This window comes from Arachis ipaensis, chromosome B8 (genome assembly GCF_059453495.1).
Source record: "Arachis ipaensis isolate K30076 ecotype BB chromosome B8, ASM5945349v1, whole genome shotgun sequence".
Lineage (NCBI taxonomy): Eukaryota > Viridiplantae > Streptophyta > Magnoliopsida > Fabales > Fabaceae > Arachis > Arachis ipaensis.
The window spans coordinates 78,327,434-78,386,641 of NC_142443.1; the positions used below are offsets into that span (position 1 = coordinate 78,327,434).

The following is a 59,208-nucleotide window of genomic DNA, read 5'->3' on the forward strand; positions in this document are numbered from 1 at the left end:
ATTGATCTCCTTGGCAATCTTAAGTGATTGGATCCCAATTCCTTGGCAACCCAATCTCTCTAAGCTTGAACAATTTTCCAATTCCTTGATTTAATTGCTCATAGGAAGAGATGAAGTTTGGTCACTGATTATACCACATGTATTTCCAAATCAAAGTTTTGGTAGGATTATATGTCACTATATCCATCCAAACCCCAATTTGGTCCAACATGAGAAAGCAATTCTAGCATGATCTCCTCATCCCTTTTCCAAGGCTCAGAGGAGATCCAATTATGGAGAGTTTCTTTTCCAAGACAACTAACCAATTGAATTAAGATCGAAAGCTTTCTAGTAAATCAAGAGAAAAGAAAGAAGAAGAAGAATGAAAACTATAATTGATCCATCAAATTACAACAGAGCTCTCTAACCCAATGAAAAGAGTTAGTTGTTCATTGCTCTATTCAACAGAGAAGAAAAGAAGTACAGAAAAATAAAGATGAAGATTAAAACTGAAATTGAGACTTCAACATTCATAATTGGAAAATTACAAACTATAAAATGAACTACTACTAAGGAAAGAAAAAGAAAGAAAAGTGTGTGAGGGGAGGGAGTCCGAAGACCCCAATACAGAATCCCCCCTCCAATCCCAAATTTCATTGAATGTAAAAACTAAGGCCTTTATATAGGCTCTCCTAAATTAAAAAATGAAATGAAACTAAAAGTAAATTACAATTAAATAAAAATTTCTATTCTCGATGCTTCTTGTGACCTTGATTGGTTGACACTTGTGGGCTTGCTTCCTTGTGGTTGGGTGGTCCTTGAAAGAGAAGTGAATCAAGTTGAGGTCTAGGTGCTAATCGTTAGTGCTACCGTTAGCCACACTAACGCTACAAGCGTGGCGTGAGTGCTGAAGTTAGTGTGGCTAACATCACACTTGCTACCCAGTTATTGTTTTTGGGGCTTAAAAGATGCCTCTTGTTTGTACTCCAATTTCATGCCCACTGTAGACTATTATATATTGTTGGAAAGATCTAAATGTCAGCTTTCTAACGCACCTAGAATCACCTCGATTGGACTTCTGTAACTCAAATTATGCTCCCTTGAAGGGGACAGGGTCGCTGGTGTAGTCGCTGGCGTTATTGGCAAAAGTGAGTGCCAATAACGTTAGCGTTCAGGGGATTAATATTGCCAGGTTCTGGAGCTCAAACTTAATTTCCACCCCATACTATTATATATTTTTGGAAAGCCCTGGATGTCTACTTTCCAACGCCTCTTGAAGCGCATCATTTGGAGCTCTACAACTCGAGTTACATTTCTTGGAAGGTGAAGAGGTCAGCTGGCCTTACTACAGGTTGATACCATGTTCATCTTTGCAGTTTCGGGGCAGGTTTTCTCCCTCAAATTTAGTGTCCACCATGTAGTGCTATATATGCTTGGAAAGCTCTGGAAGCCTACTTTTCAATGCCACTGGAATCACCTCATTTGGAGCTTTGTGGTTCAAGTTATTCTTGTTTGAAGAAGGCATGGTCAGGTTGCCGGGTGAGATTTTGCCCACGTTAGTGGCACTAACGTGGCCACTAACGTAGGCCTTCTTTGCTTCGCAAACATTAGTGGCGTTTACTTTTTCCATTAACTTTCACAACTGCCTCCTTTCTTCCACGTTAATGCCTACGTTAGTGGCACTAACGTGGGTGTTCTTGGCTTCGCAAACGTTAGTGGCGTTCACTTTTTCCACTAACGTTGGAGTTTCCCTTTCCTTCCACGTTAGTTTCCACGTTAATGTAACTAAAGTGGAAACTAACGTGGGTCTTCTTGCCCTTCGCTAACGTTAGTGGTGTTTACTTTTACCACTAACGTTCCAAACTTTCCTTCCTTCCACGTTAATGGCCACGTTAGTGGTACTAACGTAGCCACTAACGTGGCTCTTCTCTGCTTCTTGTTACCTAAAATCAATCAAACAAAGTGCATCAAAGTCTTGCTCTTAACCATGAGATCATGCATCATCTATTTTATCATTCAATTTATGCATAATTCTCATGAAATCATTCAAAATTCACAATGTTTGCTTGAATCATGGTATGAATGCAATTTCAACCAAATACTTTCTTATTTCCTAAGAAAATGCATGAAACCAACTTAAAGCATAGAAAAATGGCTAGTAAAACTAGCCAAGATGCCCTGGCATCAACAGGCTGTTTGAACGCTCCCACCAGAGTGGTTGCAATTTGGCGTGCGGATGCACACGTCTATGCGGCCACACAAGAAGCGCGAAAAGGCATGCGTGCGTACACACGAGAAGGTGCGCACGCACAGGTCACAGAAAATAGGGGAACACGCGCGCACAAGGCGTGCTGGCGCTGCGAACAGGGGGTATAAAGGCTTGTGTGCGTACGCACAGTTGGGTGCGTATGCACAGGAAGTGAAAATTTGTTGTTGTGTGCGTGCGCACAAGGCTATTCGCACGCACATGCCCTGTTTTTCCCAAAAAATTTCTTAAAAATTCTAAGGCACCAAGCCTTAGCTCAATCAAAACCCAACACCAAAACATGCAAGAACCTATAAATTCATGATCCAAACTAAAATTAACATATCTACACTCAAAATTAACTAATCCTAAGCTAACCAAAATAAGCAAACATGTAATTAAGCCAAAATATATACAAAGAGAAGAGTTAGAACAATGTTACCAAGCACTTTTATTTAATGTCTTTAAGTTAGACAATTGGGAGAGCCCTTGCTACGGTGGCTTGTGCTTGATTTCCCCCACCAATGCTAGAATGTTCAATGTCCTCCGGGATCCCAATCCTAACCATCAACAAAGACAATCATAAAGTAAGCTATTTACATATTAACATATTTACAATAGCCAAAAACATACACCATTGCAAATTCCTGGCAACGGCGCCAAATTTGACAATGAGAACTATTGTTAGTCTAGATTTTCACAAAATAGAATTCTATCGTCCAACAATAAATTCTCAAGATCAAATATTAAATCCAATACAAAATAACCGAGATTAATTAAACCTTGGGTCGTCTTCCCTAGGAGTTGCAATTAAGTGTACATTTATTGGCTATGAGGGAATTGGGGGTTGTGAATGCAAGAGAGCAAGGGAATGTAAATATCAAGGAAGTAACTTAGCATGCAAAAAATTAAATGAAAGCAAGTAAAGGCAATGGAAATGGAAATTAAGTGCTAAAAAGGACTCTTGGCAAGAAGTGGGTAATCTAGGTTTCCTATCCTAGTTATGGACCATAAACATGGCAATTGTGTGGAATCAATCCAAATCAATCAATCCTCCTTGAGAATTAGTCAAAGAGTGTAATTGATCTCAATCCATAAGTCCTAGTCAACTCACTAATTACTTAGTGAAAGACTAGCGTCAATGGAAATCAAACCAATTAACTATTCTCACACAATGCGGAATGGACATCCACAACTCAATTCCACCCAAACATCCAATTTCTCAACCAAGAGTGTGAAAACTAAACATACAAGAAATTGAACATCAAAGCAATAAAAGTCAAAGCACTTAAATGTCAAAGCAAGGAAGATTAAAATGCAAGAAACCTCTTGGCAAGTAATTGAGAACTAAGGCTACCTATCCTAGTCAACATATGATGATTACGAAGAGTTAATCCTACTTAGTCAACCTTACATCGAAGATAAGTCAAATAGGCATAGTTAATTTCAATCCCTAAGTCCTATGTCAACACTAGGGGTCACATAAAGTCAAGAGAAACCAAATTAACTAACTACTCTAATATATCAAACAAGAATGGACATCAATGACTCAAGGGACACCAAAGTCAACAATTCCAAGCAAAGAGTGTAGAAAAACTAAGTGAAAACTAAGCCAAGCATTTTATCAAACACTTGGTGTGCATGAGAATAAAATAATATTAAATTGTAATAAAATAAATTCTAAAACTACCAAAGCAAGAAAGTAGCAATAACAACTAAAGAAAGCCATAAATGAACATAAAACATAAATTGCATTAATTGAAATCAAAGAAATACAAGAGTGTTCATAAAATGGAAAATGACATAAAAGAGGAATTAACAAAAGAGATGAAGATAAAGACAAGAGAAGCATGAAAACATAAATGAAACTACACTAAAACAAGAATTAAAGTGCTAAAATTAAAGGAATTTAAAATAAACTTAACCTAATTCTAGAGAGAGGGGGAGCTTCTCTCTCTAGAAACTAAGAGAAAAGCATGTAAAAGCTAAACCTAATTGCCCCCCTTCATTCAGCTTCACTTTGGCATCATATAGCTTCCGAAATGAGTTGGATTGGGTTTTGGAGGCCCAAAAATCACCCCCAGCGATTTACATTAATGAGCTGACGTAATTCAGGTCACACGTACACGTGGGTCATGCGTACGCGTCCCTGCGCAAAAATCCATCCACGCGTACGCGTCGCTCGCAAATCCTCCTTGTGCGTACGCACGAGCACTTGTGTGTACGCACGCGTGCTGAAACTTCCAAACTTCATTTCTTCATGGTTTCTTCCCTTTTGCATGGTCTTTTCCTCACTCCTTCAACCCACACTTGCCTTGGAACCATGAAATCACTTAACAAATATATCAAGGCACCAAATGGGATTAAAGTGAATTAAAATTGACTAAATTAAGTGCAAAAGAGCATGTTTTCACATTTAAGCACAATTTAGGAAGAAATCACAAAAGCATGCTATTTAGATGGATAAATGTGGATTTATGTGATGAAATATACTCAAATCAATCCAAAATACATCGTAAACTTTGGACTCATCACACGTCATCTTCCACAATGAAGATCTAGTTATATGCCAAATAACCGTCCATAAAACTTAAAATCTCATTACCTACCGCAGAATCGATTAACATATCTGCTATGGGAATAAAATATTCATCTTTTGGAGTAGCATTATTCAAATCTCAAAAATCAATGCATACTCTTAATTTTCCATTTTTCTTTATTACAATAACAATATTCGAAACCCATTCTACATAACGTAGTACGGTTCGAATAAATTTGGCTTTAATCAAACGTTCAATCTCCTCTTTAATCTTTTGATTAATTTCAGGAGCAAATTGCCGAGGCGTTTGCTTCATAGGTTGAGCATTTGGTTTTAATGCTATTCGATGTTCCACAATAGAACGATCGAGACCAGGCATCTCATGATAGTCTGAAGCAAAACAATCTTTAAATTCATGCAAAAGATTGAATAATTCTGGTCGAAATGAGGCTTCAAGGCCCTTACATATGTAAGTAATTCGAGCATCATCAACAGATCCCAAGTTAATCTCTTCTAAGGGATCCTGTGACTCAAAACCCTTTGTATATTCCTCATCCTTTACTGAATATTTTTCAAAACCCAAGGGTTCCAAATCATAGATACAATCAAAAGACAAATTAACAGATTCATTGGGATTGAAACACACTTGATTATCTATCAACCTAATACTGATATGATTTTCAATATGATGTACTTCTGCTATATCAGCAACAGTTTGATTGACAACATCATTAAAACCACGAAAACAAAAAGAGTTTAAACCATGACTAAATTTGATTGACGGAATCGAATCTATACTATAAATAGAGGAAGATGATGCTACATTCCTAAAGGATTCGACTTTATCAGAAGAATCACTTTTATTTTCAACTGAAGAGAAACTACTTAAATACTCATTTAAAGTTACCAGGTAATTCAAGACTCCTTGTTCATTTCCCATGGAAGAATCATCTTCAACCTACCACTTACTCCAAACAATCCCACCCAGTCGGAGGAAAACCAAGTTGCAGATAACGAAGCTTCATGTTCAAACCTTCTGAAGTCAAATAGCAACCTTCACAATTGAAAGAATTGAGTGCCTTATCAACATTCAAAGGCTTTAGCTTAGGACTATACACCCTGAAATCAATATGTAACTATTCAACGTACAAATTTGAATCAGCCTTGAGTATTTTAGGTTTTCCATCATCTATCCAAAGAAGGACACTTTGATGCACAGTGGACGGTACAACCCCAATTCTGTGGATCTAATCTCGTCCCAGTAAGGCATTATAACTAGACTTCGAAAATACTACCACAAAGACATTGTTTCGATCAGAGGATCCAACCTTTACCCCGAGAGTAACCAATCCCTTAGCAGGGGTCGAAACACCACTGTAATCTGTCACCGAGATGTTGGTAGGAATTAGATCATCAGGGTGTTTCTCCACCTTCATCAACATTCTCTCCACATTCATCAATGAAGACTATTTATTTTGATCCCACTCATGGTTGCTATAATGTGTAGTGGACGCATATGAGACTTCTGCATTTCAGAAGGCCTTTGAAAGTAAATGGGTTCATCTTCATATCGAATAAACAAAAAATCCTCTTCATCATCAACGTCGTAATCCTCCGTTGGATTACCTTCATATTCTCCCAAATACTTAGTTGGGATAATCGATATGGTACTAACCATCTCGTCTTCTCCTTCCTCGAAATACTTCTCATCTAAATCAACAATATTATATTTATCACCTTCAAAAGCAACAACCACAGCTTTACCCTTATCCAACTTTCCTGGAGAAGGAATACCCTTTGGATGAGTTTTTCCATCAACTGGGAACACTACCCGAGAATGCACAGAAGGAGTTGTCCCTTTAGCTTTATTGTCCTGAGACACTTTGGACATCGGATGTCCTCTCCTTCTTCTGCTCCTGTAGTATCCCCTGACTCGGCTACAAAAGTAAGGATATCGACCTCGAGGAGGACCTCTGTGTCCCCACTGTGGATTACGCTTATAGTAAGCATCCCTGTTCTAAAACTCTTGATAGTTTCGAATCCATTGTACACCCATGGCTTGAGAACGGTTTATGGGCGCAACAACATTCCTCTGAGGACCACTAGAGCTTTGTCCCTCTATTCGTCGAACAGACTGTTTCTGACGAGCTTGCTCTTCTCTGTGAGCCAATTCCTTCTTCATCCTTTCCTTCTCAAAAATTGCTACAGCCTCAGCATCAAAAACTGTGTTGCATCGAGGACATAAAGATACGTCCCGATCCTTCAATTTTTGCTGAACTAAGAAATTCAACAACCCATCTCCTGCCCCAGGATGAACAGATTGGACATCCGATTCAACGTTGTCCAAGGCCATATCGAAGTCATAAGACATCCCCACCATATTTACGCCAAAATATGGCTAAGTAAAACTGGCCTCACTATTAAATGGATCAGAATCAACCTTCATCACCTTTTTCCCATCAGCGAACTTCAATCGCCCTTCCATGATAGCCTCTTGTATCAAGTCCCTGAAACAGACACAATTATTAGTCAAATGACTAGTTGCTTGATGGAACCTACAATAATGTCTCCCTTTTAAATCTTTTACTGAAAGCAAAGTTCTGCCTTTAGGTAAAATCAACTGTTTATCTTTAAGCAACACATACAAAATCTGATCAGATTTCGACATATCAAAACTATATCTCTTTTCACTTTTCTATTTTGAATCATTCGACTTCTCACTGTTAGGGATTTTCTTAAGTAAAGAACAAGCATAACGCGGGCCTTTTTTAAGTTTGGCCAAATCAACTTCTGCCTTTAAATTGAACTCCTCATCAGAGGACTCCATTGCTACATAAGAAAATTTCTCTTTTCAAGGAAAAGTTTATTCTTCAACCTCCTTTCATCATTCTTATATTTCTCTTTTTCTTTCCTCAGAATCTCAACCTGCTGAACTCTTTTAGCAAATGAGCCAAGTCGGGTATATAAACATTAAGCAATTTTCAACGTATATAAAATTCTAATCTCGTAACCGCTATTTTTACCACTTCACTTTCAGGGAGAGACACATAACATCTACTCCTATCGTTTTAAAATGAATCATATAATCATTAATGTTTCACCATCTTCACATTTCAAAGCAACTAGATCAGTAACGGCCACATTCATTTCTCCCTGGTAGAATTGGGCATGAAAATTAATTTCTAACTGAGCCCATATTGTTATCGAATTTGGTCTAAGATTTGAAAACCAAGTAAATGCATTCTTCATTAACGAAGATGGAAAAAACTTCTTTTTCAAATTTTCATCATTGGCTAGATTTCCAATCTCGACCAAATATCGAGCAACATATTCAGTAGTCGATTCCCCAACTTCTCCTGCAAACTTTGTAATTATTTTGGGGTTTTTTACTCCTCTTGCCACTTCAGCCATTTGAACATTATGAGAAAAACTGAGACGAAATGGAGTCGATTCATGAATCCTATGTTGAATGCAACCCTATTAAGAACATCTTCCACAATCCTTGTAACCTGATAACATTCACTGACTGGATTAGCATGTAATCGAGCCAAAACATCATCGGCATTTTGACCACAAGGAATTAACTAAGGGTTTTTTCTACCTCTAAAAACATCATTTTCATTTTGAAATAAATTTTCAAATCCCTCATTATTTCCTCTTGCTTCCTGCCTTTCCCCTTCATCATAATCAACAAGTCGAGCAATTCGCTCGACTTGCCTTGCAAGACGATCGAACTTCATTTCGTTATCATCCATCATAGGATTCAGAATTGTGGTCATCTGTTGAGTCAATAAATTGACCAAATCATGATTACTTTCTTCTTACTATTGTCAAATTGCTGCTGTTGAATTAGCAGCATTCGATGTAGAACCCATATTAAAATCTCGAGAATACTTAGAATGTAGTTATGGAATTTGAACATTGTTTATTCCACTTGCACTTCCAAATCAGATTGAAGGGCCAAAACTACTTACTGGTGGCGTATAGCCTGGAGGAAGGCCATAAGGAGGCCAACCAGTAGTTACTTGGGGCTGAATTGGTATTGCACTACCAAGTGGGCGAATATTACGCCAATTATTTCTAGCCTGCACACTAGTAACCGCTACACTTTCACTTACAATAACACCTTCCGAACATGAAGCAACGTCCGAAGGTTGTACCACTACTAGTGCATTGTCATTTGTGGATGAACCACCATTCACATTCGAAACTTCATCTGCCATGTATACAATCCTTCCATTTCTTAATTGCATACAATATGGTCACATAAAATCATTCGACACACTTAACTTCAAACTATCCCACCAGGCGTGCCAATTTGTTTTGTCAATTTTTAGCAAATCAATGGTGGTTCAATATCTAATGATTTAGAAGCAAAACTTACTCCTCTTTGCGAGTACCAGTTTTCTAAAAGTGCATCAAAGACCCTTTAATTAGACAAGATATAAAGAAATCTGAAAATAAAATAAAGACTTTGAAGAATAAATTTGACTGAATTTGAAATAGTTTGCATTGAATTTAAATAAAGCAATAAAATGCCTTCGATTAGATCAAAGGACTTTAAATTTTGAAAATAACAAAACAGAAATATAAATTTGAACAAAGAAATTAAATATTGCTTGAAAGATAAATTTGCAAGAAACGTAAAGTTTACAGAGAATGTAAATGAAAAGTTAAAACAAGTGGAAAGAATCTTACAGAAAATTAACTCGAGACAGACTCAGAAAGTCTCTGGAATATAAGTGTGCGTGAATAAATTTTGAAGTAAAGTTCCAATCCTTGTATCTTTGAACTTTTTTTTATTTATAGCCATTTCCTAACCAATCGAATCAAAGTATAACCCCCACATATCACTACAACATTTTTGGCCTAAGGTAACCCTTATTCAAAGTAACATTTAACAAAAGTTGCCTTAGATAGAAAAAGACAACATTTTTTATGAGTTGTCTTTGAGTAAGGCAAAGATAACAAAATTTTTGGTCACCCACAAAAAGTGTTATCTTTGACATCTAAAACAACACTTAAAAAATATTACAATATAATTTATTTAAGACAATATTTTTAAATAAAAATATAACCTTTTATAAGTGTTATAAAAAATTGAAAAAATAACATTTATAAAAAGTTGCCTAAAATGATTTGTAGTTAAAAATTTTAGAGAAAAATTTTCCATCATATTCCTACCAATTATTTCCCAATTAAATAACTTAGAAAAAAAAGAAAGAAAAGATATGTTTGCTTCAGCTCATCACTTGCTTCAGTTCATCACTACCGTAAGCCCTAACATTTGAAACCAACCCCAATGGCAACACACCCTCCACGATCGCGATGGTGTGGTGCTCCCTTCCACGGGCACCGGCGCGTTGCTCTCCTCTACGAGCGTAGGCGCGGTGCTCTTCTCCACGGGCGCCGGCGTGGTCATCTTCTCCACGCACGCTGCTCCACAGCTCCTCCTCCTCCTGTCTCGGCTCCACGTACGTGGTCATCTTCGAGAAACCCCTCTCCTTCTCCTTCTTCCTCTTCTTCTTCTGTCTCGCCTCCTCCTCTTCGCAAGCTCTGACAACACTACACGCAGCTGTAACCCTCTCCTCCTCCTCTGCATATTGGTAAGAAGCTTCTAAATTTTACTATGGAATGGAATTTTTGAATGCATTGATTCTGAATGAAGAATGGGAATGTTCTGAATTTTAGTATGAAAATAGAATTTCTGAATGCATTGATTCTGAATTTTACTATGGGAATGGAATTTCTGAATGCATTGAATCTAAATTTTTTGGGTTCTTTGATAGTTCTGATTTTGAGGGTTTTATTTCAATTTTTCTGAATTTTTTATGATTCTGATTGTTGCTTCTTAGGGTTTTCTTTTTTAGTTTGCATTTTGATTATGATTTTGCGTCATTTTTTATAAGCATACGTTCGACGTGATTTCTTTCATTGCTTAATGCCTCTGAATATAAAACCATCATTTCTAGTGTGTTTGCTTTCATTGTTGTAATACTTGTCTTTTTAGAAGATTCTGAATAGGTGGCACACATAATTTGATTCAGCAGAGTGAAATTGATAAATTGCTAATGTGTTTTTATGTAGAGGATGGAACATATGCTATGAAAAAGGTCCTCATCAAGAGCAATGAGCAGTTGGAGTTGGTTAGGGAGGAGATTCATGTTTCATCACTGTTCAACCACCCAAATCTGCTCTCGCTTCTCGATCATGCAATCATTTCTGTCAAGGTAAGTAGTTACAGCAATAGTCAACACCCGCTCCTCTCTGAATCATATCAAAAATATGAATTCATCAAAACAAGAAAATGGTCAGTTTATTCAACCTCCATATTTGTTCATTAGCTTTGGCTATGTAATTGGATTTATGTCCTGAAGTTTTAAACATGCTATCTGCTGGGTTTGGAATTCAGCAGTTTTCAGATACTACGTATGAAGGCTGTTGATGCGTGAGCATCTTATCTATCTTTTCCTTGTGAATTTGCACTTGAATTGCTAAGTTAAATCAAAATTTAAATATCTTTTAGCCACTATGGATGCTACTTTAAGTTCTGCACAATTCTATTAATTTCAGGTAGCATCCGGAGGGATTTGACGGAGTTTTGTAGCAGAAAAGGGAGAAAGCGAATGATGCTGTCAATCCTGACCTCCTTGAACTCAAACTGGAATAACTTGAGCTACAGAGGTCTAATTGATGTGATTCTAGCGGCATTAGAAAGTTGACTTCTAGGGCTTTCCAACGATATATAATAGTTCACATTTCTCCACCAGCAACCTCTGCATCCTCTACGTTGAACTTGGTTCCCGCCAAGTTCAGCATGGATTGGAGAACTTCCAGGGAAGAACTTGCTGCCTTCTCCACGCTGAACTTGGGAAAAGCCAAGTTCAGCGTGGATTCAAAGGAACACGCTGAAGCACTTGCTGCCTTCTCTACGTTGAACTTGGAAAAAGCCAAGTTCAGCGTGGAGCTTAATGAATCCAGTGGTCCCCACACTCCTCAACCCTGCACGGATCAATCAAATTAATTTTGATTCAACTTTTATTTTATTTACAATTAGGAAAAGATATTATTTTAGTTCTAGAAAATATATTTTACATTAATTAGGACTAGATATAAAAGGGTAAAGGATCAGCCCTTCGGGCTTTCTCTTCTCTTCTATCTCATTCCGCAATTTACAATTTTTCATAATCCTAGTTTTCTCTCTGAACCATGAGCAACTAAACTTCCACAGTTAAGGTTAGGAGCTCTGTCTATTGTATGGATTGAAACTATTATTTTTCTATTTTAATTCATGTATTGATTTTTAATTCAAGAATTGTTTTCGTTCTTTATCTTATGAATTTGGGTGGAACGGAAGTATGACCCTTGTTCTAATTGAGTTCTTGTATAACTTGGAAAAGCTCTTTACCTGAACAACAGCTTGAAAACAATTTCTCCTAAACTTCTAATTATCTAGACTTAACGGGATACGTGACATATAATCCTTTTATATTTGGGTAATTAGAGTTTCTGTGGCACATAAACTAGAATTGAACTTCATCCTCTAATTGGAATTAAGTGACCAAGGAATTGGCGGTTGATGAAAGTTAGAGTAGACTAAGAAGGTCTAAGGAATTAGGGATTAGTCATATATAGTTTGGCATGAATTGAATCTTGCATGATTAAAATAGTTAGTAAGAAAAGTCAATCCGGAAAATAGATATCTCTGAAGCCTTAACTGTTTCTCCACATATTATTCTCATCAATTTACTGCTTGCTGTTTTAATTTCTGAATTACTGTTTAATGCTTTTGAATACCAAAACACTCTTTTTTGTTTGTCTGACTAAGCCAATCACTCAACCATTGTTGCTTGATCCATCAATCCTTGTGGGATCGACCCTCACTCACCTGAGGTATTACTTGGTACGACCCGGTGCACTTGCCGGTTAGTTTGTGGTTATAAATTTTGCACCAAGTTTTTGGCGTCGTTGCCGGGGATTGATAGTGATTAACAACTACTAATTGTTTGATTGCTTAGATTAGGCACTTTAGTTTTAATTTTACATAATTGTTGCTTTATTATTTTCAATATATATATTGTTTTATATTTATTAAACAATAAAAGAAAAAAGAAAGAAAACGAAACAGGGGAGGAGGTGCTAACGAAAAAATAAGGAAAATATATATATATATATATATATATATATATATATATATATATATATATATATATATATATATGTTTACATTAGTACTAATAAATTTTGTTTTTAGTTTCTGAAATTAAGTTTGGTGTTACCTAGTTAATTTTGTTTTAATTTCTCTATTTAATTTTTTCTTTAAATCTTAGAATTTTTTTATTTATTGAGTAGTAAGTATTTTTAATTTATTATTTTACACAGGTTACTTCGCTAGGAATTCTCTACACTCTGACGTAGAGAGTTCCATCTTTTTCTTGTCCTCTGTCTGTTTATGAGCAGGAACAAGGACAAGGAACCTCTGTTAGATTTTGATCCTGAACCTGAAAGGACTTTGAGGCGGCGTTTGCAACAAGTAAGACTTTACAAGGCTGCAGAATCCACTATGGATCATAATAATAATGTTGTTAATGCCAATGTGGCAAATCCAGTTGAGAATGAGCAACCTAGATGAGTGCTTGGCTCTTACACTGCTCCTACTGCAGATCTTTATGGAAAAAGCATTGTGGTGCCTCCTATAGCTGCAAACAACTTTGAGTTGAAGCCTCAGCTTATCACTCTTATGCAACAAAATTGCCAGTATCATAGACTTCCTCAGGAAGATCTGAATCAATTTATTTCTGATTTTCTGTAGATTTATGATACTGTGAAGACCAATGGAGTAAATCCTGAGGTATACAGACTCATGCTCTTTTCGTTTGCTATGAAGGATAGAGCAAAAATGTGGTTAGATTCTCAACCCAAGGAGAGTCAGGAAACTTGGGACAAGGTTGTCACTGGATTTCTGACTAAATTTTTCCCACCTCAAAAACTTACTAAGCTAAGGGGGAGGTTCAGACTTTCAGACAAAAAGAGGGTGAGACCCTTTATGAAGCTTGGGAGAGATTTAAGCTACTTACTAGGCAATGCCCTTCGGACATGTTCTCTAGATGGACTCAGCTGGATATCTTTTATGAGGGCTTATGTGAAATGTCCAAGATGCGCTTGGATAATTCTGCGGGTGGTTCTTTGCACATGAAGAAGACACCAGAGGAGACTATTGAGCTTATTGAGTTGGTTGCTAACAACCAATACTTATATTCCTCCAACAGAAATCCTTAGCACTCTGAGACCTCTCAGAAGAGAGGCGTGTTAGAAATGGAAGCTGTTAATGCTCTTCTTGCTCAGAACAAGCTTATGTCTCAGCAAATAAGTCTACTTACTCAACAGATTAGTGGAATGCAAGTTTCAGCTGTCAATACTCAGACTGCACCTCAAGAGGTCCCTTATGACATGACAGGTAATTTTGTGTAAAATGATAATTATGATTATGCTCAACCCTCTTCTGAACAGGTCAATTACATGAAAAGTGGTCCTAGAAATCCCAACAATGATCCGTACTCTAAGACGTATAATCAAGGATGGAGAAATCACCCAAATTTTGGGTGGAGAGACTAACCTCAGAGATCTCAGAATTTCAACAATAATTCTCAGGGCAGTTTACAACAGAACAATCACAATAATCGCCAATTTCAGTCTCATCAACAACAACCACCTCAGCAGACAAATTCTAAATCCTAAGAAGATTCTAATTGGGAGATGATGAGGAGTTTTATGCAGGAAACCAGAGCTTCTATTAGAAACTTGGAGGTGCAAATGGGCCAACTGAGCAAGCAATTACCTGAGAGGTCTTCAAATACATTTCCTGGTGATACAGTGGTGAACCCAAGAGAAGATTGCAAGGCTATTCAATTGAGAAGTGGTAAAGTAGCTGGTTCTGAGACCAAGGTCAATGAAGAGCTAGTTGTAAAGGAAGCTCCAGAGGAGAAGAAGAAAAAAGTAGAGCACGCCCCTCCAAAACGTGCAGACAACCCATTTCCAGATTTTCTTGACACATATCCTACACTGCCAAAGGCTCCTGAATACAAACCAAAAATGTCATATCCTCAGAGGCTTCAGAAGGCTTCCAAAGACAAGCAATTTTCTAAATTTTTAGAAGTCTTCAAGAAGCTGCAAATCAATATTCCTTTTACAGAGGCTCTTGAGCAAATGCCTCTTTATGCTAAATTCATGAAAGAATTGTTAAATAACAAGAGGAATTGGAAGGAACAAGAAAAAGTGGTATTAACCAAGGAATGCAGTGCTATTATTCAACATAACCTTCCTGAGAAAATGCAGGATCCAGGGAGCTTTGTGATTCCTTGCACCATTGGAGATGTCACCATTCAGAGAGCTTTATGTGACCTTGGAGCTAGCATCAATCTCATGCCACTTTCAGTGATGAAAAAACTTCAAATTGAGGAGGTAAAACCCACTCGTATTTCTCTTCAACTTGTTGATCTTTCTATTAAATTACCTGTGGGTGTTGTTGAGGATTTACTTGTGAAAGTAGGACCATTTATTATTCCTGCTGATTTTGTTATTTTAGACATGGAAGGGGATGTAAAATCTTCTATTATTCTTGGTAGACCCTTCTTAGCTACAGGTAGAGCTCTAATTGATGTACAAAAGGGTGAATTAACCCTGAGGGTCAATGAAGAACAGGTGGTCCTTAATGTTTTTGAAGCTCTCAAGCACCCTAATGACTCTGAAGGGTGTATGAGAATCGATGTTGTTGAACCACTTGTTCAAGAAGTACTGGAAGCTGAGATACTTGATGATGTTCTAGATCCTATTTCTAAGTATGAATTAGTTGAAGTTGATGATTCACCACCCCAAAAGGAGCTGATGAACACGCCAATAAAGGAGGAGGAAGTCCCCAAGCTTGAGCTCAAACCTTTGCCCCCTTCTCTAAAATATGTGTTCTTGGGTGAAAATAATTCATATCCAGTGATTATTAGCTCTTCCCTGAAGCCTGAAGAGGAAGAGGCGCTTATTTTAGTACCTAGGAGCCATATAACAGCTCTTGGGTGGACCATTAGTGATTTAAAGGGGATTAGTCCAACCAAGTGCATGCACAAGATCCTTCTTGAAGATGATGTTAAACCAGTTGTGCAACGACAAAGGAGACTCAATCTAACCATGAAAGAGGTTGTCCAAAAAGAGGTAATAAAATTATGGGAAGCAGGTATTATTTACCCTATTTCTGATAGTTCTTGGATAAGTCCTGTGCAGGTAGTTCCCAAGAAGGGAGGGATGACAGTGGTCAAGAATGAAAAGAATGAGCTTATTCCTACAAGAACAGTCACAGGATGGAGAATGTGCATAGACTACAGGAGGCTCAACACTGCTACAAGGAAGGATCACTTCCCCTGCCTTTCATTGATCAGATGCTTGAGAGGTTAGCTGGTCATGTTTTTTATTGTTTTCTAGATGGATATTCTGGATATAATCAAATTGCAGTGGACCCTCAAGATCAGGAAAAGACAGCATTCACATGCCCTTTTGGAGTATTTGCTTACAGAAGAATACCATTTGGACTTTGTAATGCTCCAGCAACTTTTCAAAGGTGTATGCTTTCAATTTTTTTAGATATGGTTGAAAGGTTTATTGAGGTATTTATGGATGACTTTTCTGTTTTTGGTAATTCTTTTGAATCATGCCTTAATCATTTATCTTTGGTCTTGAAACGGTGTCAAGAATCAAACCTTGTTTTAAATTGGGAAAAATATCATTTTATGGTTACAGAACGTATTGTTCTTGGACACCGAATTTCAGGTAAGGGGATTGAGGTTGATAGAGCAAAGGTGGAGGTAATTAAAAATTTACCACCACCAGCCAATGTTAAGGCAGTCAGGAGTTTCTTGGGTCATGCAAGATTCTATAGAAGATTTATAAAGGATTTTTCAAAAATTGCTAAGCCACTAAGCAACCTATTGGTTGTTGATGTTCCTTTTGTGTTTGATGCTGAATGCCTGCATGTTTTTAAAACTCTGAAAGCAAACCTTACTTCTGCTTCCATTATAGCTCCCCCTGACTGGGATTTACCACTTGAATTGATGTGTGATGCTAGTGATTTTGGTATAGGAGCTGTTTTAGGACAGAGGCATGGCAAGCTTGTACATGTCATTTACTATGCTAGCCGTGTGTTAAATGATGCTCAAAAGAATTACACAACTACAGAGAAAGAACTATTAGCTATTGTGTATGCTATTGATAAGTTTAGGTCCTATCTAATTGGTTTTAAGGTTATTGTTTATACTGATCATGCTGCTTTGAAGTACCTTCTAACCAAACAGGACTTTAAACAAAGATTAATCTGATGGGTGTTGCTCCTCCAGGAGTTTGACATTGAAATAAAGGACAGGAAAGGGTCAGAAAATCAAGTAGCTGACCATCTCTCCAGAATTGAGCCTGATGCATGAGTACAACCACCCATAGCTGTGACTGAAACATTTCCTGATAAGCAATTGTTCCTTATTCAACAGGCTCCATGGTTTGCAGACATTGCCAATTACAAAGCTATGAATTTTTTTCCAAAGGAGTACAGTAGGCAACAAGTAAAGAAGCTATTGACTGATGCAAAGTACTAGATTTGGGAGGAACTGTACCTTTTTAAAAGGTGCTCAGATGGTATAATCCGGAGATGTGTCCCGGATGAGGAAAAGTAGCAAATTCTTTGGCACTGTCATAGGTCTGATTATGGAGGCCACTTTGGTGGTGAAAGGACAGCTACAAAAGTCCTTCAGAGCGGGTTCTACTGGCCGACTCTCTTCAGGGACTCAAGAGAATTTGTGAAGCACTGTGACAGATGTGAAAAAGCCACGAATCTTCCTGCCAACCATGAGATGCCACAGCAGGGGATTCTTGAGGTTGAGTTGTTTGATGTATGGGGTATTGATTTCATGGGACCTTTTCCACCCTCACATTCAAACAACTATATCCTAGTGGCAGTTGATTAAGTGTCCAAGTGGGTGGAAGCTGTGGCTCTACCCACCAATGATGCCAAGGTGGTGATGAGCTTTCTTCAGAGATATATCTTTAGCCGGTTTGGTGTCCCAAGGACACTCATTTGTGATGGTGGAAGCCACTTCTGTAATAGACAGCTGGACTCACTTCTGCAGAGATATGGAGTCCATCATAAAGTGGCAACCCCCTATAACCCTCAGACAAGTGGACAGGTTGAAGTCTCCAACAGGGAACTCAAGCGGATTCTAGAAAAGACCATCAGTGTTTCAAGAAAGGACTGGTCTAGGAAGCTTGATGATGCTCTCTGGGCATACCGGACAGCTTACAAGACTCCTATTGGCATGTCCCCTTATCATTTGGTCTATGGCAAAGCCTGTCACTTGCTAGTTGAGCTAGAGCATAAAGCTTACTGGGCAATCAGGTATCTGAATCTTGATTCAGAAGCTGCAGGAATTAAGTGAATGCTTCAGTTGAATGAGCTTGATGAATTCAGATATTCAGCCTATGAGAATGCCAAGTTCTATAAGGAGAAAACCAAGTTATTGCATGACAAGAAGATTGCCATCAGAATATTTGAGCCAGGACAGAGAGTGCTTCTGTATAATTCAAGGCTTAAACTCTTTTCCGGGAAGCTGAAATCCCGGTGGTCAAGACCGTTTGTGGTTACCAGAGTTTCACCATATGGCCATGTGGAGATACAGGAAGAGAATTCTGACAGAAAATTTACAGTGAATGGCCAGAGATTGAAACACTATCCTGGAGGCGAGATTGATCGCCAGAGGTCCGCACATCTGCTGAATTAGCAGAACTGACCGTCAAGCTTGTGACGTTAAAGAAGCGCTTATCGGGAGGCAACCTGATGATTTCGTATCTTTAGTTATTTTTCCGTTGAGTTGATTATATTATTTGTTTGATTTTTCTTGAGTTTTTACTATTTTCTGTTGTTTTACTTGTGTTTTGATCATGTAGAAATTTTAAAACAGGAACCGGACACTTAGAAAAATTTTTGAACACTCTGGAGGAGGTTGATCCTGCCAATTCCATGCTGAACTTGGAATTTTCCAAGTTCAGCGTGGTTAGAAACGTGCAAAGAGGGAGTTCCTACTGCCAAGTCCACGCTGAACTTGGAAAATTCCAAGTTCAGTGTGGAAAACACGTATCAAGTGAGAGTTGCCACTGCCATTCCCACGTTGAACTTGGCCTTCTCCAAGTTCAGCGTGGGAATATTCAAAAAAAAATTTAAAAAAAATTTCAAAAAATATATTATATAAAAAAAAGAGCAAGGCCCACGCTGAACTTGGGCTGCACCAAGTTCAGCGTGGAGAGTGGAGACACATTCGGGAACATTGGCGCTGAACTTGGTTTTTACCAAGTTCAGCGTGGGAGTTGCATAACACATGCACTATATGCGATGCTGAACTTCTTTTCCCTCAAGTTCAGCGCCAGCTCACCCTTTGCCCCCAAATCCTCGCCAAATCAACCTCAAATCCCACCAAAATCCATCAGATCAATTACCAACACTCCCTGATTCCCTCTCTTTCACGTGATCCCCTGTATTATGCAACTACAGCCCCTTTCCCATCCTTCCTTTAACAAGCCTTTCCCTTTGCCATATATTCCCCTACCCCTTTGGCCATAGCCTCCTCCCTTCCCAACGCACCAAAGACTAGCCTCTCTCCCTCCAAAGCCATCCACCCGAAACTCCCTCTCCCCTAAACCTTCCTATTTAATCCCAGCTTCACGCCTCATCCCGTACACAACAAACCTTCAACCCCCACTTTACTCACTCTCCCAAGGCTTCAGCCCGTAACAACCTCCCTCATCCCAACCCCTGCCCCATTCAATTCCCCATCCCCCCTCTCTTACTGTAACTAGGCCCAGCACCTCATTCTCACTCCATTACCCCCACCCAACCACCCTTCCCCAAAACATAACCTTTGACCACAACACCCTTCCACCCTGTGTCCTAGACCAGCGTCCGTGATCCCCTCCCCAACCCTCCACTACTATATAAAGCCCCCATATGTCCCGTGTCCCCCCTCTATTTCCCTCTTCTTTTTTTATTTTATTTTTCTGTTCTGTGTGCCTTCCTTTTTTTTCGTTCAAAAAAAAAACAAGAACCTGAAAAATATTTTTAGCATTATATGTTATTTTCTGCTATTTAAATTTCTGTATCTCTTACTTCTTCCCCTTTGTATTTCTTTAATTTGCTCGGGGACGAGCAATAGTTTTAAGTTTGGTGTTGCCGCTCCGCTGTTTTATTTGATTTATCTTTATGGCACCTAAGATCATCCAACGATCCAAAAAGAGAAAGGGAAAGGAACTAGCAACCGGTTCTCATGACTCAAGGTGCTTCAAATCTAAGTTACATGAAGAACATTTTTTTGATATCACTGGCAAGAGGCCGGTTTTACCAGAAGTGTAGTTTAAGCTCCAACCGGATGAACTTCCGAAAATTACACATGAGATTCGGAGAATAGGATGGGAAGTTCTGTGTAATCCACAGCCACATGCGGGACAGTTGATGGTGCAAGAATTCTATGGGAACATGTGGATTACCTACAAGAATGTGTCTGGCATAAATGAAAGGAACCACAAAACTTTTGTAAGGGGAAGAACCATTGACTTCAGCCCAGAGATCATCAGATAGGCCCTCCAGATGCCAGAGACCGAACAATCACTTAGTTCCTACAGTGAGAGGATGTACAGAGATCAGCGGTTGTAACAAGTAATCGCCGACATTTGCATTCCAGGTGTACAGTAGATAATGGGGGCGCGAGAGGAACCCGACCATATCAAAGTAGGTGACTTGAAGCCTTTGGCTAGAGGATGGCACCATTTCATTCACCGGTCCATCATGCCCACGAGCAACCGGTCTGAGTGTACTGCGGACTGAGCAATTATGATCCACTGTATTCTATTGGGAGACCCAGTAGAGGTGGCAGACGTTATTGCTGATCAATTTTACCACATCATCACCAACACCAAGGACAATGCCAGATTGGGCTTCCCACATCTCATCTTCCGCCTCTGTGATGCTGCTAGAGTGAAGATAGAGAATGACTTTCCTATCCCAAGCAAGAAGCCCATCACAAAGAAGCAGCTGGAACAGACGAGGGAACATCGGAGGCTCCCCAGAGAACAAGCTAAAGAAGGAGCTGAAGAAGGAGCTGAGGAGGAGCAACCACTGCCACAGGAACAACACTTTCCACCACAAGATTATTTGCAACAGCTTGCAGCCTCCATGGAGCAGATGAGGGTCACCAATGACAGTCATTGGGAGCAATACATGGCATCTGTTGATGAGATGAGAGCCATACAGAATAGCCGATGGGAGCATCTCTATACATCCCTTGATGAGATTAGAGCGGATCAGCACTCTCAGCGGCAGGAGATTCAGCAGCTGAGGTAGGATTACAGCCGTCTGAGAGGACCTTACAGAGCTCAGCCCGAGGAGAGAGACCCCCATCAGGGAAATTGAGGTGGCCTAGTTCCTTTTCATCCTCATTATCATTTTACTATTATTTTTGTGATTAGGTTCCTGTTGACTGTTTATTTTGTTATTGCATGATCAATTACTATTTCAACTCTTAGGGTCTAGTTTTATTTACTGTTCATCTTGTTATTTGAGTTTTATGAAAAAAAAAAGGTGTCTCATGTATTGTTCACTGAGCTTGAAAATCAAAAGAAAAGAAAAAAAATGATGTAATGCATGAAAAGAGTGAGTTTTATATCTAAGATTAGTCATATTTATTTAATTGTGGTGGTGTTATTTGTAACTCTGAATGAATGACATGAACAGAGCATATTTGAAGTTGAATTAAGGGATGTTGATTTATGAGGAACAGGGATTTAAATAATTATTATGACTTCTCTGAAATAAATAAAATTTAATCCTTGAAGCAAAATAAGCATAAAAGCAAAGTCCAAGGCTCTGAGCATCAATGACTAGGGAGTCTGAAATAATCAAAAGCTCAGAGTTATTTTCCTAGTTATATGCTTGTGGTGTTCTTGTTTCAAGTAACCTTTGAGACATAATATTTAGAGTCGTGACCAAATGCATTCAGCAGAGTATGCCAAAGGCTTTGAGCACCACTGCTTGGGAGAAACTGAAAAAGGAATCAGAACTTAGAAAGAGTTTCCCAGTCAAGTGCTTGTGGTGTTTCTGTGTCAAGTAAAACTTGAGACAAAATATTTAAAGTCACGGCTAGGCTCAAGGTGTAAAGCACCAAAGAAAAGAGAATTAAAGTAAATTTTGGTGTGTTCAAGGATTAAACTGAGTATAAAGATCAGAGAATTCATAATATGATCCGGATTCTAATTCCGAATGACACTGCATTCCTCTGATTCAAAGGAGAGTGAGATGCCAAAACTGTTCAGAGTTACAATGAATAAATCCCATTTTTAGAATAGACTTGAGAATGACTAAACTCTCACCTCTCATGCAAATTCACATCTTAATCATGCACTCATTTTGGTTGCTTGAGGACAAGCAACAATTCAAGTTTGGTGTTGTGATGCGTGAGCATCTTATCTATCTTTTCCTTGTGAATTTGCACTTGAATTGCTAAGTTAAATCAAAATTTAAATATATTTTAGCCACTATGGATGCTACTTTTAGTTGTGCACAATTCTATTTATTTCAGATAGCATTCGGAGGGATTTGACGGAGTTTTGTAGCAGAAAAGGGAGAAAGCGAATGATGCTGTCAATCCTAACCTCCTTGCACTCAAACTGGAATAACTTGATCTACAGAGGTCCAATTGATGTGATTCCAGTGGCATTAAAAAGTTAACTTCTAGGACTTTTCGACAATATATAATAGTGCACATTTCTTCACCAGCAACCTCTGCATCCTCCACGTTGAACTTGGTTCCCACCAAGTTCAGCGTGGATTGGAGAACTTCCAGGGAAGAACTTGCTGCCTTCTCCACGCTGAACTTGGGTGGATTCAAAGGAACACGCTGAAGCACTTGCTACCTTCTCCACGTTGAACTTGGAAAAAGCCAAGTTCAGCATGGAGCTTAATGAATCTAATGGTCCCCACACTCCTCAACCTTGCACGGATCAATCAAATTAATTTTGATTCAACTTTTATTTTATTTACAATTAGGAAAAGATATTATTTTAGTTTTAGAAAATATATTTTACATTAATTAGGACTAGATATAAAAGGGAAAAGAATCAGCCCTTCGGGCTTTCTCTTTTCTTCTATCTCATTACGCAATTTACAGTTTTTCAGAATCCTAGTTTTCTCTCTGAACCATGAGCAACTAAACCTCCACTGTTAAGGTTAGGAGCTCTGTCTATTGTATGGATTGATACTATTATTTTTCTATTTTAATTCATGTATTGATTTTTAATTCAAGAATTGTTTTCGTTCTTTATCTTATGAATTTGGGTGGAACGGAAGTATGACCCTTGTTCTAATTGAGTTCTTGTATAACTTGGAAAAGCTCTTTACTTGAACAACAGCTTGAAAACAACTTCTCCTAAACTTCTAATTATCTGGACTTAACGGGATACGTGACATACAATCCTTTTATATTTGGGTAATTAGAGTTTCTGTGGCACATAAACTAGAATTGAATTTCATCCTCTAATTGGAATTAAGTGACCAAGGAATTGGCGGTTGATAAAAGTTAGAGTAGACTAAGAAGGTCTAAGGAATTAGGGCTTAGTCATATATAGTTTTCCATGAATTGAATCTTGCATGATTAAAATAGTTAGTAAGAAAAGTCAATCTGGAAAATAGATATCTCTGAAGCCTTAACTGTTTCTCCACATTATTCTCATCAATTTACTACTTGCTGTTTTAATTTCTGAATTACTGTTTAATGCTTTTGAATACCAAAACACTCTTTTTTGTTTGTCTGACTAAGCCAATCACTCAACCATTGTTGCTTGATCCATCAATCCTCGTGGGATCGACCCTCACTCACCTGAGGTATTACTTGGTACGACCCGGTGCACTTGTCGGTTAGTTTGTGGTTATAAATTCCGTACCAGCTGTTGAATCCAATGCCTTCTATGGGATACCTTCTACGGGCACTTTAACTATGCCTTGACAAAAAAGCATTCAACAGTTAGTATTTGGTGTTTTATTTTAACCGGTTTAAACTGAAAGTAATTCATCTTTCCTATGTGCACTTTGAATGGAAAAAGGATGGGTATCTGGTTTTTCTTGTGGATGCTCAACAAAAATTCTTTTGAGATATGTGATTGCGAAGGGATTAGAATGAGACTCTCAAAGCTTGTCAATGTAATGGGATAGTGATTTGTACTAAGTGAGATCCTGCATATCATGGCAAAGTTGATTCTAGTCTATTATTCAACCTTTTAAAATTGGATTATTTCGATAAGAATTGCTTCTTGCTTATGGTATGATGTCTTTGAAAACATAATATCACTACTAATGGTGCTATTTTACAAGGACCTCTATCCAATTGTGTGGTATGATGTGGCATTGCTAGTGTAGTTTCTTAATTGTTCTAAGTTGATAAGTGATAATTTCACTACATGAAAATGAAAATAATGTGTGAATTGCAACTTAATTGTTCCTTCCATTGTTACAGTTGTTGTGCTTTTATATTTATGTTGAACATGGCCCTTTTGTTGGCAGCCTACTCCACAAAAATCTTGGAACCACAAGACATACTTGTTATTTCCACTTCATTTGGATGGAACACTGCTAGATAATACCAAGACAATGAAAGCCAAGAAGGAATCCTTTCCTACCTCCGATATTCTTCAAATCTTTCAACAGCTAAAAGAACTTTCTTCTGTCATGTAATTGGCTTATTATAACCAGAGATCAGGTATCTCAAGCATCATAGTTGCAATTCAAGATTTTCAGCACACGATACTTTTTTTTTTTGGATAAAAACATATGTTACTTGTTTGGCATCTATTGTATCCTTTTCTGATTGTCATGAATTTCGTATATGTATTTACCTCGTAATTCTTTGGAATAGGTTATTTTCTCTATTAAGAATCAAATTGAAGGATAAATATGGACATCTCTGGCCTATACTACTTTTACACTACTTTTACATTTAGAATCTAAGAAGCAACCTTTCTTTTTCAAAATATAAAAAATAAAAATATTAGTTTGATTCAATATACACTTCTTTATATTCTAGAGTTCTTTAGTACTCTAATCTTACAAAAGTTTAATTTCTTCTGAAATCCTTTTAGCCCTCACAAATCAACTCAACAGCTTTGTTCAGGACTCAAGCATATGCATGGTTTAGGTACTCCATATGCTCATAATGATGTCAAACCTGGTAATGTTCTTATAACACATAGAAAAGGACAACTGCCTCTTGCCATACTCATGGATTTTGGCAGTGCTCGTCCTTCCAGGAAGCACATTAGTTCCAGATCAGAGGTACTCCAGTTGCAGGTGCTTTGTTCAGCCCCTTTTTTTCTCTCAATTTTTTTATAAATGAAATTCATGCATTGTGCTAGCCGCATATTATATTTATTGATTTATTGATGCTTTTGCCCTATTTGTAGTTTGTGAGCTTGTATTTTCTAATATTGTAGAAAGTAGGCTTATATGCATCAGCAGGCTAGTGTGAAATCATTTTGATTTTGTTACACCACATAATAGCTTCTGTTCCATTTGTAAATACTCAATTGCTTATATACATTCTCATTCGGGTTTTATATGTATGGGAGGATTTTGTTTCAATTTCAGTCATCTGACCTTATCTTTTCCTATTTTTTGTCTTCCTATATAGGGTTGGATGAAGTTTTCTGAAGAGATAAAGGCGACTCTTGGCACAATGGTAAAGCACAAAGTTTTCTTGGTTTCAAATGGAAAAACTAGTTTCTTTTTTGTTCAATTTTATCATGAGAAAAATATGTATTTTGTTTACTTATGTGACTTGATAACTTAACAAGTATGTTAATTGACACTTGGAAGACCTTTTTATATATATGCAATATATATTATTAGCTTATTCTCCCTATATTGATTAATTGAGTTTAAATATTTAAATATTGTTAGTGTGTGCTATATATTCTTTAAATGTCATATAAATATAACAAAGATAAAAAATATATTGCTTTAGATATAAAAAAAGAGAACCTAGGAAAAACTCAATGAGGTGTTGCTTTAGGTATTAGAAAAAGACAACTGCAAATAAACTTAGATAAGTGTTATTTTAGGTCTATGAAAAAGGCAACTTAACAAAATTTGGATAAGTGTTGCTTTAGGTATATGAAGAAACAACCAGAAAAAAACTTATACAAGTGTTGCTTTAGGTATATGAAAAGGTAACTAAAAAAAATCTAGACAAGTGTTTCTTTATATATTAGAAAATACAACTCGTATAAAGTGTTGTTATAAAGTTTCATCTTAAGCGTTGAGTTTGGTGCTCTAAGGCAACCTTTTCGTAGAGTTGCTTTTTTTGTAGAAAAGGCAACATTTTTTGAAAGTTGCCATAAAAAGGGTTCCCTTTGATACATAAAAACGTTGTCTTAGACCAAAGATAACGACCGTATAGCCAATCCCCTAAAAAGCGTGTTTTGTCGAAAAACGTTGCTTTTAATCAAAGACAACATTTTTTTTTATTATAGACAATATTTTTAAAGGGTTGCCTCAATTTAAATTTATTGTAAAAAAATATATAACTATTTTCGCCTCTTTTGCTTTATAGTGTAACGTCTAAAATATAATCTTCAAAACTTAAAGTCTTCGATTTACTTCCTTCATCAAAAATAATTATTTTCGACTAACAGATGGTAACCATCAACTAATGATACAAGAGAAAGGTAGGTGGGAGGGTTTAAGAGACAATAATGAGCATATATATCCATATCCAGATGTTGCACGGAGCTGCGTAGGGGACTTTCTGAGAGTACTAAAATCCTAATGAATTGCGGTCAATGTCATCAAATTTCGAAGGAGTGTGAGTGAGTGTCTGAGGTTCTGAGCGCCTCAAATTGTCTCAGCATGCATTCTTCATGATCATTGTCTTCATCTGTCTTTTCTCATAAAGCATTTTCATGAAACTTTTCCATGCATCCATCCCTGTATGACCCTTTCACCCTTGCAAATTATAACAAGGACACGTGACATCACCTGCACAGTAAATTCTCTGTCTATCAAAATGTCCTGTAATTTCTTCATAACAAAATTTCAGGCTACAAAAATATATAAACCCATTACATATTTTTTTAAATTGGTCCGTACTACCTTTTTATAAACAAATAAAAAAATCTGACTCCTCTTTTCATTATTTTGTAATTTGGTTTTTATTTATTTTATTTATTTATATCTAACGTGAAATCCATTAATCAGTACTCTATCTTTTTGATTGGTTCCTCTCACCTGCAAAACTCCATAAATACCACTTGTCTCCATGATATGGCCCAAGCCCCAATGCTTATGATCCGAATTTTCAGGAAGATGTTTCTTGAATTTCAACGGTTATAATATTTGTATGTACGTTTTGAAATATATATATGAACTCTTAAAAATTTATACTTAAGATATATTAGTTCTTAAAAAAAGTATACCGATAAAATTTTATAAAATAGAATTATCTTAAAAATTTTATTGATGCATTTTTTTTCAGTAATACAACACAAATTTTTGAACATTAATTTATAAAAAAATTTGGCATAACTTCTCATAAAATTATATATATATATATATATATGAAAAAGTTTAGGAAACTAGCATTTTTATTAAAATCTTGTCAGTACTTAATCAATAAAAGAAAAGTGAGTAATCCCATATCATTAGATGAAATCTCACACCATTAAAAATATTAATGATGACTAATTGATGGCTACAAATCACAAAATTTACTGACCTTTAGCATTCCTCTATATATATATATATATATATATATATATATATATATATATCCACCTTTACGGTTCACACAAATCCAACAAACTTTAATCATGAATTAAAACTTACAATCTACTATAATATATCCAAAATAACCTAATCAATTAACTAATTAGTTGAGTTTCTAACTAATTAAGTGTGTTAATTTGTTCATAATCAAACCAATAACCTAATCAACAACACCTCAAAACATGTTTTAATTAGAATAAAAACAAAAATCAAAATCAAATAACGAACACAAAATTATGATAACAAATCAAAACCAAACTTATAATAACAAATCAGAATCAAATAAAAGAACACAATTATAATAACAAATCAGAATCAAAATAACGAACATAAAACTATAATAATAAATCAGAACCAAAATTATAATAACTTATAATAACAAATCAAGATCAAGTAATGAACACAAAATTATGATAACAAATCAAAATCAAATTTATCAAAACAAAATCAGAATCAAATAACGAACACAATTATAATTGTAAATCAGAACCAAAATAACAAACACAAAAGTATAATAACAAATTAGAACTATAATAACAAATCAGAATCAAATAACGAACACAAAATTATAATAATAAATCAGATTCAAACTTATAATAACAAATCAGAATCAAATAACAAACACAATTATAATAACAAATTAGAACCAAAATAACAAACACAAAAGGAAAGTTTAGAAGCATTACCTGAGCACCAACGCCAAAAAGAATAGGGCAGCAGAAGCGGCGGCAACAGCAACGGCAGAATTCGACAGCAGCAGAATCTGACAGCAGTAACCGTGATGAATAGTACCGACGAAGAGGAGGCTGCTAGCCGGTGTCGGAGGAGGCTGTCAGAGAGATGAGAGGGGTAGAGAGAGAGTGGGAGGTGAGAGGCTTAAAGAGAGAGAGAGAAATTCAAATGAGGAGAAAGAGGGTTCATGATTCGAATTTAGGACACAATTACCGTCGAATTTACCGGCGCATAAATTTGACGGTAACATGTTGCGGGATATCAAAACGCAGTGTTCCACTAAGTAGATTTATCGTCGGAATTTTTCGACGGTAAATTCGTCCCTAAACTTCGCACCAATTTCTCCCGTTTTTCCTCTAATTATTACCGGTGAATTTACTATCAGAAATGAGAATATACTGATAATATTTTGACACTACGAATTCCACGCCTAAACCGTAGGTAAATCCATCGGAAAGACGCTGCTACTCAGCGATGCTAAATCCAATAATATTCAACGTTTTTCTTTTTTAGTGAGCAGATGTGAACACACTACTTTTAAATTAGTCTCTATGAACGTCTTAATTTGAAGTAACTTACCCATGTTTGTTATCTTAAAAACTTTATTGGTACTTTTTTCTTTAAGGATTAATCTGTCTGAAATATAAATTCTCAAAGATTTATTTATCGCTTTACTCTTAATTTAATAGCTGATTTTTTGTATATATGGAATATAATTTGATAGTGAAAAGGACAAATCAATGACTCACTTTTTGGTCGGCGGACATTTAAGTCCTTGAGGATTTAAAAAATATTTAAGTTCCTGACTTTATCAAAATTTGGACATATCAACCCCTAAGTCTAATTTTTCTAATTTTAAAAACTCTCTTACGTGTGCATCTATATCAACTAGGTCAGTACAATGGGAGTTACGTTTGATTTTTCCGTTGAATTTGATAAACCCAAATGAACAAAAAGGATCAATATGTCCATATTTTAAAAAGGTCAAGGAGTTATATGTATTTTCAAATTCTCGAAGACTTAAATATCTACGGATCAAAAAGCTCAAGAAGCTATTTATCATTTTCTATATTATTGTATCACCTCTGAATTTTCGTCCATGTACTCTTATTTCTATGTTCAACTTTTTTTCACCTTTGAATAATACTAGTTAGATTTCTAATTTTAAGAGAAATGCCAATATAATGATATATAGACACAAACAGAATATATAAACACCTCACTCACTATTTTTGGATACTGAAATAGTTTCTAAATGGTGGTGCAAGTGATGGCTATGGTATAGGGTGGCAGCAGGAGGAGCATGAATGAAGTGTTGGGCGTGCTATAAGTTTGTTTGTAAGAGCATATCATTAGGGGGGTCTTAGCGCACATGGACTGTTACAATCACACCACCTGGAGATAGCAACTACAGAGAGTCACAAAGTCTTGGACTTATGTGTTTATTGAAAACAACGAATTATTAGGGTAGACATTTCGGTTCTTATTTTTCTATTTAATTTTAGGTTATTATTACGGTTCCTACAATTAAGTTGTTTAACACAAACATAAAAAAAAATAAGATTTATTTATCATTTCTTTTTTATTACTAAAAATTGGTCATGCTTAAATAGATTCGACAAGAATTTAGAAGGCATCACAAATTTTTTTTTAATCTTAATTCATTTAAACTAATTCATAGAAAACTACTCTATATCACAAGGTTCGAAGAACTTTATCAGTCATCACCTATTATCACATGATATTTTATTTGGTAAATTCACACAGACTACAGAGAATATTATTTTTCAGATTAGAGAATGCATGGGATAGAAATATATTCCAAATAAATTAAACTTGACGAGTATATTAATCAAGCTTACAAGTATGCATATTCAATCATCAAAGCTCCAAGATATATAACGATCTATACGCTTATATATCTATAGTTTAACTATTTTTTAGGACCTGATATCAGAACTTCTGATAAAAGAATCTAACGGTTGATTTTCCGTTTAATTATTCACAGTGGTCGGGTCCTCTCCGTTGTCGCGACGTGCAGTGCTTCCAGCTACCGTGGCTCCCCTCCTTGCGTTGCGCAGCCGCACCGAACGCCACAACTCCTTCTGTCCCAACGTGTGGCGCCTCTGCCCACTGCAGCTCCCTCCCTTGCGCCGTTCCGCTTAGCCAACCACCGCAGCTCTCTCCTCGCGTCGCGCATCCCCGCCAATTTTCTACCGACGCACTTCCTTTTCCTCGCGATTCGCACGACGCATACCACCTCATCACCCTCCTTTCCCTCGCGATTCACACGACTGCTGACCACCGCAACGCCCTGTATTAATGTGTTTTTTTCTTTTTTAAATTTTTAACTGTTTTTTTAATGTTTCTTTCTAAGTAAATGGATGTTTCTTTTGTAGAATTTTACATATGTTTTTTTCATATTTTTTTATGTGAGTTATTGGACGCTTCTTTTTTAGGTTTTGTGATTATTTTTTTTTTCAGGATGCATTCCTTGTTTTTTAATGATTTTTGTAACTGTTTTTCTGAATTTTCTGATTTTTTTTCAGGATGCATTCCTCTTTTCCGTTTCTTTTTTAGATTTCGATATTTTTAGGGTGCGTTCATGTTTTTTGTATTAGTTTTTTATTTTTTTTTCAATTAAATGGATGTTTAATTTTTTTTACATGGTATCAAATGTGTTTTTAGTAAATAGATGGCTTTTTATGTGAGTTATTAAATATTTTTTTTTATATTTTGGAATTTTTTTTTTGGAAGAAGACGATGCACGTTTTTTAAAATTTAATTTTTTTTAAAATTTAAAAAAGTGACTAAATTAGTTGATATTCTAATTGGTTTACCTAACAAAATTGAAAATTGTTTATTTGGTGCATAGGTCAGACTACAAAACCTTTTGTTTGATATTTAATTTCTCCCTCAAATACATCATGAAAAACAATTCCCATATATGAATGAATATGATCGCATGCTAATATAGATTAATTAGTTCTAAACCATGCTCGCTCTAGGTATTCCTTTCTTATTAATTGTTATTACTTAACGGCACAACAGATAGAAACCTCTTTTTTTTTTTAAGACTTGGTTTACACTACTATATGATTGACTTTTGCTAATATTTAAAAAATATTACCAAATTATATTAAAATGTTACTTATATATATTAATAACATTTTAACAAATATTAAATATATCCTATGTTACTAAAGAGTTTTACTAACATTTTTCTAAAGATTTAATTACATTTAGTAAAAATATTACAAAAGATATTCTATAGTAATATTTTGAGAAATGTTACCATAGATATTTCTTGGTAACACTTAGAAAAATGTTACAATAGATGGTTTTTGTAACACTTAAAAAAATGTTACCATAGATATTTTTTGTAACACTTAAAAAATATTACAATAGATATTTTATGTAACATTTAGAAAATATTACCATAGATATTTTTTATAATACTTAGAAAAATGTTACCGTAGATATTTTTTGTAACACTTAAAAAATGTTACAAAAGATCTTTAGTAATTTTTTTTAGTTATATTATACTATTTTTTATTTTATATTATACACAATATAAATATACTAAAATTAATTACTACAACATAAAATATTTCATTAAATTCACAAATTCACAAAATAAAATTTTTATAGACTTTTTTATTAATCAATAATTATTGTACAAGTTTGCTTCGTGATGCAAATAAAATGAGAAAAAAATACTTATAACACTTAAACTCTATGAAAAATATCATGAAACAGAACAGTATTACTAAAGAAGAAATAACATGAGCACAGATTTGTCCTATAACGCTATCAAATTAGTATGAAATGAAGAATAAGAAGTCTTTATTTCATACCTTTTTTTCCAGCATTTCTCCTTAACTTTTTGTCCTGCAGAAAGAACAAACTCAAAAGGAAGAGGGGCTAATGATGACCAAAGTTCATACTTTGAAATTGCAACATCTGCACAGATGTCTATAATTCATAGAAAATGTTACACAAGATAAAATTTAGCAATAATGACTTATTAAAATCAACTAATTCATATTTATGCTAGAATAATAGATAAACACCCAAAACATTGTGTATGCTAACACATATACTATGACCAAAGATTAATATATTGAACAATTGATATTAAAATGGCTTCTATGTCATGTCAGGAATGGATGCCATAATCCCACATCCCCAGAAGAAAATAATTAAAAATAAAGCTAAACCAAACAACAGCTTACCATATTTTGCAACTAAACCCCAATACCGAGCAAGCCAGCACTTCTTAAGAACAACTTCCTCCTAAAAAGACAGCAATTTATCAGTAAGTTTCCTAAATAACTAGCATATTCCAACGGAATTCTACAACAGGGGAATTACATACCATTTTTTCTGAGTTAATATCATTCTGTGTCATTGCCCGAAGAGCTTTCACTTCAGATTCAGCTCTATTTAGCTGGCTCGCAGCAGCTGCCACTTCAACTTTTGCATTCTGTTGGAGAAGAAATCATTTCAACATATAACAAGATTTTTTACAGCAGTTTAATTTGAAAGATACACATGACATCAATTTAACTATTGTAGAATTTTTGACATTATTAATAAGTTTATGACCGGACAAATACATGATGTAATTTTGTTCATAAAAATTGCATTTAGTATGTATTTAATAATTCATTTTCCATAAACTTATTAATTTACTCTTTCAAGGACCAAAATTATATCATATTTATCCTTCTGGTAGAACTAAACTGGTATAAGAAAGAGATAAAATGCATTTCTTTCAAGAAAATTAATGTTAAAAATCTTTCAACGACTAAATTAAAGTTACATGAAGTTTTGAGAAGATTTATAGTTAGTTTAGTAAGAGGAAGAAAAATGATGATTTATTTTAAGAAGGGTTAAGCAATATTATACTAATTCAATCTAGGGAAACACCATTAGGTATGAAAAGCCGCATCTCCAATTTCTCTCTGAATCAAACTTGGGTTAATAATAATTGCCTTTGCTAATTTTTCTCGTTAATCCATGTTCTCTCAGGCAACAAAATCAATTAACATGTACAAGAACAAGAAACACTACGATAGGTACACTTTAGTCTCTACTATCTTGCAATTGAAAATGTAAAATAACTAACTAACAAACTTGTAATTACTAATAATGGTTATAATAGAATTTCTCTAATTAAGTTACATGATTGAAAACTCACTTCGCATATTTGCATAATCAAATTGAAGAATCACTTCTAAGAAAATTAGATAATAACCTTTAAATTTGACAGTAATGCGAACTCCACGAAAAAAATATATAGAGAAAAAAATGAAGTTTTCAAAGAGTAATAATAAAACCATTATTAAAAAAAATAGATAAATAAATAAAGGAAAATAATCATAGAGATAACTTCAGCAAAGATAGAATTTACCCAGCACGCAAGTCATTTAGTCACCTCATCACAGTAGGAACTCCCAAATATATTAAATAATTTCCTTGCGCCACCAGGAAATGGTCGGTGGTAGTTGGGCATGACAACCACTTCTTCTAGCTGCTGTAGGATACTAGGTTCACTAGGTGCACAATGCTGCCCAGAAATACCCTTTCCCAGCACTTCTTTACAAACTGAAAGGCTGGAGAGGAGCATTGAGGCATGAATTATTGGGAACGGGTCAATAAATAGTAGTTTCACCAATTACATATATGCCTACTTTTATTGTTGAACAAGACTGATCCGACTGTTTAAATTTTTAATTAACTAGTAGTTGTGTTTACAAAATTAGGGAAATAAAATCATGAACTTAAATTAATCAGATGAAACAGAGGTTAACTATCCTAAAGGAACTATAATATAGCACGTAGAAAAGTAATCCAATATTTCTCGCAGTTGCAGTACTTTCCATAATCAAGTATGATATTGCTGATATTTAAAATTACATTATAAGCAAGAAATACTAAGCATATTCTTATATTACAAAGTTAAGAAACTAATAAACCAGTGAAACTAACAAGAAGGATATATAGTCTAGTGTAAAACTTGGAATCTTAATATTAACAGATTACCGATGGAACAGTCAATGTCAGTGTAGCCAGCTTTACATTCACAAACTCCATTTGAGAGATAGATGCCATTGTCATTGTAGTGGCTGGGGAAGGAATCTGGAATAAGTCAACAATTGTTAACAGAGGGAAGAGTAAAACAACAATCATTAACTAATAATAAGTATGTGGAAATACAACATAACATAAGAGCTCACGTTTACTACAATCATGACCATGAAATCCAAGAAGTAATTGTAGCGTCCTTCAACAAAATCTCCATTGAAGTTACACGCATTGGGACATTGCCCAGACACAGCCACTGGGGCTGTGTTACAGAGCTCATGGTATGCAGGGCAGATTAATTCACCTATGGGAGAATACAATGAAGGATGATAAGTTTTCAATGCAATGGGAATCTAACATCAATGTGTAAGCAAACAGAATGGTAATATTCTCTATTAAAGCCAGGAAACTGAATGGGTCCACCAGCCCGAGGACACACTTTCCAGATACCATCAACAGCAACCTGTATGTAGCATATAAAGCTTTATTCAAGACTTCCGCAATAAAGGGAAAGAAGGCAAGAGTAACATACACTTAATAATGAGAACATTTCACTTATCATTCAAACAACCATACCTTCTGGTTCGATCTCATCATTTTAATAAGATATATAGTGACATAAAGTTCTGTGAGGCATTTCTTCAAACACCTTAAATGCACTTCCAAAAGAATAAAGAACTTCCATTAAAAAAACTCGTACTAAAAAAAATTGGATTCATCATCATTCATCAAACACAACATATGCATTCCTTGGCATAACAATGAAAATTCATTAACTATAATTTTTTAGCTATAATTGGAAAGCCAAATGAATAAACAAATTCAGCAAAAACTAAGAGAAGTTACTTGTGTTGTTGAAGTTTCTCTTTTTCGATCTGCAATAAGAAACTCCATTGCATGATATTGATGAATCGCTTAAGGCACAATCAGGTAAGAGAACTAGCATGAAAGACTTGTGAACCTATCAAATCAATCTTTTCATTTCCAAAATGATTGAAATGAGTAGTGAAGCATGAGATTAACAAAAGGCACAATTTTCAGAAGACATGGATTCAATTCAACGAGATTAACTTTAGACATAAGAACACAAGCATAAAATAATAGATTATGTGCTACGTACCTTAAGAGTTTCCAATTCAGATCCTAGAGTAGAGAACTCACGTTGACGGTGACGATGGCACGATGAAGGCTTCGATGACAGTGGCGGAAGAGAGATCGAAGAGTCAGAGCAAGAGATTGAAGAGGATTAAAAGGCGGATTCAAAACTTCAGAGCAGAACACGTGATTGTGGTTTCTATCTTGAGGAGAGATCGAAGAGGCAGAGTAAGAAATTGAGGAGGATGGAGACGAGATTTCACCTTTCAAAGCACTGAGAGTGAGAGTCAGATGTGGTTTTGATTTTGAAAACTAACTGAGAATAGAATAGCTGAATAGGTAACACTTTTTGTAACTTTTTAAAAAAATAAATATATTTGCTAACATTTGAGTATAAATGTTACTTAAAATTTAATTTTATGATAACTACTAACATTTTAACAAATGTTAACATATAAATGTTACTAAAAATCTAAAACGTAGTAGTGTTAATGGTCATCATTTCTACTATGTAATAAGTGCATTTAAATTTAAAAGTTGGTTGAAGCTATCTCAAATTAAAATTTTTGACAAAATAATTAACTTTTGACATTTGAGTTAGTCAAATTTTGCGACTAATAAACTTTCTAATAGTATATATGTTTATCAATTTAATGTGGTATAAGCAATACAAGTTGAAATATTGAATTATCCATCATTATCTTTTGACCATGTAACTAATCTTTTAAAAAATTCATATTTCAATCTAAACTAATTTTGACATTGTGATCGATTTTTAAAATTTCATATTTTCTCTAATCAAAACCAAATTATTTAAATTTATTTTTTTGCACTGTATATATTTTTTTAATAAAGAATGACTGTGATACTTTTTTTGGCTAAATAATTTTAATATGAAATTTAGAGGTGAGCTTTATCTAAAAATAAAAATTTTTAGTGTATATACAGGTGGGTGGACGTTGTAGGGGTGCAGCCACAACATGCAGCTAACGTGCTAATTCAGCACGCAGGCAACGAGTTGGACACATGTCCAAATCTCATGCAACACGGATAGTGCGTGTTGCCACGTGTTGACAATTCCTTCAACACGCATAATGCGTGATTCATACGTGTCACCAATGGCATGTAACATGCAACCTACGTACTGTACACATGGCAGACGCTAGTTGGATGGCATTGCAACACATGACCTGCAAGGTGTGTCTTCTGCCTATAAAAATAAGAGCTTGCAACCATTTTGCTTCATTGTGAGAGAAGTATTTTCCTCTAAGGTCAGTACGATGGAGGGCACTACAAATATAATTGTTTATCACAACAGTGAGGTCGTACGAAATACGTACGTATGAGGGGGTGAGATTTGCGTGCAAGAATATGTTTTCTTTTGTGGTTCCGTGCATTATAACGTTCGCGGAACTACAATACGGGCTCTATCAAAGCATAGAGGCTGATACTTTAAAGAGGGTGACCAACATTCTTTACAGGAGTCCAGTTGTCGTATTTGGCGACCTGATATAGTTTGAGGTTATGCCAATCGTCGACGAAATAAGTATTCAGCAGATGTTTCATATTCAGCAGCAAACTCAGGTGTAACGCCTGAGGATTGAGTTATTTGCTGAGTTTGAGCATATAGCTGCAGATGAGGTTTAACATGACACAAATGTGCAAGATGACAGAGTTGGGGCGTACTTGGGAATGAACAATGATAGCGATGAGGAGTTTGAAGCTACTTACGAAGTCGATGATGAGGACGAGGACGACGATGGGGGAGGTGAGGCAGTGCCAAAAACTTTAGCGGCTCCAGCCGCAGTTAGTCACTGATAGACGTTTGTTAGTCACTGATAGACGTTCCACCTTTTATGCGTAGCTTGGATCTTGATGCCATGCATGCATCGGAATTTTTCGAATATGCAAACATAGGTACGTGAGCAGTTGGTAGTATGTTTACTTGATTTTCTTTTAGCGGATCGATGAGCGACAAATTTGTTTTCTTGTTGGTGTTGCTGATTCTGAGAATGGAGAGTTTAGAATCAAAGTGGAGTACGCTTCAAGAAAATCAGTCGTTGCGGCAATTCGGAGTTATACTATCTCCAGAGGTGTCGATTATTCGAGCCACAGACGTTCTATGCAAAGTGCAAGGACTTATGAACGTGGGTGCGACTGGTTTATATGAGCCAGCTTGATACATAAGAAAGCATGTTGGGAGATTCGGAGGTACAACGGGAGGCACACCTGTTCCATGGGAACAATCTGATAGGATCACTCCAAGTTAGACTTGAATTTGATTGCTGAGGCTATGAAGCCATTGGATGAATTCGACCCATCCATAAAGGTCAAATCTGTAATTGCGGAGGTTCAGGCAAGATTCAACTACACTATTAGTTACCGGAAGGCTTGGATGGAAAAGCAGAAGTCGATAGCCAAGGTTTTCAGCGGATGGAAAGAATCTTACCAAGCTTTGCCGTTGTGGTTCTTGGCAATGGTTCAGAAGATTCCCAGTTCACAAGTCCAAATAGAAATACGACCCCTGTATAACAGGAATCAAGAGGTGGACGGTGTTAGGATACTTCATAGGGTATTCTGAAGTTTCAATCCATCCATAAGAGCTTTCAAATATTGTAAGCCGCTGGTTCAGGTTGAAGGGACCTACCTATACGAAAAATATAAAGGTTTTCTTTTGGTTATAGTTGTGAAAGATGGGAATCAAAATATTGTACTGATTGCTTTTGCCATTTTAGAGGGTGAGACTGCTGATGCGTGGCACTTTTTTTCTCAGTAATTTACGAACACATATTGTAAGAAAGGATGACATGGGTATAATCTCCGATCGTCATGAGTCAATCCGGGCCGCAGTAAATCATAGCGGAGGTGATTGGAAACCTCCGCGAGCATGGTGGATGTTTTGTATTCGATACACTGGTAGCAACTTCTTAAGGGAATTCAAGGTCCATACTTGCAAAAGCTTGTGGTCAACATTAGGTATTCAAGGACAGTGGAGGAGTACAAAGTCAACTACAGGAGGTTGCAAGAATGAGGCGAGGCATATGTTCGTTGGTGTGACAACATCGAACGTCCCTAGTGGGTGTTGGCATTTGACGAGGGACATCGATGGGGTCACATGACGAAGAACCTTGTCGAATGCATTAATTTGGTGTTGAAGGGTGCTCGAAATCTTCCTATATTGGCGCTAGTCCGAGCAACATATTATCGGTTGAATGAGTTGTTTATGCGGAAGAGTATTGAGGCTTACCAGCACAAGCGTGCTGGATTTACTTTCTTTGAGTTTGCCACTCAGCGGATAGAGGCAAACATGCACCGTGCAGGTAACATCGTCGTGCACTGGTTTGATAGAAGAAACTTGGTGTTTGAGGTTCGCGAAATACCTAGCGAAAAAGTGTTAGTTGTTGATCTTGCGCGACGGAGGTGTGAGTGTGGGCATTTTCAGGTGGAGCGACTTCCATGTCGACATGTTATTGCGTGCTGTGCTAACCAGCAACTGGATTGGCAGGTGTATGTCAGCGATGTATACAAGATGTCAGAGATTTGGAAGGTCTACAAAGTTTTTTGTCCCGTTTAGCAACACGGAGACATGGCCTAATTATCTGGGACCGACTATGGTTGCGAATCCGGCATTGAGACGAAAGTCAAAAGGTCGTCCCAAATTGACTCGCTATCTGAATGAAATGGATTCACGGAAAATGCGTTGTCCCCAAGTTTGCCGTCTTTGCAGGAATCAGGATCATAGTCGCAGACTCGCAGTAGATGTCCTCAACGTGCTGGACCAAGTGGGGTTGGTGGCAGTGGTGGCTCGTAGGGTTTTGTTTCTAGTGGTGGTTTGTAGGGTCATAGTCGTAGTATTTTTAATATCTATATAATTTGAGTCAATGTATTTCAATTCTGAGTTTCAGTGTCGTTATTTTCAGTTAATGTAGTTCAATTTTGGATTTTGATATCTATGTAATTTTCAGTGTTGTTCAATTTTCAGTTAAGCATTCAATTCTAAGTTTGATTCAAACTATAATTTAATACAACAAATAAAACGATGAAAGAACGATGAAGTAAACAAGAAATACAACGATGAAGTAAACAAACTACGAGGATTTTGGAAACTAAAACGAGAAATACAATGATGGAGTAAACAAAGTTTGACTAAACGGAAAACTAATACAACAAATACAAAGTTCGACTATCCCTTCTTCTTGAAAATGTTCATCGCCATGTTCGCTATCCCTTTAACACTTGACAGTGTAAACCTGGTTGGTGGACGGACATCTGTATGTAGGTTGTACTGATGGCCCCGACCAACTACCTGTCCCTCTGTCAGAGTAGACCCACCTGCCTCTGCCTGTCCTTCTACTGGACCTGACCCAACTGTCAGGGTGGAAGGACTAAGGATATACTTGCCAGCAATCTCCTGTGTCGGCTCATTCAAGTCCAGACCGATCGAAGCTTGTCTTGATGCATTCATACGAGACCGGTCAATCCCTATATGTGACTCAATGCATACACTGGCTCAACTATCAAGTATGGCCGGTGGATGGTGTCGATGAGCCGAACCGTCGACCGATGCTCGGTGGGATTGCGAATACTACTGTGGTGGGATGGCTGGGATGTAAGCATCATGAAGAACAAGACCACTACTCTCAAAGAATTGACAGATGATATCGTAGTCCCCCGGTGTATTTACCTGTGGTGAGAATGGGGGAATGTCTACGAGCTCGAATCCAAGATTGCTGTGTTGGTTGTGACGTGATCTGCGATGAGATTGATGGCTATGATGTGAGCTGTGGTGGGTTGACTGCCCATGATTCGAGATGTTGTGCTGAGGAAGATGTGGACGATGATAAAGAAACAGCTGAAACACTGCATAAGGCTGTGCTGGCTGCTGGGGTGGATACTATGGTGGCTGCTGCGGTGGATACTGGTATGGCTGCTATGGTGGATACTGGGGTGACTGCTGCGGTGGCTGCTGAGGAATGACATCCGACAGCCTAAGGTACATATCGTATGCTCCAATGTACCAACTCCGGTAATCGACAGACGAAGTGATGTTAACAATTGGTTGCAGACCCCGATCTCGCAGACAACTGTTGCGGCGATTACCCATTTTTGTATCCATTCGTCATGAATCACGCGCCAGTCATGGTGCTGAACTCCCCGAAGTGTATAGAAATATGTGTCAACTGGTATGGCTTGTGATGCCAGAGGGGGAACTATGCATATTTGTACTGGAAAATCACTCAATCCACAGGAATCCATTCGATACACTTGAATGACACCAATGGCCTCACCGTGTCATAGACATCAAGGTGTGTATGTAGTTCGGCAAGAATGATGATGCCGACATACGACCTCTATACAAATTGCAAAATATTCCGAGGGGCATTAGATTATTAACAATATCGTAAATTATAACAGAAAACCTCAAAACCCATACTCACCTCTTCTATAAAGTTGATTGCGTATCTAATAGACTCTTGAGTCATAGCCATCCATTTTCGGGTCCGTAGATGATGACTCCATCTACAACATAGAACATTATTCACATAGTTTGAATTACATCTTAATTGTAAACCATAAATAGCATACAAGTAAAATTCCAATAATATGATAACGGTTACCTGCGTGCCATCGGTATCTCAGCCGGCTCAAGCTGGTGTCGGGGAATGGGTACCATCCAAGGCATACGCTCCCACGCCCAATCAAACAACAATTAAAGTGGGTCATCCATCTCCTTACAATCATACCGTGATACACGACACAGTGACCTGTAAAGGTGCGCGAGACAAGCTGACCCCCAACTGTAACTGCTGATCTGATCAAAATTTTGGAGCAGTGGTAGATATTTCGCGGAGGCATATGCCGTCGACTTATCCGCAAAGAGGGTGGTACCCAGCAGACAAAAGATGTGACACCTAACATAGCGCATAACAGACTCCCTGGTGTCCAAAGGCTGTGTGTCTCTAATATGACAAACCCATGAAAGATTTATGTAGCTATTGGAGGAACTGCTCAATTGGGATTCATTGCCGAATATTGCGAGGCTGTGGGTGACCAAGAAGTCGTGACTACTATCGGTCCAACTAGTCACAACCTCTCCGTCAATCGGTACGCTGAATATGTATAACACGTCCTCAAGTGTCACTGTAACCTCACCCACTGGCATTACAAACGTATGTGTCTCCCGCCGCCACCATTCAACAAGAGTAGCTAGCATCGCGGAATGCTCTCTGATCACTCCAACTCTCGGAAGTTGGTAGAATCCAGTGGTTCATAAGGCTTGTTTAACATCCGGATGGCACGTCTCCGGTTGGTCAAGCTTATGGGGCAGAAGATTCCTATTAGCTTGGTAAAGTCCAACCACAAAAAAAATTAATTTAATAAATAGCAAAAAAAAAATAAATTAATAACAAAAAATAAAATAATAATTACAAAAATTTAAATTTATTATATTCACATTCATCTTTTTTATTAATTTCATTAATAAAGTCATTTTATTAATTGAAACATAACATAAAGTAAAAATAACATTAATTAAATAAATAATAAAATAATAACAACATACTAACAACACAAAAAAAAAGAAAAAAAAAGCCTAACATTAATTTCGAAAAAAAAATAGCTTAACATTGATTTCGAAAATACCCTATCAATTCACTACAACTTCTCATAATAATATTTATTCAAATAATTATACTAATAATAATACAATTTAAATGCAAGTACTAAATTATTTCCGATTAATAATAACATCATAATAGAATATCCAGTAAAAGAAATTAACAAATTTATCTTATTAAATAACTTCAATAAAAAAATTTCTAAATTTATTAAATTACTACAACTGTTAATAATAATATTAATTCAAATAATTACACTAATAAAATACAATTTAAATACAAAATTTTATATTATTTTCGATTAGTTGTATTATTTTCGATTGATAGTAATATCATAATAAAACTGCTGATAACAATATTAATCCAAATAATTACACTAATAATAATACAACTTAAATACAAAATTTTAAATTAACAAAAATACTAAACTTATATAATTAGGCTGTCCCAAATAATTAACAACATGATCTTCTGGAGACATATAATTACGTACCATTTTTTCAATTAACACACTAATTAATCTCACTCTCACTCTCAAAAAATATCATCTCTTCCCTCTCAGTAACTATCAAAATCCTCCGTCCATAACTCTCTCAACCCTCTCACCAAATCTTCCTTTCATGCAGCGAATGAACACCCCACCTCCTTTTAAAGCCTTTAACGAACCCATTCTTTGGCTTTCCAGGAATATGATGGTCGCGTGCATGGAGACCACCCTGCCAAGTGGGCAATACATAGGGTGTGTGGTGCTAGGGAAGTGACACGTGGCTGCGACGCATGGTTTCAGATTCCGTGCTACTACAACATGTGGGTTTCGTGTTGCATGCATGCTCGAAACGTGGCTTGGAATCTCTGCGATGGGGACATGGGAAACAAGCAAGGAATCACTGCACAGTCAATACGCAGGTTGCGTGGTGCATGGAGGCTCGACAAGTGGCAAATCTCTGCGCATCTCTGCTTTGAATATTTGCAAAAGCTGATGTTTTTTGAAAAATTAACACGTTTAATGCGTTTTAAAATTGTGTTGTCTAACATTCTACATTTTTGCAAAATACCTCAAAAACTACTATTAAAAAAAATCATCCATCTCTTTTTATATATAAAATAATTTCTGATTTTTTTTTAGTATTTGTATTTTATTTATTGTAAAAGAAAATTTTTTTAGGCTCGAGATATATGCCTCATAAGATTTCAGTTGTCAATGTTGAATTGACAATTGCTATTTGTACATTGTCTTTTCAATGATTATGTAGCAATATAAACCAGCATATGTGTTCATATATATAGAATATAAAAATATTCATTCATGCATGCATGTAAATTATGTAGAATTACACGCTAATTTGAAAGCTATTTATCATACATGTTTGTTATTGCTCGTAAGTGAACTGTATTATATTTTTAGGGTTTCGATCTTATTTCACCTACAAAGTGGATTTGAGAATATTATATTATGGAAAACTTTTCACGTATACCAGCCACTTTAATGATATCTTGGTGAACCATGTACGGATTTGGTGACGAGTATGAATGTTGTCGTGTTGCGGGAAGTGCAATAATGGCAAAAATGTGCATGAAAGGATAGCATAATGACGACTAAGGGCACTTCCGAGTGAGGGGCACATTTTTTTGTAAATGGAAAAAAATATGGTGTAACACCGTAAAATGGAGGCATGGCAAAAATATTTACTGCTATGGTGTTAGAGAAAATCGTAATCTGTGTTTTAGATTTTTAAATTTTTTTATTATTTCTGAAATTTACTAAATGCAGGCAACGGATATTTTTTTTGTTAGCCCAAAACGTAGGTTGCGTCTAGGAATGGGTTTTTTGTTTTTTTTTTTTGGGAAACCCCAAAACAGTAGGTTGCGTTTTACTTTGGTCAGAAAATTTTTTTGGAAGCTACAAAACGTAGCCTGCAATTTGAATTAAAAAAATTATTTTTAACAAAAGCCTTGCCTGTAAATACGAAGCGAGACTCATGCTAGTGTCATCACTTCACTTCTATTCCTATTTCTCTTTCTTCCATATTTGAATGATACGTAGTGTGTTTTTTTGGCATTTAATAGTGTCAAAAAAGTCAGATTAGGTGAGGTTGAAGTCATGGAAGGTATTGCAAATATGCGAGTGTATTTTAAAGGTGAGATTATACCAAACACACACGACGGAGTGACTTTCGTATGTGAATGTCCGTTTTCATTTGATATTCCATGTACCATGAGTTTTGTAGAGTTGCAAAATGGTCTTTGTGAGAACATACAAAGTCACATTTCGAAAAGGGTGAGCAATATTTTGTACAGAAATCATGTACAAGTATTTGGTGGAATGATACAGTTTCAACAAATGTCCACCACTAACGACGCATGCATGTAGCGGATGTTCTATATTTATCAACAAACCTGATTTCACGTGCTGATGATAGAGCTGTACGTTGAGTTTGAACAGCATGCGGGGATGGATACGGTTGGTGACGATGTCAACGCTGATGGACTCGGGGATTTAGACTGGGAAGAAGATAACAATGACACTGAAAAGGAGTTTGAAGCCAACTATTAAGTCGATGACGAAAATGATGACAGAGACTTGGCATGCAGTCTGGCGGTACAGAATAAGGCGGATGCGATTGTAAGCCAGCACCCCTTTGGCATTCCATCTTTTATGCGGACTTTGAATCTCGAAGCCATGCATGCCCCAGAATTTTCTGAGTATGAGGATATCGGTATGTTATCTTATGGTTATTAACTAAAGTTACCACTACCATTAATTTTATTTGCCTTGTACTAACAGTGGTTCCTTCATCGTAGGTGGAGGCAATGTTGCGGCGGAAGATGGCGAGTTTAGGGTCGGAATGGAATTTGGTTCCAAGGAGTCGGTGATATCTGCAATCAAAAGCTACACTATCTCTAGAGGAGTTGATTACACTGTGTATGAGTCTGAACCACAGACATTCTATGCAAAATGCAAGGGTTATGGTGAATCCCGTACTGCTGTGTGTACTACTCGTAATACACTGGGAGAGGATGAAAGTCAATAATCTCCTTGCCTAACTGCAATGTGTTATAGCGGTCAGATCTCCACCTATTAACCCATTGACTGTAAATCTCTCCCCAGTCATGGTTCTGTACTCCTATCAACCGCTTGCAATGATCATGACCAAGGTCGAACGCCGGACCTGGTGGAAGCTGTTGCATCCCGAACGGTCGTCTAACTCGGTCTGTCGGGTGCCATTCTATGCACTCAAATGACACTAGTGGCGACTGGGTGGAGCACATAAACAAATTGGCAGCGAGGTCATCCGGAACCCCCACTCCCATATACGGCCGCCATATAAACTGCACATTAGTTTCCAAGAGGCCGATTAGAAAAATTATTCTTCTGAATAAAAACATTGGACATTAATGGTTACAACTTACATCGTCAACTACCATGTCGTCGAGTCCTCGCCTAAAATGCGCAGTAGGCCTCCGTATATATCTTGTATGTCGGCGCCAATGAGTCCACCTAACAAAAAACAGAATAATAATAATAAGAATAACAAATTAATAATAATAATAATAATAAAAATAATAATAATAATAATAATAATAATAATAATAATAATAATAATAATAATAATAATAATAATAATAATAATAATAATAATAAACAATACCGTTGCGCAAGTGGAATACCAACATCGCCGAGCTGATCGCGGGGTATAGGTGCCAGGAGCGGTATACGCTCCCATGCCCAAACAAAAAGCAGTATCAGTAGGCTATCCATCTCTTTATAGTTGTATTGTGATGCACGACACAACGATCTGTATAGATGTGCCAAACTGGCTGCCCCCCAACTGTATGCTGAAATCCGGTGAAAATTCACAAGTAGCGGTAGAAACTTCGAGTTCAATGAAGTGGTCAACTTATCCGGAAACACAACTGTTCCGAGCACGCAGAAAATGTGCGCTCGGACGTACCGCTCAATAGACTCTTGAGTGTCACACGGCTCGGTGTCTCTGTCCCGCCGGACCCATGCAAGATTAACCTTCCCCAACACGTGATCTTGCGGACCGGGCTTCCGACCAAAATATGCAATGCAGTTCTCCATAAACCCTAAACCCTAAACCCTAATATAGCTCATATCTTCCAGTGTCACCGTCACTTCACCGACCGGAAGATAAAATGTGTGAGTTTCCGGCCTTTAGCATTCCACCAAGGCACTCAATAGTGCAGAATGACCTCTCATTTCGCCTACTCGTGAAACGTGTTGAAACCCAATCAATGCCAGTGCCGCTGTAACTACCTCGTTAAAGGTCTCTGTCAGATCTAGTTTTTTAGGCAATAAATTTCTGATAGCCTGTACTTAAAAAATATAATAATCATAATAATCACAACAACATTACTCATGATAGTAATTATTATAACAAGGTTACTAATAATAACAATAATATTAACAATATAATAATGATATAATAAAAATAATAACAACAATACAAATAATAATAATAATAATAATAATAATAATAATAATAATAATAATAATAATAATAATAATAATAATAATAATAATAATAATAATAATAATAATAAAATAATTATTTAATTAACTCTACAGTATTCTATTCTATTGTTATTATCATAACATAACAGTAAACAATAAATTATTAAGAATTAATAAAAAATTATTAAACAATATTCTTTTTTTTAATTTATTATTACACAAATCACATAAAAATTAATAATAAATTATTAAAAATAATAAAAACCTTTTAAACAGTTTTATTTTTATAATTTATTACACAGTACGGTTAATATCATAAAAATTAATAATAAATTATTAAAAATAATCAAAACTTATTAAAAATAATACAAATTATTAGAAAATAATAATAATAATAATAATAATAATAATAATAATAATAATAATTATTATTATTATTATTATTATAATAAGGTTACTAATGACAATAATAACAGTAATAATAATAACGGTCAAAGTTGGGAGACATGCCGGCGTGCAAGGAGCAAGGACACGTTTCGAGATTTCGTTCCCCTCCCCTGCCAAACGCAAGTTGCGTTTTGTAGATGTTTTACTTTTTTGTCTCAGTTAAAACGTAACCTGCATTTTGCAAGTTACTGACTTCATCAGGTCCACATTTGTGGATTACACAACGAGCCACAATATACTTGCACACCACCATTTTAACTTCTATTAATAAATTAATTTCTGCAAGTGAGGACTAGAAAATTTAAAAAATAGAGACAAAAATACGTGTACTAAAATAATTATTAATTATATAAAGATATAAAAATTAAAAAGAATTAGTGAATATTTTTATTTTTAAAATAATATTTATTATATATAATTATATAAAAAAAATTTATTTCTAAAATTTGGATTTAAATATTTTAATTAAATTATAAATAACTTGTTATTCTAACTAATTTTATTTTTATTTACTTTTATACACATTTAATAATATAGACTAAATCAATTAGCACGTTAACGCATAATGATATACTAGTGTTTATAATTTGAAACTATAATTATATATAAATATAAAAAAATTAAATCTATATATGAAAATTATGTTTATATAAATAATAAAAACTTAATTTACATTTTTTTATTTTTAAAATAATTAAATTTGTTATATATTTTTAATTTAATTTTGATATAATGTCAGATGAAAGATTTCATGCATTTGTTTAATTATGTATTGTAATTAAAATATTTTTTCATTACATTTCTAAAACTAAAAAAATATTCTAAATTCGTAAATTAATCAATTTATTTAAAAATTTATATTCAAGTGCATATAATAGAGTAAAAGATAAAAAAAAGTAATACAGATGAATAAATTGAGAATAAAATAAAATATATAAAGCCATGAATAGAATGAAAAATTAGATTAATACCTAAACTATAATAATTTGAATTAAAATTAACAATTAAAAATATTAAAAAGAGAAACAATAAAATTGGAAGATACATAGAGAGCTATATAAAAGAAGAAATGCTTATGAAGGGGGATGGTGGTCAATTGTAGTTTGTTTTAGCTGATGAAGGGCGAGAATTTGGGAGAATTGTCATTGGTGGGCAAAATTTTTGAATGTAAGGGAACAAAACAAGTATGAAGTGATAGTGGATAAATTGGTAGGTTTAATTGGGGTTTATGGTTTTGTGTTGGAAAAGGCAGTGGGTCAATCGCTGTTTAGGAACTAACTAAGGAGGGACAACTAGTTGATGTAGTGGCATTCGAGTGAGATGCAGTGCAGGATCATCCATCTTTTTGGAACCTATTGTGACGCACATAACAACAGAAGGTAAGTTTGGATACCAAATTCATGTTAACATAAAGTAGTGTTTACTTTTCTGTTGGTCTTAGAGATTACTGAATAAATGCGTGAACTTAGACAGATGACAGTGACCTAAAATTTATGATATTTTCATTATATGCAGAGAGAAATAGCATCCTGCAGCCGTGTAGAAGAGGAAAAAAATGATTAGAATGTGACTAGTATGGATAATTGGATTTACTGCGATGGTGTGGCTCTGGAAGAGCAGGTGCTTAGGTTGAAGTGGTTTGGCTGTATATTATTTTGTACTTTATATTTTGTGTGAATGTGATAGTGTGTTTAGTTGTAAAGTGAGTGAACATTGTATGGTTTTGTTATTGGATTTTATTTAAATGAACATTAGTTTTTGGGTAATCATGTTAAAGGGATACAAATGTTGTTGATCACATCATGTTGTTGCATTAGGAAATTAAGACAAAAATTTGAATTAGGTTTGATGAATGTGAACCTTGAAAGGTTAAAATCTTATTTTAGTTAGGAGGTTTAGGTGGGTTACTTAGTTTGCCAAATTAAGGTCTTAGGTGACATCTGATATGTCGCGTTGAGGATCGGCCACACATAGGGGACGTGGATCAAAGTGTTTTAAAGTTTCATGATTTTTTTAATATTTTACCTGTCCGATGTAGTCCTCATGGTTTGTATTCGTGTTGTTTGTTTTTATAGGAAGCTTTGTATGACATTGGAATTAAAGCAAAAGAAATTTTTGGTGAGTGTGAAGGCAAGGAAGATCAGATTTGTGATGGGTTGAAGGGATCCAAGGTCTCGTAGCAAAGGATACCCTTTAAATGGAGTTTTATATGCCAGAGGAAGAAGTATGTTTTTATAAAAACTATAGCCAATTGAAGGGATTTGGAACAAGGCAGGGAAAGAAGGTACCAAACAGTTCAAGAGAGATTGTTAAATATACATTCATGTGCAAATCGTGATAAGAAATGACTGGAGATTGCTGATCTAAAGAGAGAGCACGAAGTAGTCACTCGTTGTGGGTGCCTTGCTAAGATGAGAATTAAGTGAAAAGATGGGAGTGACAAGTGGTATCTCTCCCATTTTGTAGACGAGCACAATCATGAGCTTGCTGCTAGAAAGTACATGATGACTGAAAATTCACTATATCACTACAATGAATCCCTCTTGGCAAGTATACCAAATTATCGTCAAGTAATAACTCACAAGAGTGAGGTCAAATCCCACAGAGATTGATTGATTGAACAACTTTAGTTAATGGGTGATTTAGTCAAGCTAATCAAGAATAATTGTAGAGTGTAGAATTCTAAATAGCAGAATTGTAAATGACTTAAAGATAAAGGAAAGCAATAAAGTACAGAAATATAAAGAACATGAAAGTAAATTATAGAATGTAAATGACTAAATTGTAAATGGAGAATGGGTTGATAGCAGCAATTAAAGAAAGCTATAAAGAATAGAAAAGATAAGGATGGGAAAGATTCATTGGAGTTGGGAGATGTTGCTTTCTTTGGATCAAATTCAGATTATCTCATCTTCAATCATGCAACTCATTGACCTCTTGGCAATCATGAGTGATTGAGCCCCAATTCCTTGGTGATTCAATCTCTCAAATCTTGATAATCAGCCAATTCCTTGGTTTAATTGCTCATGAAGAGAGATAAGCTTAGTCCCTGATTTTACCACACATTCTGATAGATCCAAGTAATTGGGTAGATTTCATGTCACCATATCCAATCCCAAAACCCAGATCTACTCAATGTGAGAAGGAATTTCAAGCATGATTTCATGTTTCTTCTTCCAAGGTTCCCATGAAACCCAAATTGCATTCAATCTCTTTTACAAGATAATTGAACACTAAGCATGAAGAACGAAATTCCTTCTAGCAAATCAAAAAAAGATGTAGAGAAGAAAAAATTCACTATCATTTAATCCATCAAGTACAACAGAGCTCTGATGAGCGGATATTTTATACGCTTTTTGGGGTTAATTTCATATAGTTTTTAGTATGATTTAGTTAGTTTTTAGTATATTTTCATTAGTTTTTAGGAAAAATTCATATTTTTGGACTTTACTATGAGTTTGTGTATTTTTCTGTAATTTCAGATATTTTCTGGCTGAAATTGAGGGAGCTGAGCAAAAATCTGATTCAGGCTGAAAAAGGACTGCTGATGCTGTTGGATTCTGACCTCTCAGCACTCGGAATGGATTTTTTGGAGCTACAGGAGTCCAATTGGCGCGCTTCTAATTGCGTTGGAAAGTAGACATCCAGGGCTTTCCAGCAATATATAATAGTCTATACTTTTCTCAAGGATAGACGACGTAAACTGGCGTTCAACGCCAGTTCCATGTTGCAGTCTGGCGTCCAGCGCCAGAAACAAGTTACAAGTTGGAGTTCAACACCAGAAACAGGTTACAACCTGGCGTTGAACGCCCAAAACAGCCCAGGCACGTGAGAAGCTTAAGTCTCAGCCCCAGCAAACACCAAGTGGGCCCCAGAAGTGGATTTCTGCACTATCTATCATAGTTTACTCATTTTCTGTAAACCTAGGTTATTAGTTTAGTATTTAAACAACTTTTAGAGATTTATTTTGCACCTCATGACATTTTTAGATCTGAACTTTGTACTCTTTGATAGTATGAGTCTCTAAACTCCATTGTTGCGGGTGAGGAGCTCTGCTGTGTTTCGATGAATTAACGCAACTATTTCTGTTTTCTATTCAAACACGCTTGTTTCTATCTAAGATGTTTATTCGCACTTCAATATGATGGATGTGATGATCCGTGACACTCATCATCATCCTCAACCTATGAATGCATGCTTGACAACCACCTCCATTCTACCTTCGATTGAATGAATATCTCTTGGATTCCTTAATCAGAATCTTCGTGGCATAAGCTACAATCCATTGGCAGCATTCTTGAGAATCCGGAAAGTCTAAACCTTGTCTGTGGTATTCTAAGTAGGATTCAGGGATTGAATGACTGTAATGAGCTTCAAACTCACAAGGGCTGGGCATAGTGACAGACGCAAAAGGATCAATGGATCCTATTCCAGCATGAGTGGGAACCGACAGATGATTAGCCGTGCGGTGACAGCGCACCTGGACCTTTTTTACTGAGAGGACGGATGGTAGCCATTGACAACGGTGATCCACCAACACACAGCTTGCCATAGGAGGAACCTTGCGTGCGTGAAGAAGAAGACAGGGAGAAAGCAGAGATTCAGAAGACAAAGCATCTCCAAAACTCCAACATATTCTCCATTACTGCATAACAAGTATCTATTTCATGCTCTCTTATTTTTCGCAATTCAAACTGATAAATATAATTGATATCCTGACTAAGAGTTACAAGATAACCATAGATTGCTTCAAACCAACAATCTCCGTGGGATCGACCCTTACTCACGTAAGGTATTACTTGGACGACCCAGTGCACTTGCTGGTTAGTGGTACGAGTTGTGAAAAGTGTGATTCACAATTCGTGCACCAAGTTTTTGGCGTCGTTGCCGGGGATTGTTCGAGTTTGAACAACTGACGGTTTATTTTGTTGCTTAGATTAGGAAAAAATTTTCTTTTAAAATCCTTATTTTCTCTTTTTAAATTTTTCAAAAATTTTATAAACTAATAATTGAATTTTTCTGTTTGAGTTTAGTTTTATATTTTAATTTTGGTGTCAATTGCATATTTTATATCTTCCTTTAAATTTTTGAATTTGTGCTCTTTGTTTTTCCTGGATTTTCAAGTTGTTCTTGTTTATTTTTCTTGTTTGATCTTTAGTTTTTATTGTTCTGTTTCTTTTCTTGTTTTTCGTGTGCCTTTTCAAAACATTAGTTTTAAAAAAAAATTATTCTTAGTTATTAAAAATACTTCTTCAAAACAAGTGTTACATTTACTGCCCAATTGGCTAGAGCGTTGGTCTATGTTCTTGGTAATTGGGTATCTTCTTTTTAAATTCTTTTTTCAAAAATAATTTTTTTCATTAAATCTTGTGCCAAACTTTAAGTTTGGTGTTTTCTTGTTGATTTTTCTTTGGTTTTTGAAAATTTTATTTTGGTTTTCTAAAAATTTTAAGTTTGGTGTTCTACCTTCATGTTCTTGTTGTTCTTGTGATTCTTCAAAGTGTTCTTGAGTCTTCCTTGTGTTTTGATCTTAAAATTTTTAAGTTTGGTGTTCCTTGGTGTTTTCCCTCCAAAATTTTCGAAAACAAGGAGCATTAGATCTAAAAATTTTAAGTTGTGTGTCTTTTGTGTGTTTTTCTCTTTCATCATAAAATTCAAAAAAAAATATCTTTTCTTCATTCCACTCATAATTTTCGAAAAATTAGCATTAAATTAGTCATCAAATTTAAAAATCATATCTTTTTCAAATCATATCTTTTCCAATCATATCTTTTTCAAAACTTTCTAACAAATTTTTTCTTTCTCTCTCTTCATTTTTCGAAAATCTTCACCCATTTTTATTTATTTTATTTTATTTTAATTTATTTTATTTTCGAAATAAATAAATAAATAAATAAAAATATTTTTTTCTCTATTCTACATCATCTCCCTTTCTCCATCATGGATCTAAGTGGAAATGAACAGTCCAGAAGGACTTTGGGGTCATATGCTAACCCCACTACTGCTTCATATGGGAGTAGTATCATTATACCCTCCATTGGAGTCAGTAGCTTTGAGTTGAATCCTCAGCTCATTATCATGGTGCAGCAAAGTTGCCAGTATTCCGGTCTTCCACAGGAAGAACCTACAGAGTTTTTGGCACAGTTTTTACAAATTGCTGACACAGTCCATGATAAGGAAGTAGATCAGGATGTCTACAGACTATTACTGTTTCTATTTGTTGTAAAAGACCAAGCTAAGAGGTGGTTAAATAACCAACCTAAGGCTAGCATAAGGACATGGAAACAGCTGTCAGAAAAATTCCTGAATCAATATTTCCCTCCAAAAAGGATGACACAGCTAAGGTTGGACATCCAAGGCTTTAAACAAGGAGATAATGAATCTCTTTATGATGCCTGGGAGAGATACAGAGAGATGCTAAGAAAATGCCCCTTTGAAATATTTTCAGAGTGGGTTCAGTTAGACATCTTCTATTATGGGCTTGCAGAAAGAGCTCAGATTTCTCTAGATTACTCAGCTGGTGGATCTATCCACATGAGAAAGACAATTGAAGAAGCTCAAGAGCTCATTGATACAGTTGCTAGAAATCAGCATCTGTACCTAAGCAGTGAACCTTCCATGAAAGAAGAGGCTAGAACAGTGACTGCTGAACTGAGTCCTGCAGAACAAGCTACTGAATTCAATCAACAATTGGATTTTTTAACAAAACAGTTAGCCGAATTCAAGGAGAGACTACAAGAGACAAGAATGGTTAATATAAATATGGAAGTACAATTAAAGCAAACAAAGCAGCAGCTGTCAAAACAAATAACAGAAGAGTGCCAAACAGTTCAATTGAGAAGTGGGAAAACATTAGATGCCCCACCTCAAGGTAGCAGGAAGCCAAGAAATGAGCAAACTACCCAAAATCCATCTGAGGACAGTAAGAGCCCGAAGAGGAATAATTCTGGCAATCAAACGCCAGAAATTGGGTGGAAAGCTGGCGTTGAACGCCCAAACCATGCTTAGTCCTGGCGTTCAACGCCAAAAACAAGCAAGGAATTGGCGTTGAATGCCCAAAAAAAGCACAGTTCTGGCGTTCAGACGCCAGGAACAGGTGAGGAGTTGGCGTCCAACGTCACTCCAGCTTCTAACCCTGGCATTCAAATGCCAGTGAGGGATCAAACATACACAAGTGCTGATAACAACCCCTCTAAAAAGGCTTCTCCAACCACCTCTGTAGGAAATAAACCTGCAGCAACTAAGGTTGAGGAATATAAAGCCAAGATACCTTATCCTCAAAAACTCCGCTAAGAGGAGCAGGATAAGCAATTTGCTCGCTTTGCAGATTATCTCAGGACTCTTGAAATAAAGATTCTGTTTGCAGAGGCACTTGAGCAAATACCTTCTTATGCCAAGTTCATGAAAGAGATCTTGAGTCATAAGAAGGATTGGAGAGAAACTGAAAGAGTTCTCCTCACTGAAGAATGCAGTGCAGTCATTCTGAAAAGCTTTCCTAAAAAGCTTAAAGACCCTGGGAGCTTTCTGATACCATGCATATTAGAAGGTAATTGCACCAAGACAGCTTTATGTGATCTTGGGGCAAGCATCAACCTAATACCTGCATCCACCATCAGAAAACTTGGTTTACCTGAAGAAGTTAAACCAACCCAGATATGTCTCCAACTTGCTGATGGCTCCATTAAATACCCATCAGGCATGATTGAGGACATGATTGTTAGGGTTGGGCCATTCGCCTTTCCCACTGACTTTGTAGTACTGGAAATGGAGGAGCACAAGAGTGCTACTCTCATCCTAGGAAGACCCTTCCTAGCAACTGGACGAATTCTCATTGATGTCCAACAGGGGGAAATAACCCTGAGAGTCAATGAGGATGAGTTTAAGTTGAATGCTGTCAAGGCCATGCAGCATCCAAACACACCAAAAGACTGCATGAAAGTTGATCTTATTGACTCTTTGGTAGAGGAGATCAACATGGCTGAGAGTCTCGAATCAGAGTTGGAAGACATCTTTAAGAATGTTCAGCCTGATTTGGAGGATTTAGAAGAATTGAAAGAACTTCTGAAACTTCCTCAGGAAGAGGAAACACCTCCTAAACCTGAGCTCAAGCCATTACCACCATCCCTGAAATATGCATTTCTGGGAGAAGGTGACACTTTTCCAGTAATCATAAGCTCTGCTTTAAATCCACAGGAAGAGGAAGCACTAATTCAAGTGCTAAGGACACACAAGACAGCTCTTGGGTGGTCCATAAGTGACCTTAAGGGCATAAGCCCAGCTAGATGCATGCACAAGATCTTATTGGAGGACAATGCTAAGCCAGTGGTTCAACCATAGAGGCGGCTTAATCCAGCCATGAAGGAAGTGGTGCAGAAAGAGGTCACCAAATTACTAGAGGCTGGGATTATTTATCCTATTTCTGATAGCCCCTGGGTGAGCCCTGTCCAAGTTGTCCCCAAAAAGGGAGGCATGACAGTGGTTCATAATGAAAAAAATGAATTGGTTCCTACAAGAACAGTTACAGGGTGGCGCATGTGTATTGACTATAGAAGGCTCAATACAGCCACCAGAAAGGACCATTTTCCTTTACCATTCATAGACCAGATGCTAGAAAGACTAGCAGGTCATGATTATTACTGCTTTTTGAATGGCTATTCAGGCTACAACCAAATTGCAGTAGATTCCCAAGATCAAGAGAAAACAGCATTCACATGTCCATCTGGAGTGTTTGCTTACAGAAGGATGCCATTTGGGCTGTGTAATGCACCTGCAACCTTTCAGAGATGCATGCTCTCTATTTTTTCTGATATGGTGAAAAAATTTCTGGAAGTCTTCATGGATAACTTCTCAGTATATGGAGACTCATTTAGCTCCTGTCTTGATCACCTGATACTGGTTCTGAAAAGATGCCAAGAGACCAACCTGGTTTTAAATTGGAAAAAATGTCACTTTATGGTGACTGAAGAAATTGTCCTTGGGCATAAAATTTCGAACAAGAGAATAGAGGTGGATCAAGCTAAAGTGGAAGTAATTGAAAAATTACCACCACCTGCTAGTGTTAAGGCAATCAGAAGCTTTCTGGGGCATGCAGGATTCTACAGGAGGTTTATAAAGGATTTTTCAAAAATCGCAAAACCCCTGAGCAATCTGCTAGCTGCTGACACGCCATTTGTGTTTGACATAGAGTGTCTGCAGGCGTTTGAAACTCTGAAAGCTAAGCTGGTCACAGCACCAGTTATTTCTGCACCAGACTGGACATTACCATTTGAACTAATGTGTGATGCCAGTGACCATGCCATTGGTGCAGTACTGGGACAGAGGCATGACAAACTTCTGCATGTCATTTATTATGCTAGTCGCGTTTTAAATGATGCCCAGAAAAACTACACAACCACAGAAAAAGAATTGCTTGCAGTGGTTTATGCCATTGACAAGTTTAGATCATACTTAGTAGGATCCAAAGTGATTGTGTACACTGACCATGCTGCTCTTAAATATCTACTCACAAAGCAGGATTCAAAACCCAGGCTCATAAGATGGGTGTTGCTTCTGCAGGAGTTTGACATAGAAATAAGAGACAGAAAAAGGACAGAAAACCAAGTGGCTGACCATCTGTCCCGGATAGAGCCAGTAGAAGGGGCATCCTCTCCCTCTATTGAGATCTCTGAAACTTTTCCGGATGAGCATTTGTTTGCCATTCAAGAAACACCATGGTTTACAGACATTGCAAACTATAAAGCTGCAAGGTTCATACCCAAGGAGTACAGCAGGCAACAAAAGAAAAAATTAATTACTGATGCAAAGTACTACTTGTGGGATGAACCCTATCTCTTTAAGAGATGTACAGACGGAATAATCCGTAGGTGTGTGCCTAGAGAAGAAGCACAGAGGATCTTATGGCATTGCTATGGATCACAATATGGAGGCCATTTTGGAGGTGAGCGAACAGCCACCAAGGTCCTCCAATGTGGCTTCTCCTGGCCTACACTCTACAGAGATTCCCGAGAGTTTGTACGTAACTGTGACAGTTGCCAGAGAGCTAGTAATTTGCCTCATAGTTACGCCATGCCTCAACAAGGAATCTTGGAGATTGAGTTGTTTGATGTATGGGGTATTGATTTCATGGGGCCTTTCCCACCATCATACTCAAACACTTATATTCTGGTGGCAGTTGACTATGTATCAAAATGGGTAGAGGCCATTGCCACACCCACCAATGATACTAAAACAGTGCTGAAGTTCCTCCAGAAATATATCTTCAGCAGGTTTGGTGTCCCTAGGGTACTAATCAGTGATGGGGGCACTCACTTCTGCAACAAACAGCTTTACTCTGCCATGGTCCGGTATGGGATTCGCCACAAGGTGGCGACTCCATATCATCCACAGACAAATGGGCAAGCTGAAGTTTTTAACAGAGAACTAAAAAGGATTCTGGAACGGACTGTAAGTACCCGTAGAAAGGATTGGACACGGAGCTTTGATGATGCTCTATGGGCTTACAGAGCAGCATTCAAGACTCCTATAGGGACCTCTCCGTACCAACTAGTGTATGGTAAGGCTTGTCACCTGCCCGTGGAACTGGAGCATAAGGCCTACTGGAAAACCAGATTCCTAAACTTTGATGCCAAATTAGCTGGAGAAAAAAGATTGCTCCAGCTGAATGAGCTAGAGGAATTCAGATTCACTGCTTTCGAAAATGCCAAGCTTTATAAAGAGAAATCAAAAAGGTGGCATGACAGAAAGCTGTCATCTAGAATCTTTGAACCAGGACAAAAGGTTCTGCTGTTTAACTCTAGGCTCAGGCTATTTCCCGGGAAACTGAAATCCCGGTGGAGGGGACCATATATGATTACAAGTCTATCACTATATGGTTATGTGGAGCTTCAAGACATTGATTCTGATAAGAAGTTCATTGTTAATGGACAGAGAATCAAGCACTATCTTGAAGGCAATGTTAAGCAAGAGTGCTCAAGGCTGAAGCTAAATTAAAAGCTCAGCAAGGTCCAGCTAAAGACAATAAAGAAGCGCTTGCTGGGAGGCAACCCAGCCATTGGCAACACTTTTTCTGTTATTTTGCCCTATTCTTGATTTTATTTATTTATTTTTAAAGCATATAAGTTCAATGTTAATAAGGTAAAGAGTCAATTGTATAGGTTCACAGGGTTACAGAAGGATTCAGCACATAAAACAGAGAAAAAAAAAGGCTCACTGGCAAGAAAACGCCAGTAAGAGGCACAATTGGGCGTTCAACGCCCAAAAGAAGCATCCACTGGGCGTTGAACGCCAGTAAGGATAGCCATCTGGGCGTTAAACGCCAGAAAGAAGCATCTTCTGGGCGTTGAACGCCAGAAAGAAGCACCTTCTGGGCGTTTAACGCCGGATTTACAGCTGAACGCCCAGTGACAAAGGAGTTCCTGGCGTTCAACGCCAGAAAGAAGCAACAGCTGGGCGTTGAACGCCCAGGAGAAGCAGCATTTGGGCGTTAAACGCCCAAAACATGCAGCATTTGGGCGTTTAATGCCAGGATGGTGGGGAGGAGGTAAATTCGTTTTTATTTCACATTTTTTATTTTAATTTTAATTTTCATGTTTCAATTCATGATTTCTTGCATAAACATGTTACAAACCCTAATTTCTAAAAACCCTAATTTCTAAAAACCCTACTTTAAAAATATCAAATGTATCTTAATCCATAAACACAAATTCTTTTTCAATCCAATCCAACTCTTTTTCAAATTTTCCAAAACAAATCTATCTCTTTTCCTTCTAAAATCTTTTCAACTCATCAATACCTTTTTCAAATCTCCACATTATCTTTTTCAAAATCCAAATTTATCTTTTTCAAATATCTTTTATATCTTTTCAATTTTAAATCACATCTTTTCATATCATACTTATTTTTTATAAATCATATCTTCTATCTTATCTTTTTAAAATTTTCGAAAACCGACCCCCCTTCCTTTTAAATCCACATTCGGCCTCCCTCCTCTCATCCACCATTCGACACTAGCTCTCCTCCTATCCCTCTTCTTTCTTTTCTTTTGCTTGAGGACAAGAAAACCTCTAAGTTTGGTGTGTTTATCCGTGATCACTAAACTATACCCAC

General features: G+C 36.4%; 4 protein-coding genes across 6 annotated transcripts; 2 read left to right on the top strand and 2 right to left on the bottom strand.

The window, feature by feature from the left end:
* The first annotated feature begins 10,834 nt into the window (after positions 1 to 10,834).
* On the top strand, positions 10,835 to 25,346 carry LOC148548538 (uncharacterized). The gene is made up of 4 exons (XM_088495637.1): positions 10,835 to 10,993; positions 24,391 to 24,552; positions 24,988 to 25,173; positions 25,317 to 25,346. The coding sequence occupies exons 1-4, from the start codon at positions 10,835 to 10,837 to the stop codon at positions 25,344 to 25,346; spliced, it is 537 nt and encodes a 178-aa protein (XP_088351763.1).
* A 1,186-nt stretch (positions 25,347 to 26,532) lies between these two features.
* LOC107643578 (coiled-coil domain-containing protein SCD2-like) lies at positions 26,533 to 35,819 on the bottom strand. Of its 3 annotated transcripts, none has more exons than XM_088497353.1 (9): positions 35,588 to 35,819; positions 34,620 to 34,930; positions 34,426 to 34,521; positions 33,818 to 33,995; positions 32,756 to 32,863; positions 32,613 to 32,673; positions 32,235 to 32,352; positions 28,332 to 28,474; positions 26,533 to 26,859 (listed from the first exon to the last, which is right to left on the bottom strand). In XM_088497353.1, the coding sequence occupies exons 4-9, from the start codon at positions 33,893 to 33,895 to the stop codon at positions 26,822 to 26,824; spliced, it is 546 nt and encodes a 181-aa protein (XP_088353479.1). In that variant the 5' UTR covers positions 33,896 to 33,995; positions 34,426 to 34,521; positions 34,620 to 34,930; positions 35,588 to 35,819; the 3' UTR covers positions 26,533 to 26,821. The 3 variants fall into 3 exon arrangements, with proteins under 3 accessions (XP_088353479.1, XP_088353478.1, XP_016202747.1); XM_088497352.1 differs by lacking the exon at positions 35,588 to 35,819 and adding an exon at positions 35,314 to 35,564; XM_016347261.3 differs by lacking the exons at positions 26,533 to 26,859; positions 28,332 to 28,474; positions 35,588 to 35,819 and adding exons at positions 30,251 to 30,671; positions 35,044 to 35,126; positions 35,314 to 35,564.
* Positions 35,820 to 38,677: 2,858 nt separating this feature from the next.
* On the top strand, positions 38,678 to 39,136 carry LOC148548539 (uncharacterized). The gene has a single exon (XM_088495638.1). The coding sequence runs from the start codon at positions 38,678 to 38,680 to the stop codon at positions 39,134 to 39,136; it is 459 nt and encodes a 152-aa protein (XP_088351764.1).
* Positions 39,137 to 45,220: 6,084 nt separating this feature from the next.
* On the bottom strand, positions 45,221 to 46,263 carry LOC148548540 (serine/threonine-protein phosphatase 7 long form homolog). Its single transcript, XM_088495639.1, has 4 exons — positions 45,830 to 46,263; positions 45,591 to 45,678; positions 45,313 to 45,509; positions 45,221 to 45,224 (listed from the first exon to the last, which is right to left on the bottom strand). Exons 1-4 carry the CDS (start codon positions 46,261 to 46,263, stop codon positions 45,221 to 45,223), a joined length of 723 nt encoding a protein of 240 aa, XP_088351765.1.
* Between the last annotated feature and the right edge of the window lie 12,945 nt (positions 46,264 to 59,208).

Excerpts from the sequence above, each read along its gene's own strand:
- LOC148548538 (XM_088495637.1), top strand. The coding sequence starts at position 10,835 with ATGTGTTTTTATGTAGAGGATGGAACATATGCTATGAAAAAGGTCCTC. Across the intron at positions 10,994-24,390 it reads ATGCAATCATTTCTGTCAAG|CCTACTCCACAAAAATCTTG; the intron begins GTAAGTAGTTAC and ends TTTTGTTGGCAG. Across the intron at positions 24,553-24,987 it reads AGCTAAAAGAACTTTCTTCT|CTTTGTTCAGGACTCAAGCA; the intron begins GTCATGTAATTG and ends TCAACTCAACAG.
- LOC107643578 (XM_016347261.3), bottom strand. The coding sequence starts at position 33,895 with ATGCCCAACTACCACCGACCATTTCCTGGTGGCGCAAGGAAATTATTT. Across the intron at positions 32,674-32,755 it reads ATATTAACTCAGAAAAAATG|GAGGAAGTTGTTCTTAAGAA; the intron begins GTATGTAATTCC and ends CTGTCTTTTTAG. Across the intron at positions 32,353-32,612 it reads GGGTTTAGTTGCAAAATATG|ACATCTGTGCAGATGTTGCA; the intron begins GTAAGCTGTTGT and ends TATGAATTATAG.
- LOC148548539 (XM_088495638.1), top strand. The coding sequence starts at position 38,678 with ATGACGAAGAACCTTGTCGAATGCATTAATTTGGTGTTGAAGGGTGCT.
- LOC148548540 (XM_088495639.1), bottom strand. The coding sequence starts at position 46,263 with ATGGAGAACTGCATTGCATATTTTGGTCGGAAGCCCGGTCCGCAAGAT. Across the intron at positions 45,679-45,829 it reads GGTATTCCACTTGCGCAACG|GTGGACTCATTGGCGCCGAC; the intron begins GTATTGTTTATT and ends GTTTTTTGTTAG. Across the intron at positions 45,510-45,590 it reads ACGACATGGTAGTTGACGAT|TTTATATGGCGGCCGTATAT; the intron begins GTAAGTTGTAAC and ends ACTAATGTGCAG.